The sequence below is a fragment of the Jaculus jaculus genome, chromosome 14 (assembly GCF_020740685.1).
Source record: "Jaculus jaculus isolate mJacJac1 chromosome 14, mJacJac1.mat.Y.cur, whole genome shotgun sequence".
Classification (NCBI taxonomy): Eukaryota; Metazoa; Chordata; class Mammalia; order Rodentia; family Dipodidae; genus Jaculus; species Jaculus jaculus.
Genome location: NC_059115.1, coordinates 12973623 through 13034570, shown reverse-complemented (window position 1 = coordinate 13034570; position 60948 = coordinate 12973623). Strand labels below are relative to the sequence as shown.

Below are 60948 nucleotides of genomic sequence, written 5' to 3'. Positions count from 1 at the left end.
TCCGTGGTGTTTAAATCCTGTCAAGGTGACAATGGAGATTAACCATCACACCTCCCAAAGTGGGAAATGTGGAACTGAAGATTTCAGATCAAGACTGGGTTCAGCTCATGAGCTCAGACAATCTGAGACAATTTTTTTTCTTTAGTTTTCATTTTATTTTTTAACTTAGTGCATACAGTAGTAGGTTTCTTGAATATAAATTATTTCAACCATCCGAGACAATTTTTTGTTACAGTTTATTTGTGTGTGTGTGTGTGTGTGTGTGTGTGTGTGTGTGAGAGAGAGAGAGAGAGAGAGAGAGAGAGAGAGAGAGAGAGAGAGAGTCACATGTAGCCCAGGCTAGCTTTTTGTAATGTGATAAACTTGGATATCTGTATTTAAAATTTTTATTTATAGAATCATGGTTATAAACATAGATCACCAAATTTACCCCCGAATTACTTTTCTCATTGCTGCAACAAAAGCAATGTAAGAAAGGAAGGTTTTATGCAACAGGCTCAAGTTTGAGGGAAGTCAGTGTGCGGGGAATCTGAGATGATCACATTGTACCTGTGGTCAGGAAGTAGAGAAAGATGAGGGTTAGTGGTCAGCCAGATTTCTCGCTTTTCTCTTTTTATTCAGCCTAGGACCTCAGCCCACAGACAGTACCATCCACACTCATGGTGGGTCTTTCCTCTCCAGTTTAATCTTTCTGAAAACCGCTTTATAGACACACTCTGAGTTTCCCTCCATTAATGCCCCAGCTGTTTCTTAACTTTTAAAAAAATATATATATTTTATTTATTTATTCGAAAGGGGAGAGAGAGAGAGAAAGAGAGAACAAGGGCCTCTAGCCACTGCAAACAAACTCCAGATGCATGTGCCACCTCGTGCATCTTTATATAGGTTACAGGGGAATCAAACCAGGGTCCTTAAGCTTTTGCAGGCAAATGCCTTAACCATTGAGCTATCTCTCCAGCCTGTTTCTTAACTTGTTTTTTTGTTTGTTTGTTTGTTTGTTTTTTTAAGGTACAGTTTCACTCTAGTCCAGACTGACCTGGAATTCACTATGTAGTCTCAGGGTGGCCTCGAACTCATGGCAATCTTCCTACCTCTGTCTCCCAAGTGCTGGGATTAAAGGTGTGTGCCACCATGCCCAGTTGTTTCTTAACTTTTTTTTTTTTTTTTTTTGGTTTTTTTTTTTGAGGTAAGGTCTCCCTCTAGCTCAGACTGACCTGGAATTCACTATGTAGTCTCAGGCTGGGCTTGAACTCACAGCAATTCTCCTAACTCAGCCTCCTGAGTACTGGGATTAATGGCATGTGCCACTATACCAGACCATTGTTTAACCTTTAAAAGACTATTTCTGGCTGAAGAGATGGCTTGCGGTTAAGGTGCTTACTTGTGAAGCCTAAGGACCCAGGTTTGATTCCCCAGAACACACGTAAGCCAGATGCACATAGTGACACATGAGTCTGGTGTTTGTTTGCAGTGGCTACAGGCCCTGGCATGTGTATTCTCTCTCTCTCATAAATAAGTGAATACAAATAATATAGATAGATAAATATAGACATAGATATATATATGTAGGACTTTTGAGGTAGGGTCTCACTGTAGTTCAGGCTGCTGGAATTCACTATGTAGTCTCAGGGTGGATTCAAACTCACAGCGATCCTCCTACCTCTGCCTCCCAAATGCTGGGATTAAAAGCGTGTGCCACCACACGCAAAAAATAAAATGTGTTTAAAGAAGGATATTTATTTATTTGAGAGAGGGAGGAGAAAGAAAGAGACATTGAAGGGGGGACACAAAGACCCCTCCTGCCACTGCAAATGAACTTTAGATATGCACTTTGTGCATCTGGCTTTGCATGGGTATGGGGAAATTGAATCCAGACCATCAGGCTTTGCAAGCAAGTGTCTTTAACCACTGAGCTATCTCTCCAGCCCTGTTTTCTTTAACTTTTTGTTTTGTTTTGTTTTTCTTTTTTTTAGAGGTAGGGTCTCACTCTAGCCCAGGCTGACATGGAATTCACTATGTAATCTCAAGGTGGCCTGGAACTCATGACAATCCACCTACCTCTACCTCCCAAGTGCTGGGATTAAAGGCATGCGCCACCATGCCCAGCTTGTTTTGTTTTTTTCAAGGTAGGTTCTCACTGTAGCCAAGGCTAACCTGGAATTCACTATGGAGTCTCAGGGTGGCCCTGACCTCATCCACCCACCTCTGCCTCCCTCATGCTGGGATTAAAGGTGTGCCACCACACCTGGCTTTTTAAAGCTTTTTATTGACAACTTCCAAACATATTGACAAGATACTATGATAACAATCCCCTCCCACCAGCTTCCTTTGCTCAGCCATGCCCTCCCACTGAGTCCCTTTCTTCCCCCCAACTAGTTGAAGGCTGGCTGTGAATGTGCTGTGTAGCCCAGGATGACCTTGAACTCCAGAGTTTCCTGCCACCGCCTCATAAGTCCTGTTTAGTGCAGGTATGTACCACAACCAGCTCCAAAGACATTTAAAAGTTTTTTAAAATATTTGAGGTTGGGAAATGGCTTAGCACTTAATGTGTTTGCCTGTGAAGCTTAAGGACCCCGGTTCGATTCCCCAGGACCCACTTAAGCTAGATGCACAAGGGGGTGCATGCATCTGGAGGTGGTTTGCAGTAGCCAGAGGCCCTGGGGTGCCCAGTCTCTCTTTCTTTCTCTCTAATAACTTATTTATGAAAATACTTTGTATGGACACATGATGCATTTGTACCATCATTTCCCTCCTTCCTACCTCCATTATACTGAGGGCCCTCCTCAGTGGGGTTGCTGGTATCCCCCATGGGATTGTGGGCTATGAGTTGTAAGAGCAGCAGTCAGTTACTGGGGGAAGGCAATGCCTCTGAGAAGGCTGTCCCAACCTGTGGCTCTTACAATCTTTCCTCCCACTCTTCTGCAGAATTCCCTGAGCTGTGGTGGTGAGTTTTAAGTCAACTTCAGTGATGAGCTCTTAGGAGCCCATGGATTCCTGCTGTGGTGTGTGTTGAGTGTCCTCAGCCTCTGTCTCCTTCATCCTGGCGCTGATTGTCAGGTTCACCATGGAGGCTTCACTCTTGCTCGTCTCCCCGGTTGCTCTGTGATTTCACCCGGGCCTTGGCTGAGCTGCGAGGGGTGGTTTATCTCTTCAGGTCTCGCTAGCTTCTGAAAAACAGATTCTCCAATGGCAAATGAAGTCAGCACTGGTTAAATGGGATAAGCATTGTTAATTTGAGGAGATTTTGATGGATGTAGCCCCGCTTTTCTCCAAAGTCTAGTGGGAGCTTGTCATTGGAGAGCATAATCTTTGTCTCCATAGGATTCTCACCTGGTTCCCACTTCCAGGTATGGATCTTTTCCACTGAGCGGATCGCTTGGGCAATCAGAATGTCACTGGTCACCCACCAAGGCTGTGCGCCACTATTGCAGAAGTGTGAAGGTCTTGTCAGGCTTGCTGCTTCTGAGAACCTTTGACCCTTGCTTGTTCACACCATTGTTGGGTACTTTCCCCTGGTAGTTCATGTAACACTTTCCAGCACTAAACAGGCTAACTATTTGGGGACTGGCTCCCTTCTGGATTCCAGCTGTGTCTTTCTGTGTCCTGTGTCAGCAGCATATGGTGTCTTCAGCAATAGGGTCTTACCTTTACCTCAGGTGGGTCATCAAGTGCTTTGACAGAAGCCTGTCTTGTTTGAGGGAACCTTGTAGGTCTCTCTGACCAACAGCTCATGGGAGTAGAAACTGATTTCTGGTAATGGGAGTTACAGGCCAGAGCCAATGTTTTTAAAGTCTTTTCGTTTTCTTTTGTTTTTTGAGGTAGGGTCTCACTCTAGCCCAGGCTGACCTGGAATTCACTATGGAGTCTCAGGGTGGCCTAGAACTCATGGCAATCCTCCTACCTCTGCCTCCAGAGTGCTGGGATTAAAGCTGTGCTCCACCATGCCCAGCATTTTTAAAGTTTTTAGAAAAGATTTTATTTTTACTTATTTATTACCGTCAGAGAGAGAGAGAGAGAGAGAGAGAGCGAGCGAGAATGAGAATGGGCACACCTTCTCCTCCCCGGAAGCCCTTCCATCCCCATTGCCAGGCATGCTAGCAACTCCAGCTCTCCTGGTCAGGACCCCGGATGAGGGAGAACGTCGTTCTGCAACTGGGGGTTTCGCTGAGTGTGACCTGTTCCAAGTCCACCCATTTTCCTGTGAATTTCATTGTCTAATTTTTTCTTACTCTGGAGCAGAATTCCATTGTGTAAATGTACCATGTCTTCCTTATCCATTCATCCAATGATGGGCATGTGGGTTGATTCCAGTTATTTTTTAAATATTTTTTGGTTCATTTTTATTTATTTATTATTTGAGAGTGACACAGAGAGAGAGGCAGATAGCTAGAAAGAGAGAATGGGCATATCAGGGCATGTGGGTTGATTCCAGTTCTTTTTAAAAATATTTTTTGGTTCATATTTATTTATTTATTATTTGAGAGTGAGAGAGAGAGAGAGAGGCAGATAGCTAGAGAGAGAGAATGGGTGTGCCAGGGCTTCAGCCAATGCAAATGAACTCCGGACGCGTGCGCCCCCTTGTGCCTCTGGCTAACATGGGTCCTGGGGAATCAAGCCTCGAACCTGAGTCCTTAGCCTTCACAGGCAAGCGCTTAACAGCTAAGCCATCTCTCCAGCCCTGATTCTAGTTTTTAGCTATTATGAATTGAGCAGCTATAAATATCATTGAGCAAATATTTCTGCAGTGAAGTGTGGAGCCATTAGGGTAAATGCCAAGTAGGGGAATAACTGGGTCTGTTGTTGGTAGGTCTATTTTCATCTTTTTTAGGAGTCTCCATATTGATTTGCCTAGTGGTTCATTATTTTTATTTTTTCAGTGTTTCACATTCATTTTTTTCAAAAATACTTCATTTATTTGCAAGGAGAGAGAGAGAGAGAGAATGAGCACACCAAGGCCTCTAGCCATTGCAAATGAACTCCAGGCACATGCGCCACTTTGTGCATCTAGCTGTGTGTGCGTACTGGGGAATCAAACCTGAGTCAATAGGCTTTGTAGGCAAGCGCTTTAACCACAGCCCCTCATGTGCATTTTAAACTAGCCATTCTCACGTTATTTAAAAAAAAAAAAATCCCTAAATTCTTGGCAGCCATGAGTATGCTCAGGCTTCAGAAGAGACTTGTCTCTAGTGTCCTTCGCTGTGGCAAAAAGAAGGTCTGGTTGGACCCCAACGAGACCAATGAAATCGCCAATGCCAACTCCCGTCAGCAGATCCGGAAGCTGATCAAAGATGGGCTGATCATCCGCAAGCCTGTAACTGTCCATTCCCGAGCTCCTTGGCACGCCGGAAGGGCAGGCACATGGGCATAGGTAAGCGGAAGGGTACTGCCAATGCTCGAATGCCCGAGAAGGTGACCTGGATGAGGAGGATGCGGATCCTGCGCAGGCTGCTCAGGAGATACCGTGAATCTAAGAAGATTGACTGTCACTTGTACCACAGCCTGTACCTGAAGGTGAAGGGCAATGTGTTCAAAAACAAGCGCATTCTCATGGAGCACATTCACAAGCTGAAGGCAGATAAGGCCCGCAAGAAGCTCCTGGCTGACCAAGCTGAGGCCCGCAGGTCTAAGACCAAGGAAGCCCCCAAGCTCCGTGAGGAGCGCCTCCAGGCCAAGAAGGAAGAGATCATCAAGACTTTGTCCAAGGAGGAAGAGACCAAGAAGTGAAGCTTCCCTCTGCCTGTACATAGTGGCCTCGGTGGTCAGTTGCACAGATCATTGAAATAAAATAAGCCTTTATCTGTTAAAAAAAAAAAAAAAATCCCCAAATTCTGGAAAACATAAACAATAAATGTAGTTGCCACATTCTGTTAAAGATGATTCTCCTTAAAAAATTCCCATGGGGGCTGGAGAGATGGCTTAGTGGTCTCCAGTCTCTCTAACTGCCTCTTTCTGTCTCTCTCCAGATCCCACATTAGCGAGATGCAAAAGTGAGGCACATGCAAGGTGATGCAAGCATCTGGAGTTTGATAGTTTGATTGTGGTAGCTGAGGTCCTGGCGTGCCAATTCTCTCTCTCTCTCTCCCTCTGTCTCTCTACCTCTCTCTCTAACATATATATATATATATATATTTGGTTTTTGGATTTTCAAGGTAGGGTTGCACCGAGCCATCTTTCCAGATCCCTCACATGTATTTTTTTTTCAAGGTGAGGTCTCGCTCTAGTCCAGGCTGAGCCGGCACTCACTCTGTAGCCTTATGGTGGCCTTGAATTCACAGCAAAGCCTCCTACCTCGGCCTCCTCAGAGCTAGGATTAAAGGCGTGTGACACCATGCTTGGCTCCCCACATGCATTTACATATATTTGAGTTTGAGATGTAGGGTCTCACTCTAGCTCAGGCTGACCTAGAATTCACTATGTAGTCTCAGGGTGGCCTTGAATTCATGGTGATCCTCCTACCTCAGCCTCCTAAGTGCTGGGATTAAAGGCATGCACCACCATGCCCTGCTCCCACGTACATTTTGGGGGAGGGGGCTTCTGAGGTAGGGTCTCACGCTAGCTCGGGCCGACCTAGAATTCACTATGTAGTCTCAGGGTGACCTTGAACTCTCGGCAATCTTCCTACCATTGCCCCCAAGTGCTGGGATTGAAGGAGTGTGCCACCACGCCCTGCACACATACATTTTTAAATGAACAATTGTGGGACCACTAAAAAGGTTTATATATGAGAGTGACTGATCCTAATTTTCTTTAAAAATCAGTGTAGGTAGGCTGGAGAGGTAGTTCTCCAGTTAAGGGTATTTACTTCCATTGCCTGCCAACTTAAGTTCAATCCTCCCCAGCACCCATATAAATCCAGATCCAAAGTGCACATGCATCTGTGACCCTCACACACCTGTGACAAGGGGCGGTGGAGACATGGGACTCTGAAGCTTGGGGTCAGCTAGTGAGGTGTTTGTTTACATCATCCAGAGACCCTATCTCAGAGGAGGTTGACACCTCAAAGTTGTCCTCTCCCCTCCATGTGTGTGTACCCATAAACACACACAAGTAAATAAAGTGAAAATTAAAACATCAGTGTAGTGCTGGAGAGATGGCTTAGGGTTTGAGGCACTTGCCTGTGAAGCCTAATGGCCCATGTTCGACTCTCCAGATCCCATGTAAGCCAGACACACAAAGGTGAGGCAAGCGCAAGGTCGCACATGCCCACTAGGTGGTGCAAGCATCTGGAGTTCAACTTCAGTGGCTGAGGCCCTGGTGAGCCAATTCTCTCTCTCTCTCTAAAATAATAATAATTTTAAAAAGACAGTGTAGAGGGCTGGAGAGATGGCTTAGCGGTTAAGCACTTGCCTGTGAAGCCTAAGGACCCTGGTTCGAGGCTCGGTTCCCCAGGCCCCACGTTAGCCAGATGTACAAGGGGGCGCACGCGTCTGGAGTTCGTTTGCAGAGGCTGGAAGCCCTGGCGTGCCCATTCTCTCTCTCTCCTTCTATCTGTTTTTCTCCCTGTGTCTGTCACTCTCAAATAAATAAATTAAAAAAATTAAAAAAAAAAAAAAAGACAGTGTAGAGCTGGGGATGCAGCAGTTTGTACAGTGCGTGCCCACAATGCACCACCACACCTGGGTTGGGCCCAGTGTCGAGTGTGGTTAGAGCTGTGTGGCCAGCCAGGTGCGGCACGGACAGATCCCAAGCTAGAATACAGATCATGTAAGCAGGGACAAGAGATGGGAGTGACGCCGGCTAGTCGGAATTCCTGGAGCTGGTGACAGATGAGGGCCAGGAGAACAGGAGCGGTGGAGGTGAGCCCTCGCCCAGGAGGCAATGGGGTGCGGGTTAAGGAACGCTGGCTCCTGGGACGTGGGCGGGAGCGCCACGCCAGCATGGCGCGGGTCACTGACAACGGACCCTTGATGCCCCTGTTCTCAGCGGACTGGAGTGCTGGCCCCCTTCCATCTCTGTCTCTTGCTTTCCGTAACGGCCCCGTCTCAGACATAGCCTCAGGCAGCCTCTTCAAGCCCTTGGCAAGTTTCCAGAGTTTTCTCCCCAATCTGCTCTTGGTGCTTTCCCCGGGGAAGGTCAGGGTGAGGTTTGAAGGCAGTCAGACCTATTTTTCCTGTAAGGCTTTGAGCGTCTCCGGGGTCGAGGTCTTATGTTAGCATTAGAAACATTGAGACAAGTCCCTGTTTTTGAAGACCTCACTGGTTGGTTAGGATGACAGACCTTCCCTCTCTGCCTTTCCCACTCTCTCTCTTCCCTCCCTCCCTGCTGGAACACTGTCCTTCAGACATGACATTGCTATTTCCCTCTTGGGAATTGTAAGCAGGGCCTAAAGACCAGCACAAGATGGGGCCCGTTAACTTTCCATCTTGTTTTTTTTTTTTTTTTTTTCGAGGTAGGGTCTCACTCTGGTCCTGTAGGAAAAAACCCCCGCAGGGGGTCCCCCACGCTCTGCCCAGATAAGGCGACACCCCCAAATCACTCACGAGAAGCGGTCTTGATGCAAACTGCAAGAGGATTTTATTCCAAGCGCGCTGGGGCCCACAGTCACACACCTCACAAGGATAGAGGACTGCAGAGCCCCGAATGCAGGAACAGGGCAGTTTTTATAGGGTTTCTAACAAAGCCTGTGTATTAGACCAATCATTATTTAATATCAGGAGCCCCTGCAGGGTGTTAGCCAGTCAGTTTGTGCCACCCCACAGTTTCTAAGCCAATTAGTTTACTTTGCTCAAGCCCCTCATGGACCAATCACTCTCTTATGACCTTGGTGGTCAGCGTTTGCGCAGGTCCTTAGGTGGGAGTAGCAGAGTGTGGTACCAGTCTCCTGTGACCTTGGGGGTCAGCACTTGTGCAATTCCTTAGGTGGGGGTAACAGAGTATGGTATCAGCCTCCTATGGCCTTGGTGGTCTGAGGCAGGCTGCTACAGCTTATGGTGCAAGTTACTAAGGCTTACAGTGTGGGCTATTAAGGCTACTAAGGCTTACAGTGTGGGCTATTAAGGCTTATGGTGCAGGTTATTTACAGAAACTAAATAAGTGGTTTACTTTATTACTTATTTCCCATCCTTGAGGGCTATCTCATGCCCTTTTTACCTAGTTTTATATTAGGAGTGGGCTCTGATATAATGAGAAGAGGGATTCTTTACTTGCTTCTAACAGAGAGTAAAGCCTGGAGTTTGAGATATGCAGGGGGGCCCGCTTAAGCTCCCTTTGGAGCGTGATAGTATTTCTAAGCTTCTGAGTTCTTGGGCCTTTCAGTCCAAGCTGACCTGGAATTAACTCTGTCATCTCAGGGTGGCCTTGAACTCATGGCAATCCTCCTACCTCTGCTTCCCAAGTGCTGGGACTAAAGGCATGAACTTTCCATCTTGGAAGAGGAGGAGGATTTAAAAGGCCAAGGCCTTCATGGAGGATTCATAGACAGTTAATGGTTGCTAGAGGAGAGTGGCTTATGAGGCCATGCCTCTCCCCAGATTTTCACAATTAATAGTTACTAAGGGGCTATACACACACACACACACACACACACACACACACACACACACACATCTTGCCAAAGGTATATAGACAGTTAATGATTGTTAAAGGGAGACACTTTCTTTCTTTTAACTTTTTTATTGACCACTTCCATAATTGTAGACAATAAACCATGATAATTCTATCCCTTCCCCCATTTTCCCCTTCACAAATCCATTCTCCATCACATCCCCTCCCTCTGTCAATCAGTCTCTCTTTAATTTTGATGTCATGATCTTTGCCTCCTATTATGAGTGTCTTGTGTAGGGTAGTGTCAGGCACTGTGAGGTCATGGATATTGAGGCCAATTTTTGTCTGAACCACTGCATTGTAAGCAGGCTTACCCTACATTTGGCTCTTATATTCTCTCTGCTACCTCTTCCACGATGGACCCTGAGCCTTGGAAGTTGTGATAGAGATGTCTCAGTGCTGAACACTCCTCTAAGGAGACATTTTATTCATTTTTTGTTTGTTTGTTTTACAAGGTAGGGTCTTTCTCTAGCCCAGGCTGATCTGGAATTCATTTGGTAGTCTCATGGTGGCCTCAAAATCACAGCAATCCACCTACCTCTGCCTCCTGAGTGCTGGGATTAAAGGCGTGAGCCACCAGCGCCTGCCTTCTTTAAAATTTTTTATTGACAACCTCCATACACGTAGATAATATTCCATGGTTGTAACCTCCTCCCTCACCATTCATTTCCCTATCCCCCATCTACGCAATCCCTTCATGAGGTCACGCCCCTCCTCCAAATTTATAAGCAGTTAATGGTTACTAAGGGGATGGCTCCACCCCCACCACCACCAAGGATATACAGACAGTTAAGGATACTTTGAGAGAGACATGTGGCTGAGTTGGCAGAGTGTTTGCCTAGCAAGCATAAAGCCCTGGGTTCGATACTCAGGACCACACAAACCCAGTGTGCTGACCCATGCCTATAATCTCAGCACTCTGGGAGACAGAGGAGGAAGGATCGTACATTTGAGGTTATGCTCAGCTACATAGTGAGTTTGAGGCTAGCCTGAGATACAAGACACTGCTTTTTTTTTTTTTAATTTTTGTTATTTTTATTTACTTATGAGAGAGAGAGGAATCGAACCTGGGTCCTTTGGCTTTGCAGACAAGTGCCTTAACCACTGAGCCATCTCTCCAACCCAAGAGACTGTCTTTTTTTCCACATTGTTTCCCATGTTTATTTTCTGAATAGGATAATAACAGGCAACAGTTTTTTCATTAGTTATGTATATAGTATGAATACAGCCATGATGGTACCATCATTAGCCTTCTCCCTGTCCCCCCCCTCCCCCTGCAGATTGTGAGTGTTGCATTGTGGGGGTGGCCTTCAGTTATGGGGGAGAGGCAATGGAGAGACTGTCTTTTTTGTGGGAAAAAGAGGTTTATTTTGGCTTACAGGATCAAGGGGAAGCTCCACAATGGCAGGGGAAATGATGGCATGAGCAGAGGGTACACATCACCCCTTGGCCCACATAAGGTGAGCAATAGGAACAGGAAAGCAGATACTGTCTTTAAAAAAAAAAAAAGCATCATGGGCTGGAGAGATGGGGTCTGTGGTTAAGTGACACTTGCTTGCAAAGTGCATGTTAGATTCCCCAGTAACCCACATTAAAGCCAGACACACAAAGTGGCACAAGCATCTGGAGTTCCTTTGCAGTTGCAGGAGGCTCAGGCATGCCCATTCTCTCCATATTTATCAAATAAATAAAAATATTAGCTGAGCATGGTGGTGCATGCCTTTAATCCCAGCACTTGGGAGGCAGAGGTAGGAGGATTGCCATGGGTTTGAGGACACGCTGAGATTACATAGTGAATTTCAGGTCAGCCTGAGCTAGAGGGAGACCCTACCTTGAAAAATGAAAACTAAAGAGAGACTGATTGAGATGGGGAGGGTATATGATGGAGAATGGAATTTCAAAGGGGAAAGTGGGGGGAGGGAGGGTATTACCATGGGATATTTTTTATAATCATGGAAAATGTTAATAAAAATTGAGAAAAAAAGAAAAAAATATATATGTATATATATATATGTGTGTGTATATATACATATATACATATATATATATATAGATATATATATAGATAGATATATAGATATATAGATATATAGATATATAGTTTAAAATATGCTATGCGTCATGGTACATGCCCATAATCCCAGTATTTGGGAAGCCAAGGCAGGAGAATCACTGCAAGGCCAAGACCAGCCTGGGCCACAGAGAGATTCTGTCTCCAAAAATCCCCATAGGGGCACTAGCTTGCACAGTCTGTGGGCAGACATCCGGTTCCCCAGCCATCCACATCAGGCTGGATGGGCGTTTGTTTGCAGAAAAAGGTCTTGGTGCACCCATACATTGTACACCCCACATCCACACATGCAAAAAAATAAAATGTAAATAATTAGTACAAAATTTTGAAAAATACAAAAAGTCTCTGTTAGCTATGGGCCCTCCGAGCAAGATGGGCAAGATGCCATTTCCGGGTCACAGGACCGCAAGCAGCAGGCAAGGTATATCTCTACCCAGGAATGCGGTTTGAAGATGAATCACGGGTGCAGGGACAAAGCAGCAATTCCTGAGCCAGCCGCTGGTGGCGTGGGCACGAATGGGGCTGGATAGCTGGAGGACATGTGTGGGCAGCGAGTTTTGCCCTGGAAGCCTGAGAGGACAGTGGGTGACCAGAGTCCTGTTGAACCTGGAAGGAGGGTCAGAAGACCGATCCGGGCCCCACAATGTGCCGATTGGAGCCTTTTCTGCAGCGGTCCTTGGTGGTCCTCTTTCTGCTGGGCTCGGCAGGAGCCTGCGTTCCTCGTAAAGGTGAGATGCCCACTTAGCTCGGGAGCTCCTGCCCCTGGGCTTGCGTAAGGAGCCCCAAGGCCTAGCTCGAGGCTTTCTTGCTTCAGGCATAGAAAGTGTCACTTCCCTTTCCCGCTGTGGAGATGTGAGCTGCTGAGTACTGCTTGGTGGCCTTTCCCTAGGGTCAGACACAGCGGCGGGCTCTGTGAGTGTGTCTGGTTGGTTGGCCTTGCCCGACAGATGGACATACTAGCGGACGGCATGACTCCCCTCCTGGTGGCCTTGCCCTGGGCTGTGTGACTGTCGAGTTCATGGCCCTGTCCTTGGGGATCCTGGTGGCCGTGTGAGCCCTGGGTGGGTGGCACTTCCATTGGAGATGGACATAGTGACATCTAGGTCCTAGCTCTCACCAGCGCTTGCCACTCAGGGGAGAGACTGCTTGCATCAGTGAGACTCGGCAAACCTTATCTGTCCATGGCAGTCATAGACTCCCCTGGACTACGAGGTGTCATCAAAGAGACTGTATTTGTGTAGTGCCAGGAGGTAAAGAACCCTGCAGCCTCAGTGCCAGGGCGACCCCAGTTTAAATAAGCCAAAGGTGACACTGGAAAGGACTTGAGCCTTGTCACAGTGCTGATCTCCCATTTTATTTGTCTATTTTTAAAAAATATTTTATTTAGGGCTGGAGAGATGGCTTAGCTGTTAAGCGCTTGCCTGTGAAGCCTAAGGACCCCAGTTCGAGGCTCGGTTCCCCAGGACCCACGTTAGCCAGATGCACAAGGGGGCGCACGCATCTGGAGTTCGTTGGCAGAGGCTGGAAGCCCTGGCGCACCCATTCTCTCTCTCCCTCTATCTGTCTTTCTCTCTGTGTCTGTCGCTCTCAAATAAAGAAAAAAAAAATTTAAAAAAAAATTTTATTTATTTATTTGAGAGAGAGAAAGGAGCAGATAGAGAGAGTGAATGGGCATACCTGGGCTTCTAACCACTGCAAATGAACTCCATATGCACGCACCACTTTATGCAGCTGGCTTACACGGCTAAATGGACCTGGGTCCTTATGCTTCACATGCAAGCACCTTAACCTCTAAGCTATCTCCTCAGCCTCCATTTTATTTATTGTATTTTTCAAGATAGGGTCTCACTCTAGTCCAGGCTGACCTGGAATTTACTATGTAGTCTCAGGATGGCCTTGAATTCACAGTGATCCTCCTACCTCTGCCTCCCAAGTGCTGGGATTAAAGACGTGCACCACCATGCCTGGCCATTTTACTTTTTTTTTTTTTTTTTTTTACTTAATTTACAATTCTTTTCAGCTTGAGTTTGTACCCAATGCTGGTGATACAGTCATGAGAAAGGAGACATAGTCCTATCTTGATGTACTTCTCATACTAAAAAAGTAAGCACATCTTAATTGGGGAATTAATATAAGGCCTCTTTGGAAACGTGGCATTTGATATAAGGCCGCAACAGAGCCTGCTAAAGAATTAGGAGAGGGCTGGAGAGATGGCCTAGCGGTTAAGGCACTTGTCTGCAAAGCCTAAGGACCTAGGTTCGACTCTCCAGGTCCCGTGTAAGCCAGGCACACAAAGGTGATGCAAGCGTGCAAGGCTGCACTTGTACACAGGCAGTACATGCATCTGCCATTCAATTGCAGTGTCTGGAGACCCAGGTGTGCCAATCCTCTCCGCCCCCCTCATTAAAAAAAAAGAGAGAGAGAAGCTGGGCGTGATGGCACACGCCTTTAATCCCAGCACTCGGGAGGCAGAGGTAGGAGGATTGCCGTGAGTTCAAGGCCACCCTGAGACTCCCCAGTGAATTCCAGGTCAGCCTGGGCTGGAGCGAGACCCTACCTCAAACCAAAAAGAAAAAAGAGAGAGAGAGAGAGAATTAGGAGAGACTGCTCCAGACAGATAGAATTGGATATGAAGCACTTTGGGGGCATGTGATACAGAGTCCCTTCAAAGTCCCCAGCGCAGTGTGCAGAAGGGCGCTGGCTACAAGGAGAGCACGGTGAGAGGGAACGTTACAAATAAGAACAGAGGGAAGGCAGTTTCTTGTGGGTTATGTGTGAAGGTTTTTGGATGAAATTCCTTCTCCTCCTTTTCCTGTTCTGGAGTTCAAACCCAGGGCCTTATGCATGCTGGGAAAACTCTATTACTAAGCTGTTCCCCAACCCTCTCGGATGTTATCTTATGAGCAGAGGAAGCTGTTAAGGGTTTTCAGCAGGGAAGCATCTTGCGTGCATCTGTGTGCCTGTGTGTCTACACAACCAGCCTTACACTTCAGTGAAGAATGAGTTGACTGGCTGGAGAGGTGGCTTAGTGGTTAAGGTGCTTGCTTGCAAAGCCTAAGGACCCATGTTTGACTCTCCAGATCCCATGTAAGCCAGACGCACAAAGGTGAGGCAAGCACAAGGTCACACATGCCCACTAGGTGGCACAAGCATCTGGAGTTTGGTTACAGTGGCTGAGGCCCTGGCGTGCCAATTATCTCTCTCTCTCTCTCTCTCTCTCTCACTCTAGAAGAACAGAGTGAGTTGGCTTGGGTAGGAACCAGAACAGAAGGAAAGATTTGCCATTAGGAAAATGTTTCCATTCTCAAGTGGAGAGCTGGGTGTGGTGGCGAATGCCTTTAATCCCAGCACTCAGGAGGCAAAGGTAGGTGGATTGCCATGAGGTCCAGGCCACCCTGAGACTACATAGTGAATTGCAGGTTAGCCTGGGCCATAGTGAGACTCTACCTCAAAAAATCGAAACCTAGCCTGGTATGGTGGCACATGCCTTTAATCCCAGCACTCAGGAGGCAGAGGTAGGAGGATCACCGTGAGTTTGAGGCCACCCTGAGACTACATAGAGAATTCCAGGTCAGGCTGAGCTAGAGTGAGACCCTACCTTGAAAAACCAAACCAAACCAAAACAAAACAAACAATAAAAAGACTCTCAAGTGGGGGTTAGTATAATTGGAAGGCATTGAGACACTGAGACACATAGAGCCCAGATGTTGGATCAGATTCTGAGTTTGGGGGAAAGAGAGTAGCAAAGAAAGACTCTCAGCCTTTGCTTCCTAAAAAGTTACTTATTTACTTATTTTGAGAGCAAGGGAGTAAGTGAGAAAGAGTCAGATAGAGAGAATGGGCACTCCAGGGCCTCTAGATGCATGTGCCACCTTGTGCACCAGTCTTAATGTGAGTACTGGGGAATCAAACTCAGGCTGTTAGGTTTTACAGGCAAGCACCTTAACTGCTAAGCCATTTCTCCAGTCCAGTCTTTTCTTCTTTTCTTTTTCTTTTTTTTTTTTTTTTCAAGGTAGGTTCCCCCTCTAGCCCAGGCTGACCTGGAATTCACTCTGTAGTCTCAGGGTGTCCTCGAACTCAAGACAACTCAAGGCGATCCTCCCACCTCTGCCTCCCCAGTGCTGGGATTAAAGGCGTACGCCACCACGCCCAGCTAGCCATTTCTTTTTGAAACTGTAACATCGAGGCTGCGCTTACCAGAATGAAAATGTGTGATATAGTAGCAGATTGATCTTTTATTGTTTTTGCTTCTGTGCACATGTGGATGTGTGCAATATGGTGTGTGTAATATGTGTGAGGTATACACGTATATGTACCCTTGTGGCACCCCATAGGCTCACCCGCGGCAGCCAGAGGGGGGGCCCGACTCCATTGTTCTTCCATTTGGTCTTGTCTTTACCTAGCCAGAGTCTCCTTTTCCTGATCCCAGAGCTGTGGGGCTCTGTGGTGGTTTGGCTTTCTGCTCTTTTGCAGGACTGGGGTTACAGACAAGCATGGCCATACCCAGTTCTTTATGAGGGATCTGAACTCTGGTGACCTAGGAACCCCTTAGGACCTTGTGCCTGTTTAGGAAGCACACTTAGCCACTGAGCCATCTCTCCAGCATAATATTTTTAAAATATATACTTTTTATTTATTTGAGAGAGGAAGGGGATGGGGGGAATGGGCGCGCCAAGGCATCCAGCCACTGCAAATGAACTCCAGACACATGCGCCTCCTTGTGCATCTGGCTTATGTGGGTCCTGGAGAATTGAACCAGGATCCTTTGGCTTTGCAGGCAAATGCCTTAGCAGCTAAGCTGTCTCTTCAGCTCCAGCCTAGTATTTTTTGAGGCAAGTCCAACAGACTGACTTTTTTTATGCGAGTGAATGAAAGTGAGAGCATTGATGCGCCAGGGCCTCCAGCCACTGTAATAGAGCCCTATATACATGCACCACCTTGTGTGCATGTGTGACCTTATGTGTGTACATCACCTTGTGCATCTGGCTTACGTGGGACAGGGAAAGTTGAACATGGGTCCTTAGGCTTCCCAGTCAAGCACCTTAACCGCTAAGCCATCTCTCTAGACCTATTTTAAACTTTATCTTGATGTCACTTTAGCTTACAGAAGAGTCACATAGAGTTCTGGATACGCTCCACCTGTTTTTTTTTTTTATTTTTGTTTATTTTTATTTATTTATTTGAGAGTGACAGAGAGAGAAAGAGGCAGAGAGAGAGAGAGAATGGGCATACCAGGGCCTCCAGTCATTGCAAACGAACTCCAGATGCGAGCGCCCCCTTGTGCACCTGACTAATGTGGGTCCTGGGGAATCGAGCCTCGAACTGGAGTCCTTAGACTTCACAGGCAAGTGCTTAACCGCTAAGCCATCTCTCCAGCCCCCCACCTGTTTTTTCCTAACATCAGTGTCTTATCTAACCACAGCACAATGAGTAAAACCGAGACCTTAACACAATTTCATGTAGCTTCAGCAGTGAACAATAAGAAACCCTGCCTCAAGCAAGAGGGAAGGCAGCACCAGCTTGGGGTAGCCCCACGCCCCCTGGCTCAGCGTGCCCCATGCACACGAGAACCCCCCATGCATGCACAACAACAATAATAACCTTGGGGTTGAAGTTCATCAGTTTTCCCCATCTTCCACAACCTTCAAACATTTGAAGAAATCTGGTCTGTTATTCCCAAAATGCCTCTCAGTTGGTTTCTGCGCAAAGTTTCCCCATAATTAGACTAAAGTTAGGCATTTGGGACAAGAATCTCACAATAACGGTGCTGTGCTCGGCTTGGTGAATTACAGCGAGGATCACATGATGTCTGTGTGTTTATTACCTGTGATGTTGGCTTTGATCTCTTGGCTAGCAGGTATCCATCTGGCTTCTCCATTTTGAAGTTACTTTTCCTTTACTTTATTTTTTATTTATTTATTTGAGAACGACAGACAGAGAGAAGGAGAGAGAAAGAGGGAATGGGCGCGCCAGGGCTTCCAGCCACTGCAAACAAACTCCAGACACATGCACCCCTTTGTGCATCTGGCTAATGTGGGTCCTGGGGAATACAGCCTCAAACCAGGGTCCTTAGGCTTCACAGGCAAGCATTCCAGCCCTTCCTTTATTTTTGAAATGAATAAATATTCTGGGCATGATATGGACACTATTCAAATAGCACTGTTTTCCCTCCCATGTCTATCCACTAAATTTAGGAGTCACCCGTGGATCTTGCCTGCAGAAATGATTATGTAGTGTTTCCCCAAAAGTGATTTTTCTATTCTCCATGTCCCTTCTCTTCTCTATGAATTCACTGAAATTCCTCTGCAAGGAAAAACTGAACAATCTCATATATTTATTCAAGTGTTGCTATCAGTGTGAATTCATAGATATTTATCAGTAGATTTTTTTTTTGAGGCAGACCCAACAGACTGGCCTTTTGTTTGTTTGTTTGTTTTTCCAAAGTAGGGTCTCACTCTACCCCAGGCTGACCTGGAATTCACTCTGTAGTCTTAGGGTGGCCTTGAACTGACAGTGATCCTCCTACCTCTGCCTCCCGAGTGCTGGTATTAAAGGTGTGTGCCACCATGCCCAGCTCAAGACTAGCCTTTTTTTTTTTAATGTGTTGGGGGTGGGGGGAGGAAAAAAATTGGTGTACTTGAACTCCAGACATGTGCGCCCCCTTGTGTACATGTGCGACCTTGTGCATTTGCATCATTTTGTGCGTCTGGCTTAAGCAGGACCTGGAGAGTTGAACATGAGTCCTTAGGCTTCACAGGCAAGCGCCTTAACCGCTAAGCCATCTCTCCAGACCAGTGTATAAATTTTTGATAGGTTGAAGGGTGATGACCACAAGTTATTTTCTGGATTTGTCAAGTCTGAAGTGCCTGTAGATGACTGAGACACCCATAGGTTGAAAGTTTGATAAATTCTGGGCGTGGTGGCACATGCCTTTGATCCCAGAACTTAGGAGGCAGAGGTAGGAGGATTGCCATGAGTTCTGAGTTACTCTGAGAGTACATAGTGAATTCCAGTTCAGCCTGGGCTAGAATGAGATCCTACCTCAAAACAAAAAAAAGTTTGGGCTGGAGAGACGGCTTAGCAGTTAAGACACTTGCCTGCAAAGCCTAAGGACCCAGGTTCAACTCCCCAGAACCCACATAAACTAGATGCACAAGGTGATGTATGCACACAGGGTGGCACATGTGTCTGGAGTTTGTTTGCAGTGGTTAAGGCCCTAACATGCCAATTCTCTCCCTCTCATAAATATATTTCTTTAAAGTTTTATGAGACCAGAGCTTGGGCTACTTTGTTTATTCTTATACCAGTAGCTCTTTTCCTGTCATCCTTATACATATCCACAGAATAAGACCGAGAACAAGTTATTTGTGTCTCCAGCACTAAGTATAGGTTGGTGGCTGGAATATGAGCCAGGTGAATGTTGGCTGGAAGGTTAGGTGAGTGCATGGAGGGACGAGTGGGTAGATGTTGGGCAGGCGTATGATTGATTGATGGGTGGGTGGGTGATGGATATGTGTACGGGGAATGAGCGGATGGGTGAATGGATGAGTGGATAGGTGGGTGAGTGTAGAGAGGAATGAGTGGTGAATAGATTAATAGCTCTATTGAGGGTAGACAGATGAATGGGTGATGAGTAATTGGATAGGTGAGTGGGTGGATGTGAGACCGGAAGATGATAGGTGGGTGTGTAGACAGATGGATGGATGAGAGACAGGTAGATGAAATGTGGATGGATGGATATGTGTGTATGTGAATGGTAAGACGGACATGAGTAACTTTAATGAGGCCAAGTGTTGATGCGCTGGCATCCAGAGACATGTCAAGTGTTGATGAGCTGGCATCCAGAGACATGTCAAGCTGCGATCTTCTTGGACGTTGCAGTGATTTGGGTTTAATGCTTAACTCTCTCCCTGCTTTCTGTTTCCTGCTTCCTGGTCCTGCTGGAATCCCAATGAATGACACTATTGCCTCCAGTTGCAATTGAAGAAAAAAGTAGGAAACTACATTGCATTCTAATTGTTAGCTCCTCTCAGATTCTAGGTTGGCCTCGAAAAAATTTCTTCCTCCCAAACATGAAACAACAACAAAAATAATCCCACTTGCTGTTTGTGATTGAATCTATGAATCCTGAAACTACACATTATTTGGGTCACCTGTATATAGGTAGGATTATATCTCTATGTAGATATGTATCTATCTATATCTAAGCATATTTACGTATGTATCTATCTAAGTGTCTAAATAAATGTGTATCTGTCAGGCTAACTTCTGAAACTATAAAGTTGAAGAGGGGTCTCAACACCTGTGGAAATAGTGTTATCGCTGGATTCACTGTTGTCAAATTATATGTGACAAACTTCAGCATGTAAGCAACCCATGAAAGAATAAGGACCTGTCTCCGCTTCCCTCTGCTCTGCACCGCCTGCCTTTCTTCATGCAGGCCACAGGGATACACAAAGGCACATGGCGAACGCCATGTGTGCGCTTTCTTTTTATTTTATTTTATTTTATTTTTATTTATTTATTTGAGAGAAAGATATAGAACTAAGCAGAGAGAGAGAGAGAGAATGGGTGCACCAGGGCCTCCAGCCACTGCAAACGAACTCCAGACACATGCGCCCCCTTGTGCATCTGGCTTATGTGGGTCCTGGGGAATCAAACCTGGGTCATTTGGATTTGCAGGCAAGCGCCTTGACAGCTGAGCCATCTCTCCAGCCCTCTTTTGTTTTTCAATTAAAAAAAAAAATTATTTGAGAGAGAGAGATAGAGAGGAAGAGGCAGAGAGAAACAGAATGCGCGCTCCAGGGCATTCAGCCAATGAATTCCAGACACATGTGCCATGTTGTGCATATGGCTTACGTGGAACCTGGAGAATTGAACCTGGATCCTTGGGCTTCGCAGACAAGTGCCTTACCTGCTAAGTCATCTCTCCAGCCCCGACGTGTGCTCTTTCTATGTCTTCCTACATACACAGCTAAGTTCTATCCTCCACATGCTCACGGCCCTCCCTCAGTCTTTCCTTGAAAGCCTCAGTTTACTCCTGTCCACATGCTTGTGGCTGTATTCCAAGTTTTTCCCCCCAAAACCCCTCAACTTCTTTTAAACGAAGTTTATAAACTATGCAGTGTTTCCACATGAGAGTGTTTCCTAAATGCCACAATTTGTAATTTCTCCCTAATAATTAATAACTCATAATTTAAAACGAATAAGGAACTGTGTGTGAGGACTGAGGCGGATGGTACTAATAACCCTTGCTCTCTTTCTTGCCTGTTTTCCACGCTGACTCACAGGCTCCTGGTTCTGGTGTCTTCTTCCAGTCAACTGTAAGTCACACTCCCTCTCTACATAAACAGGGTTGGGGGGGGGGTCAATTCTAGAAGCGAAAGGGATGGGCCAAACAGCTGGCCATCACATTCTGCTGGAGCAGCTCCAGAGAAACTCTGAAAGTGAACATTGCCCCTCAACCCAGATCTGCAGTCACTGGATGTGGGAGGTAGGGGAGAACAGGCCAGCAGGATTATTTTGTTTTTAAAGAAGAAGGTTCTCTCTCTCTCTCTCCCTCTCTCTCTTGGTTTTTTGAGTAAGGTCTCACTCTAGCCCAAGCAGGCCTGGAATTCACTATGTCGTCTCAAGCTGGCCTTGAACTCATGGTGATCCTCCTAACACTGCCTCCCAACTGCTGGGATTAAAGGGCTGCACCACCATGCACGGCTTTCTCTCTCTTTCTTACCTTCTTGCTCCCTTCACTTGAGAGAGAGAGAGAGAGAGGTGGAGAGGGAGAGAGAAAGAATGAGTGCACCAGGGCCTCCAGCCACCACAAACTCTAGATGCGTGCGCCAGTTTGTGCACCTGGCTTTACATGGGTATTAGAGAATCAGACCTGGGTCCTTGGGCTTCACCCACAAGTCCCTTAACTGCTAAGCCACCTCTCCAGCCCCCTTTGTGGGTTTTTGTTAATATGCTTCTGATCTGAATGCCAGTGGGATCAATAACCCAGCACAGTTAGGTAACCTCACTCAGTTTGTACAGCTGGGCTGGACCATGTGTCTTCACTGTTGAGTTTTAGATGGGAGGAACCTGGTTTAGGTTGGACAGGCCTTCTCCTAAGAATTAACCATTCTGGTCTCCAGCTGACAACCGAAGGTGACAGTTGGTTGCTATGGAAACTTCCCTTTTGTTAATCTCCTGGAATCCTGATGGGGCTGGGTGAGTTTAGGTTCCCCAGGCAATTGGTACCCTGGGATTTGTAACTTCTAGGATAAATGTGTCTCCAAAGAGACCCTTAGTATGGGTTAAATCTCTCCATTCTGGCTCCTTATCCTGTCTTGGGACCTGAAGGGGCGCAAGGAGAGGCGTGGTACAAAACTTGACTTAATTCACTTCATCTTCTCTCTCAACATCGGTTGGTTGGCACAGTGATCGCGCCGCCCCCTGGTGTGTCCTCTCCTTCCTGCTGTTTGCACACGCAGTGCTGAAAGGTAAGACTCTCAGTCTGTTCCCTTCCCCTTCGCTCTGGCTGCCTTTGCACAACGGAAATCATTTCTGCTGGACCTGGGGCTGTAGCTCAGTTGATAGACTGCTTGCCCAGCATGCCTGAAGCTGTGGGGTTCAATCCCCTGGCATCACATAAAGGAGGCGTGGTGGTGGACAAAACTCATAATCCCAGCACTGAGGAGGTAGAGGCAGGATGATGAGAAGTTCAAAGTCAGCCTCACCTACGTAGTGAGCTTAAGGTCAGTCTGGACTACACAAGACTCTGTTTCAAACATAAATAAATAAATAAAGCAAAGAAAACAATGAAGGGAGAAGGGAAGGAGAAAAAGAAGGAAAGAAAAGCAGGAAAAAAAATAATTTCTTCAACTACATGTTCTCCTCCTAGCTATCCACAGTCCAGTTGTTATTATATTATATTTTAATTTAATTTATTTGTTTTTCAAGGTAGCGTTTCACACTAGCTCAGGCTAACGTGGAATTCACTATGTAGTCTCAGGGTGGCCTTGAACTCACAGTGATCCTCCTACTTCTGCCTCCTGAGTGCTGGAATTAAAGGCATGCACCACCACGCCCAGCTATTTATTTTTATTTTTGTTTATTTTTATTTATTTATTTGAGAGTGACATTAAGAGAAAGAGGCAAAGAGAAAAAGAGAGAGAGAGAGAGAGCACACCAGGCCCTGCAGCCACTGCAAATGAACTCTAGATACATGTACCACCTTGTGCATCTGGCTAACGTGGGTCCTGGGGAACCGAGGCTCGAACCAGGGTCCTTAGGCTTCACAGGCAAGTGCTTAACCACTAACCCATCTTTCCAGCCCTTATTTTATTTTATTTTTTAATGAGAGAGAAAGAGAGAGAGAGAGAGAGAGAATTCCCACTGCAATTGAACTCCACACGTGTGTGCCACCTTGTGCACATGCATGACCTTGTGCGTCTGGCTTACTTGGGTTCTAGAGAGTTGAACCTGGGTCCTTAGGCTTCGAAGGCAAGTACCTTAACCACTAGGTCATCTCTTCAGCCCAGTGCTGCTCTTTTTTCTTCTCCCAAAGTTAGTGTTTTATGGTGGTTCATGTAATCAGTCAATTGCAATGGGTTCGCATCCTGGAGAACTAAAACCAAAAACAAGCACAGTGAAGAAATAAAAGAGTGAAGCTGGGCATGGTGGCACACACTTTTAATCCCAGCACTTGGGAGGCAGAGGTAGGAGGATCGCTGTGAGTTTGAGGCCACCCTGAGACTACATCGTGAATTCCAGGTCAGCCTGGGCTAGAGTGAGACCCTACCTTGAAAAAAAAAAAAAAAGACCACAAAGAAATAAAAGAGTGGAGAGAGAATTATTACCCATAGCAGGAAAGGAGGGAAGCAATGATCTTTTCAAACAAAGTGTGCGGATTTTATCTGGGAAGCTGATACAGATTCAAATAAGAAAGTACCTTAGGGGCAGACAGACACATTCATGTGCTTGCTTACTTAAAGTTCAAGAAGAAAAGATGGCAGACACATTCTGGGCTCAAGGTCATATAACACACTTTAGGAAGGTCAAAATGGCACCTAGACATGCTTTTGGGCATGCTCAGATTGTGTCACAAAGATGGTGGACATAAGAGCTTTTGGGCATGCTCAGTTTGTGTCCTAAAGATGGCAGACAACCTGAGTTTAATCCCCAGCACTGCAAGGCAAACAAAAAATAGATGGTTGGGGGAACACTTCTGTGTATACTGTGCATCCTAAAGATGGTGAACTGGAATACCTCTGGACATGCTCATTATTCTGACGGATACCTTGAAGGAGTTTACCCCTCAAGATGCCTGCCTTGCTTGGTGGCTTCACAGGCATTAGGATGGGCCACATGAGACCTAAACAAGTCAGTTAACCAGAGAGCTAAATTTAGGTCTACCCGAGATCTAATATTTGACCAGATACATTGATTTCCCTCTCTGCTCTCTGAGGTGAGGTAGAAAAAGCCACCACCATCATTCTTGTCACTGGCAATCAGGAACAATCCCAGGGAGATGACATGGTTGGGAGGAAGGAGGTGAAGTCATGTCATGAGGTGAGACCCTCCGAGGGCACAGGAGCCTCTGCATTCAGAGCCCAATCGCCATGCAGCAGACTGCCTTAGAGAAGTGCCTTCACCTGGGCATGGTGGTGCACACCTTTTTTTTTTTTTTTAATTTTAATTTAATTTTATTTTTTATTTGAGAGCGACAGACACAGAGAGAAAGACAGATAGAGGGAGAGAGAGAGAATGGGTGCGCCAGGGCTTCCAGCCTCTGCAAACGAACTCCAGACGCGTGCGCCCCCTTGTGCATCTGGCTAACGTGGGACCTGGGGAACCAAGCCTCGAACCAGGGTGCTTAGGCTTCACAGGCAAGCGCTTAACCGCTAAGCCATCTCTCCAGCCCGGTGGTGCACACCTTTAATTCCAGCAGTTTTGAGGTGGAGGTAGGAGGATCGCTGGGAGTTTGAGGCCAGCTTGGGACTACATAGTAAGCCCAGGCTAGAGTGAGAGGCTACCTAGGAAAAAACAAGAGAGAGAGAAAAAGAGAGGGAGAGGGAAAGAGAGAGAGATGACTAATGTGTCTGCATCACATGATCAAATGTTGCTACAGTTATGACACATTTTCAGCTCACCGCCCCAAATCCAAGGCTGAACAGCTCTTCCTGCTACTATATTCTTCCTCCCGTGGCATATACAACCATGTAAGAATCTTCTTGGGGCTGGAGAGATGGCTCAGCAGTTAAGGCGCTTGCTTGTGAAGCCTAAGGACCTAGGTTCAACTTCCCAGTACCCACGTAAGCCAGATACACAAGGTGACGCTTGCACAAAGGTCACACATGTACACAAGTTCTGGAGTTCGATTGCACTAGTTAGAGGCCAGAGCCTCCAGCCCCTATAAGCAAACTCCAGATATATTCACCACCTTGTGCATCTGGCTTACGTGGGTCATGGGGAATTGAACCTGGGTTCTTTGGCTTTGCTGACAAACCCTCTATTTCAAATTTGCTGAATGCTACCTTGGGCCTGGAGCTAGGCTAAGCATTCCATATGTGTGGTAGTAGTTCTAAGTGGGAGATAATAGCTCCGTTTTACAGAGTCATGAAGAATTCAGAGATAAGGAAGTTAGGGAGATGGCTCAGTGGTTAAAGCACTTGCTGTGCAAACGACCTGAGTTCAGATCCCCCAGCAACTCCACAAATGTTGCTCAGGTGTAGCAGCCTATCTGGAATCCCAAGATTTGGGAAGTTGAGATGGAGGGATCTCTGGTGGCAAACTGACTAGTTGGTTCAACTGGCCAAACTCTGGGTTCAAATTAGAGAACCTCTCACAACTAATTTTTTTTTTTTTTTTTTTTTTTTAAGGAGAAGGCTGGGAGTGGTGGCACATGCTTTTAATTCCAGCTCTAGGGAGGCAGAGGTAGGAGGATCGCTGTGAGTTTGAGGCCAGCCTGAAACTCCATAGTGAATTCCAGGTCAGCCTAAGCTAGAGTGAGACACGACCTCAAAAAAAAAAAAAAAAAAAGAGGGGGTGATTGCTGGAGAGATGGCTTAGCAGTTAAGGTGCTTGCCTGGGAAGACTGAGGACCTATGTTTGACTCTCCAGGTTCCATTTAAGCCAGAAGCACAAGGTGATGCAAGCATGCAAGGCCATACATGTGCACAAGGTGGCACATGTGTCTGGAGTGTGGTTACAGTGGCTTGGAGGCCCTGGCATGCCAATTCACTCCCTCTCGTTCTCACTTCCTCTCATAAAAAGGAGGGGCCAGTCCATTGGGCTACCCTCAAAAAAAATGAAGAGCCACTCAGGCATATATACATGTGCTCACACCCATGTGAACACTCATACACACATGTATGCATACCACACACACATACACACACATTCACATGACAAAAAGTTCAGAGATCATGGGCTGGAGAGATGGCTAGTGGTTAAGCACTTGCCTGTGAAGCCTAAGGACCCTGGTTCGAGGCTCAATTCCCCAGGACCCACGTTAGCCAGATGCACAAGGGGGCGCATGCATCTGGAGTTCGTTTGCAGTGGCTGGAGGCCCTGGCACGCCCATTCTATCTGCCTGTTTCTGTCTGTCACTCTCAAATAAATAAATGAAAATAAACAAAAAAATATTTAAAAAAGAAGTTTAGAGATCAGACCATTATGACCACCCAGTTGTTTAAATATATAGCTTGGGGCTTGAGAAATGGCTTAGCAATAAAGGTGCTTGCCTGTGTAGCCTAAGGACTCATGTTAGACTCTCCAGGCCCCACATAATCCAGATGCAGTGACACGTGCACAATGTCGCACATGCGCACAAGGGGGTGCATAGGTCTGGTGCTCGATTGCGGTGGCTGGAGGCTCTGATGTGCCAGTTCTCTCCCCCAACCTCATAAAAAAAGGCCAGTTTGTTGGGCTTGCCTCAGAAATTATATATATGCCAGGCGTGGTGGCGCACGCCTTTAATCCCAGCACTTGGGAGGCAGAGGTAGGAGGATTGCCTTGAGTTCAAGGCCACCCTGAGATGACAGAGTTAATTCCAGGTCAGCCTGGACCAGAGTGAGACCCTACCTCGAAATACCAAAAAAAAATAATAATAAAATTATATATATATAATATATAATATATAAATATTTATATGTGTAAATATATATTTATATATTATATATGAGAATATATAATATATAAATATATATATATTGCTTGGACGTGAACCATTTCATCCTCACACCAATATTCTGACATTCCCAGCAACATCAGGGATGGACCACGAGTGGCTTCCAGTGCTACAGAGGATGGTTGCTACATCAATGCAGGCGTTCCACTCACAGACTTAGTAAGACTCCTCCAGATGCAAGAATCCTGACCTCAGTTAATACTGGTGTGGTGTACACCTTTACTCCCAGCACCAGGGAGACAGAGGTGGGAGCATTGCTGTGAGTTCTTGGCCACCCTGAGAGTGCATAGTAAATTCCAGGTCAGTTTGTATCTCAAAAACTTACAAAAGAGGAAACCAACACTTATAAAGCAAGTCAGAGAGATCTGACTTTAAATTTTTTTCTTTCACTTACGAGCTGCATAACTTTCTATAAATCCTCTATTTCTTGGACTGTCATCTCCCCATCAACATGCGGGGGCAACACTCTGGTCGCAGAGTATTGAGATGAAGTACATACAGAGAGATGAAAAGTCTGGCACTCAGAAGAGATGGTGCTCAGTGGCATAGCATTTGCCTAGCATGCATAAAGCCTTCGGTTCAATTCCCAGAACCATGAAAAATAGCATCAACCAAACATAATCAACGGAGCTGGGCATGATGGCACACTCCTTTAATCCCAGCATTCTGGAGGCAGAGGTAGGAGGATTGCCATAAATTCAAGGCCAGCCTGAGACTACAGAGTGGCAGGTCAGTTTGGGACAGAATGAGACCCTACCTTGAACACAACAAACCCAACAACAAACAAACAGTGGAGGCTGGGGAAATGCTCAGTGGAAGCTCCTGAGTTGGGATCCCCCAAACCCAGCTGGGTGTGGTGGTGTGGGTCTGTAATCCCAGGGCTCCTTATGCACGGCGGGAGGCAGAGATGGGAGTATCTCTGGGAGATCACAGTCAAGCTGGCCCATCATACACAGTGATGAACAAGAGACTCTGCTTCAAACAAGGTCAAAGGCAAGGAAAAACACCAGGATTGTCTTCTGATGGTCACTCATGCCCTATGGCACATGTGCACCCCCCCACACACACACACCATCCTAAAATCAAATAAAATGCAGTCAGGAAAAGAGTTTAGGGCTGGAGAGATGGCTTAGTGATTAAAGCACTTGCCTGCAAAGCCTAAGGACCCAGGTTCGACTTTCCAGATCCCACAGATGCCAGATGCACAAAGGTGACACAGCGCAAAGTCACACACGCCCAGTAGGTGGTGGGGCGTTGAGTTTAATATCAGTAGCTGAGGCCCTGGCAAGCCAATTCTCTCTCTTTCTCTCTCTGTCTCTCTCTCAAGTTTTTTTTTCTTTTCTGAAGTAGGGTCTCACTCTAGTCCAGGCTGACCTGGAATTCACTATGTAGTCTGAGGGTGGCCTCAAACTCTCGGCAATCCTCCTACCTCTGCCTCCTGAGTGCTGGGATTAAAAGTGTTAACCATCGTGTCCAGCTTAAAAAAAAGAAAAAGGGCTTACTTCCCTATTCTAGAATCACAGATTTTTCCTCCTCTTAGCACGACTATAGGCAAACTGTGACTGCTTTTCGGCTCCCTTTCCCAGATTACTAAATTCTCCCATGCCTGAGCTGCTAGGGTGAGGGCTTTGCAGGGCCTCCAGCTTAGTTACTGACCTCATATCACACCCATTGTAGATTCCACTTTCCAACAAGCTCCCAGCCCCTAGTGTCTGATTTTGTCCTTTTTTATTAATTAATTTATTAATTTTTATTGATTGATTGCTTTTTTTTTTTTGAGGTAGGGTCTCACTCTACCCCAGGCTGACCTGAAATTCACTATGTAGTCTCAGGGTGGCCTCAAACTCACAGCGATCCTCCCATATCTGCCTCCTGAGTGCTGGGATTAAAGGTGTGTGCCACCATGCCCAGCTTTAATTTATCTATTTTTGTTGGCAGCTTCCATAATTATAGACAATAGCCCATGGTAATTACCTCCCTTCCCCCAATTTCCCCTTTGCAACTCCATTCTCCATCATATCCCCTCCCCCTCTCAATCAGTCTCTCTTTTATTTTGATGTCATCATCTTTTCCTCCTATTATGATGGTCTTGTGTAGGTAGTGTCAGGTACTGTGAGGTCATGGATATCCAGGCCATTTTGTGTCTGCAGGAGCACACTGTAAGGAGTCCTACCCTTCCTTTGGCTCTTACATTCTTTCTGCCACCTCTTCCGCAATGGACCCCGAGCCTCGGAAGGTGTGATAGAGATATTGCAGTGCTGAGCACTCCTCTGTCACTGCTTCCCAACACTATGGTTCCTCCTGATGACCTTGTCTTTCTATTTATGGCTTCCCCTCCATGACCCATTGGGCTCAACCTTCTGCACGTCATCTACAACCTTGGCCATCACGCTACCTAACCTCTCCTGGTCCGGCTGACATCAGGGATCCTGGGTAAGTACCATGGTCATATTGATAATGTCTTGGACTGGGAACCTCAGTGGAAAACTTTGAATATGAGCTTGTGAGCATTGGGCTGAGGAGACTGGCTCTGTGGGTGAAGCGCTTGCCGTGCAAGTGTGAGCACCTGAGTTCTGAGTTCGGATCCTCAGAGCCAACACAAATCCAGATGCTGTAGCACTTGCATCAGTAATCTGAGTGTGCCTAGGTCTAGAAGAATCCAGACACTTGTGGGCCACTTAGCCTGTCAAACACAGCAGTGAACAGTGAGAGACTCTTGTCTCAAAACAAGGTAGATGACAGGGACCTCCACGTGTGCACTGTGGCATGCTCACACTGCACTCACATATATGAACATGCACATACACACACATTACACACACCAAAAAGAAAAAAAAAATTATGCCGGGTGTGGTGGCACACGCCTTTAATCCCAGCACTCAGGAGGCAGAGGTAGGAAGATCACCGTGAGTTCAAGGCTACCCTGAGACTACAGAGTGAATTCCAGGTCAGCCTAAGGTAGAGTGAGACCCTACCTCGGAAAAAAAAAAAAAAAAAAGAGAAAGAGAAAGAATTTGTAAGCATTTAGTATGTGTCTGCACTCATGTTTGGATGATGGAAGCCCAAAGAAAGAGTGGTATGAACTCAGAATCTGGTGGAATATGTACCACTTAACAGCCATTTACTTCACTGTAACCAGAATCCCAGAGTTTGTGAGCTTCCGGCCACTTCTGGCACCAATAAGCAGGAGCAGGAATTGAATCTTAAAATGGCACTTAATTGAGAACCTATAATCTGAGAAGACAGTGGGTTAACATCCTAAAAAGCTATCTTCTCAAAGTTAAAAACTCAGTTGAATCCAGGAGTGGTGGTGCACACCTTTGATCCCCGTAGTAGAGAAGGCAGAGGTAGGAGGATCGCTGTGAGTTCAAGGCCAGCCTGAGATCACACACAGAGTGAATTCCAGGCAGGCCTGGGCTAGAGTGAGACCCTGCCTGAAAAAAACAAAAACAAAAACAAAAACAAATTCAGTTGAGAGACACAGTTTAGCCGAAGTTTATTTAGCAAAGATTGGACAGGGATGCCCCAAAAGTATGTGAGGACAGACCTATGTTTTTTAAAATTTAACTTATTTGTTAGAGAGAGAGAGAATGGGTGTGCCAGGGTCTCCAGCAAACGAACTCCAGACACATCCACCACCTAGTACCTCTGGCTTACATAGGTATTAGGGTTTCTAACCTGGGTCCTTAGGCTTCACAGGCAAATGCCTTAATTGCTAAGCCATCTCTCCAGCCCTTAAATATGTTTTTTATGAGTATTTATTCATCAGGTAGCCTACTCATGGAGTAAGGTGACCTTTTCTTAAATCATAGTGGACTACATCTTCATTTTACATTGTTTTCTCCCATGATCCGCCGGGGGTTGTCAAAACTATAATGCTAATGATATTATAGTGACGTCGTGGTTTTTGGAGGATGCAGACCTGCTGTCAGTGCGTATATGGGGGAAATGCCCTGGTGCTTTAATTTCACATATAGTAAAAACAACCCATTGCATTTACCTTCGTGTTGCTGGTGCAGAGCACCTGACCAAAAGTAGTATATGGAAGAAGTTATTTATTTTGGCTTTCAGACTCCATGATGACAGGAGAAAGGGCGGACCCATAAGTCTGCCCCGAATAACACACCTCCTCCAGCAAGGCTCCGCCTCCCAAATTGCCATCAGCTTGGAACCAAGCATTCAGAACACATGAGTTCACAGAGGACACTTCATTCAAACTATCACACAACCTAACTGCGTCTTCAAGGCCGTCTGACTACAAAGTGACATTGTAATCACCAGGAGACACAGCTACAGCTGTATTTGGTTACCTCTGACTTCTTGCTTACCTTTTGTCAGTACCACACACATTTCAGTGATGCATTCCTGATACGCCCATAGCTCCCGAATATCTTGCGATGATGCCCCAGCCATCTTCATTTGAGGAGGTGTATTCTATGTTCATCTACTGACCTGGTTTTCAGACCATAGTGCTTGAGTAACATTTGGCTACAAATAGAAATTAAATAACATTAGAGGCAAATGATTCCTTATGTAATTGAGTGGAACAAGGGACAAGGGGTTGGTGAAATTATCAAGGAAACTCTAAATCGTTTAAATTTCAATTTACTTTTTTTGAGAGAGAAAATAGGCATGCTAGGGCCTCCAGCCACTGCAAATGAACTCAAGGCTCTTGGGCCAACTTTTGCATCTGGCTTACATAGGTACCCAGGAATTGAACCTGGGTCATTAGGCTTCATAGGCAAGTGTCTCAACCATGAAGCCATCTCTCCAGCCCTAAATCTTTTTGTTTTTGTTTTTGTTTTTTTCTATGTAGGGACTCACTCTAGCTCAGGATGACCTGGAATTCACTATGTAGTCTCAGGGTGGCTTCCAACTCATGGCAACCCTCCTACCTCTGCCTCCCAAGTGCTAGGATTAAAGGTGTACACCACCATGCCTGGCCTAAATCTTCAAAAAAAATTTTTTGTTCATTTTTTATTTATTTGAAAGTGACAGAGAGAGAGGGAGAGAAAGAGACAGATAGAGAGAGAATGGGCACGCCAGGGCTTCCAGCCACTGCAAACGAACTCCAGACGCATGCGCCCCCTTGTGCATCTGGCTAATGTGGGTCCTGGGGAAATGAGCCTCGAACCGGGGTTCTTAGGCTTCACAGGCAAGCACTTAACCGCTAAGCCATCTCTCCAGCCCCTAAATCTTTTTTAATTAACTAATTTATTCGCAAACAGAAAGACAGAGAGAGAGGCAGGGAAAGAGAGAGAGAGAACGGGCATGCCAGGAACTTTTGCCACTGCAAACTTGCATGTGCCACTTTGTGCATCTGGTTATACGTGGGTGTTGGAGAGTCAAACCTGGGCCGTCAGGCTTTGCAAGCAGGTGCATTTAACCACTGGTCCACCTCTCCAGCTCAGAAACTTCAAATCTTATCAGAAATGCTGTAACCACACTTCCCTAAGAAGAAAGTTGGCTAAATCTGTGGAGCTAGGAAAGTCCACGAGTTGGGATTTTATTTGTGTCTCATTTGTTGTGCATGTTGATAGCATCTGTTCTGTTTTCTTCCTCAGGGCTAATGAGCAGACTGAGCCCAGATGGTAAGTGTTGGCTTACGTCTCTGGTACTGGTCTTTCCCTGCTCTTACCGACAGACAGATGACCCGCGCCTCGTGATTCTACAGAACGCTTTGGATACTCCCCAGTCCCGTGTTTTCTTTACTTGATCTTTTTTTCTTTTTCCTATATGTATTGTGCATTGTGCATGTGTATGTATGCATGCTTATATGTGTGTGGGCACACGTGAGTGTGTGTGTGTGCACACGTGTGTGGAGACCAGAGGTTGATCCTGGGCATCTTCCTCAATTGCTCTCCACCTTGTTTATTTACTGTTTAAATTTTTTTTTTTAACTTATTTGCAAGGAGAGAAAGAGAGAGAATGGGTGCTGAAGCTTCTAACTGCTGCAAACAATCTCCAAATGCATGTGCCACTTTGTGCATCTGGCTTTACATGGATACTGGGGAATTGAGCCCAGGTTATTAGGCTTTGCAGGCAAGTGTCTTAATCCCTGAGCCATCTTTCCCAGCCTTTGTTTTTAAAACGTTATTTTATCTGTGTGTGTGTGTGTGAGAGAGAGAGAGAGAGAGAGGGAAGAGAAAGGCAGATAGAAAGAGAGAATGAGCATGTCAGGGCCTTCAGACACTGCAAATGAACTCCAGACACATGTATCACCTTACGCATCTGGCTTACATGGGTCCTGAGGGATAGAACCTGGGTCCTTTGGCTTTGTAGGCAAGCACCTTAACAGCTAAGCCATCTCTCCAGCACTGTGTTTTTGTTTTTTAATTCAAGAGTGAGAGAGCAAGAGAGAATAAGAGAGAGAATTGGCATGCCAGAGCCTCAAGCCACTGCAATTGAACTCCAGACATGTGTACCCCCTTGTACACATGTGCAATGGGGTACACTCCCATCACTGTGTGTCTGGCTTATGAGGGACCTGGAGAGTCAGCTTTGCAGGCAAGTGCCATAAGTGCTAAGCCATCGCTCCAGCCCTAGAAGCAATACTTTAAAAAAAAATTATTTATTTGAGAGAGAAAAAGAGATAGACACACACACACACACAGAGAATAGGCATGCCAGGGCCTCCTGCCACTGCAAACAGACTCTAGACACACAGTCCATTTTGTGCTTTTGGCTTTATGTGGGTACTTGGGAATCAAACCAGGGCCATCATGCATTGCAAGCAAGTGCCTTTAACCACTGAGCCATTTCTCCAGCCCCAGAAACAACACTTGAAATATTTTCATGTGTTCTCACTAGAAACACTCCTGTCTACATATCCATGTCCTTAATGTTTTGAGTTAAAAAAAAAATTATACATTGCAGGAGGTTGGAAATGTAGGTTAATTGGTAGAGAGCCTGCCTGATGTGCACCAGGCCCTGGGTTTGATATCCAGCACCACAAAAAATGGTGCATGCTCGTAATCCAATTACTTAGGGGATGGAGGCAGCAAGATCAGGAGTCCAAGGCTATCCTTGGCTACATACCAAATTTGAGCTCATCCCGGAGTTTATGAGACCCTGTCTCAAAAGAAGAAAAAATCAGGCTAGGGATGTAACTCGATTGATAGAGTGCTTGACTCCCATGCATGAGGCCCTGTGTTTGATCCTTAGTACATACCCACAATCCCAGTACTCGGGAGGCTGAGGCAGGAGGATCTTGAGTTTGAGGACAGCCGATTCTCCAGTACCCATGTAAAGCCCAGACGCACAAAGTGGCATATGTGCCTGGAGTTCATTTGCGAGGCCCTAATGAGCCCATTCTTCAGCCCTTCCCCCCACTTTGCTGGGTGTGGTGGCGCACACCTTTAATCCCAGCATTTGAGAGGCAGAGGTAGGAGGATCACCATGAGTTCAAGGCCAGCCTGAGACTACATAGTGAATTCCAGGTCAGCCTGGGCTAGAGTGAGATTACCTCAGAAGTCAAAAAGACCCCCCCAAATTAATTAAGCACCTTAAATGAGCTCATGATACCCCTAAGAGGGGGAGATGCCATGACAATCAGGCTGACCAGTCCATCTTTGTTTGCCCAGAAGTCTCCAGCTTTAGCAGATATCTTGCATCCTGAGAGCCTTTGTAGTACCTGGAAAACTACAGTGTTTGGTCTCCCGGCCATGATTCCACAGTTAGGATTTTTGTTTAGAGAGAGAGACACTGACAGAAACAGAGAGGGAAAAAGAGAGATAATTGACAAGCTGGGTCCTCAGCCACTGAAATCAAACTCCAGATGCTTGTGCCACCTAGTGGGCATGTACAACCTTTCACTTGCCTCACCTTTGTGCATCTGGCTTATGTGGGATCTGGAAAGTAGAACATGGGTCCTTAGGCTTCCCAGCCAAGCTCCTTAACTGCTGACCCATCTCTCCACAGTTTTACAAGGTCACATTAGCCCAAGCTAGTCTTGGACAAGTGCTGGGATTCCAGGTGTTCACCACCACACCTGCCTATGATTCTGTTTTTATGATGAGACCGAGGCTGGATGTGACAGAAGGACGGTTTGAACACAAGTCCTGTCTGTTCACAGCACTTCTTTGTTCTCAGCATGAAGTCTGTTGTCTTTAGGATTCCCCACATGGGCGGCGAGGGAAATGGCTCAGTGGGTGAAGTGCTTGCCACACAAGCATGAGGACCTGAGTTCAGTTCCCCAGTTCACCTCTGTAAAAGCCAGGTGTGGCAGCACATGCTTGCAATCCCATTGCTGGTGAGGCAGAGTTTCAGGTTTCATCTAGCTGGTTCAGTGAGCTCCAGGTTCAGTGAGAGATCCTGTCTGAAAACATAAGGTGGAGGACTGGGGAGATGGCTCAGAAGTTAAAGGCACTTGCCTGCAAAGCCTGCAGGCCCAGGTTTGATTCCCCAGTACCCATATAAAACCAGAAGCACTAAGAGGTGCACATTTCTGGAGTTCATTTGCAGCATCAGGTGGCCCCCGGTAGCCCTCTCTGTCCATTCTCTCTCCCCTCCGTCTCTGCTTGAAAATAAATAAAAATATTTCAAAATATTTTTGAAATAGGTGAAATATTTTGAAAAGGTGGAGGACTGGAGAGATGGCTTAGCAATTAAGACACTTGCCCGTAAAGCCTAAGAACCTAGGTTTGATTCTCTAGTACCCATATAAGTCAAATACACAAGGTGGCAAATGCATCTGGAGTTCGTTTGCAGTGACTGGAGGCCCTGGTGTGCCCATTCTCTCTCTCTCTCTCTCTGCCTTCTTTCTTTCCTTATTCCCTCTCTCCTTTCCTCCCTCCCTTTTTTCCTTCCTTCCTTCCTCCCCCCTCTCAAATAAGTTAAAATAAAATAAGAGGGCTGGAGAGATAGATCATCAGTTAAGGCACCTACTTGCTTGAGACGTCAAAGGACACAGTTTTGATTCCCCAGGACCCACGTAAGCCACATGCACAAGGTGGCACATGCATCTGGAGTTCATTTGCAGCAGCTGGAGGCCCCTGGTGTGCCGATTCTCTCTATCTGCATCTTTCTCCCTCAAATAAATAAATAAATAAATTAAAAAAAAAAAAAAGATAAGGTGAGCTTGGCATGGTGGCGCACGCCTTTAATCCCAGCGCTCAGGAGGCAGAGGTAGGAGGAGTGCCATGAGTTCGAGGCCACCCTGAGACTACATAGTGAATTCCAGGTCAGCCTGAGCTACAGTGAGCCCCGACCTGGAAAAACCAAAAAAAAGTGGAGAAAGACTGAGGAAGACACAAGATGTTGACCTCCGACCTACACATGCCCACACATACGTGTGCATGCACACACACACACACACACACACACGCACACACACGCACGCAGGCACGCACTGGTATATGTGCCCCCTACACACAATCACTTGCAAAACAAAGACTACCCATGTGTCTTTTTTTTTTTTTTTTTCACTATCCAGCCCTGAAACCATCCAACCATACCGTGCAGCACAGTGATCTTGGCGCCCTTCCTGCCCCGCCCTGCCTCCCACTCTCCCGTTAGACCCGCGCCCACATTCCCCGCCTTGCCCGGGGGCTTCCCTCTTGCCCCTCCCGTGGTTTTCGTGTTTTTGCCACCCAGGTAACCCCTGCTCATCTTTCAGGTTTCAGACAAAACATCATTTCCTCTTCCAAGACGCCTTCCCAGACACCCCCTCAAGCTTAGCAATTGCCGCCCCTTGACAGGTGCAGGCCGCCCCGCTTCATGATGACTTTGTTCCTGCTTCTCTGACGGGACTCCACGTGCTGAGCCCATGGGCATGACCTCCTGTGCTCTCCGGTGGGGGCCATTTCCCCCACACCGTGCTTTTGCCCAGCACACAGCAGGTGCTGTGTAAGTGTTTATTAGGAGAAAGAGTGGCCACAGGCCGGAGTCGCTGTCTTCACCTGTAAAATGTATGTATGTATGTATGTATGTATGTATGTATGTATGTATGTATGTGTGTGTATGTATGTATATTTCTCTCTGCAACGGTCCTCTCCTCTGGGCTCTATGGGCCAGGGATGTTTATTTGGCCATGTCTAGGGCTGAGTAGATCTTAACACCTTTTTCTCTCTTTGCCCTGCATCTCCACTGGATCCTGGATGTCGACATTCCTGCTTCCAGATAGGACAGAGGAAGAGAGTAAGTACTGTGACAGCTTATGACCCTACAAGCAGATTCTCACGGCCCTTTCTGGGTGTGGCCGTTTCTTGGCTTCCCCCTCTTCCTCACCAGTGAGGCAAGACTGGGACCCAAGGGCTTGGCTGGCTCAGAGGTTCTGCAGATATGATCTCCACTTCAAGTTAGTTTCACAAAACACAATAACAATTTTTTAATTGATTTATTTTCTTGAAAGAGAGAGAGAAGGGGAGGGAAGGAGAGAAAGAAAGAGGCACATAGATAGAGAGAGAGAGAATGGGTACGTCAGGGCCTCCAGCCACTGTAAACAAACTCCAGATATATGTGCCGACTTGTGGATCTGTCTTATATGGATACTGAGGATTCGAACCTGAATCCTTCGGCTTTGCAGGCAAGTGCCTTAATCGCTAAGCCATCTCTCCAGCCCAATAACAAGTTTTAACTGCTCTTAAAATGTTTAATTAAGTATGAATGGAAAATATCAGGGGTAGAAAGTGCTCACATTCATTCTACTATCTTGCTTACTCTTTTCCATATTGACTCCTTCATGGCTGATTCTGTCACATTCTTCAGTTAAAAGTAAGTTATTTTTCCTTTCCTTTGGGGAGTTTTAGATGTTTCCAGATGCTGGGAAGGAGGAACAGGAAGAAGAATGGAGCCAGGCATAATGGTGTAATCCCAATTAGGAGGCAGTGGCGGGAGGATCAGGAGTTCAAGATCAGCCTTTGCTACATACTGATGTTGAGGCCAGTTAATTTATTGTATTTTATTTTTGAGTGAGGGAGAGAGGGAGGGAGGGAGAGAATGGGCACACCAGGGCCTTTCAGCCACTGTGAAGGAGCTCCAGATGCCTGCGCCCCCTTGTGGCACACGTGTGACATTGTGTGCTTGGGTCACTGTACATCTGGCTACCTGGGAACATGCATTCTTAGGCTTAACGGGCAAGTGCCTTAACCACTAAGCCATCTCTCCAGCCCGGAGGCCAGAAAATCCAGAAGTGACCCTGTCTTAAAAAAAAAAAAAAAAGTCAAAAAAAAAATACAAAAAAGAAGAAAGTGGCACATGCCTTTAATTCCAGCACTCTGAGGCTTAGGCAGGAAGATCACTGTGAGTTTGAGGCCACCCTGAGACTACATAGTGAATTCCAGATCAGCCTGGGCTACAGTGAGACCCTATGCTTGGGAGGAAGAAAAAAAATCAGGGCTGGGAGAGATGGCTTATAGGTTAAGGCACTTGCAAAGCCAAAGAACCTTGGTTCGACTCCCCAGTACCTGTGTAAGCCATGGCACATGCGTTTTGGAGTTCATTTGCAGTGCCCATTCTCTCTCTCTCTCTCTCTCCCTCTTTCCCTCTCTCAAATAAATAAATATTTTTTAAACCTTCATTAAAAAACAACAACAAATAAACCAAGCAGGAGCCAGGTGTTCCTTCCTGGAGCATACCCCTCCTGAATAAAAAGAGGGGTGCAGATTGAGGGATGCTTGTCTGATAACCTTGAAATATCTGGGTGATGAAACTGCAGGGAATTCTGCCCTGGGATGAATGTGTCTCTACAGGAGTCAGGGGTCCCCGACATCCAAGGTCTCTCGGTCCTTGGCTCTGGCTCTGCGGGTTGAGCGAGAGATCCTGCCGCCTGATTCTGGGGTGGGTCTCTGCTGGGGCCTGCCCGAGGTCATTAACACCCCCTCCTCTCTGGTTCTTGCTGCTGGTGGTTCCCATCAACTCCACCTGTCCGCGGTGCTCACGTCTCTACAGTAGTGAAGCGGAAGTTCTCAGTCTCTGCCTTCTGTTTGATTCCTCTCTTTTTTTTTCCCTAAAAGTTATTTATTTATTTATTTATTTCTCTATCTGCTGGGGGGGTGGGTATGGGCACACAAGGGCCTTTATCCACTGCAAATGAACTCCCGATGCATGCACTACTTTATGCATCTAGCTTTAGGTGGTAACTGGGGAATCAAACCTGAGCTGCCAAGCAAGTGCCTTTAACCTTTGAGCCACCTCTCCAGCCCTAGGCTCTCTTTTTTATTGATTTTGGTTTTTTCTTTTCTTTTCCTGAGGAAAGGATTCACTCTAGCCTAGACTGACCTGGAACTCACTCTAGTCCTAGGCTGACCTTGAACTCAGAGAAATTCTCCTACCTCTGCCCCCCAAGTACTGGAATTAAAAGTGTGTGCCACCACACCCAGCTAGGTTCTTCTTTTCTTAAAAAATTTTTCATTAAGCCGGGCGTGGTGGCACACACCTTTAATCCTAGCACTTGGGAGGCAGAGGTAGGAGGACTGCCATGAGTTCAAAGTCACCCTGAGACTCCACAGTGAATTCCAGGTCAGCCTGGATAAGGGCGAGACCCCACCTCAAAAAAATAAAAAAAAATTAATTTGATAATTTTCATATTCATAATGTATTTTTATTATTAAGAACATAGTATGTATGGCTACATCATGTGTTGGTACCATCCTTTCCTTCATTCCTGCCTCCATTCAGCATGGGACTCTCTTCAGTGGGGTCGCTGGTGTTCTCCATGGGCTTGTGGGTATATAATGTGCATTTTTAAAATTGATTATTTGTGTGTGTGAATGAGCAAGCAAGAGAGAGAGAGAAAATGTGCATGCCAGGGTCTCTAGCCACTGCTAACAAGCTTCAGATGCATGCACCACCATGTGCATCTGCCTTACATGGGTTCTGAGTAATCAAACCTGGGTCCTTGGGTTTAATAGCAAGCGCCTTAGCTGCTAAGCTATCTCTCTAGCCCCATAATGTATGCTGATCTTAATCCCCTCCTATTGCTTTTTATCATCCCACAATCTCCTACCACTGAATTCCTTATTTTTTCTAGCAAGTTCTTTTTAAACTTGTTTGTTTGTTTGTTTGTTTTGAGGAAGGGTCTCACTTTGGCCCAGGCTGACCTGGAATTCACTATGTTAGTCTCAGGATGGTGCTGAACGAATGGTGATCCTCCTACCTCTGCCTCCCAAGTGCTGGGATTAAAGGTGTGCACTACCATGCCAGGCTTAAACTTTTTTTTTTTTTTTTTTTTTTTTTTTGAGGTAGGGTCTCACTGTAGCTCAGGCTGACCTGGAGTTCACTATGTAGTCTCAGGGTGGCCTTGAACTCATGGCAATCCTCCTACCTCTGCCTCCTAAATTCTGGGATTAAAGGCATACTCCACCATGCTCAGCTTTATTTTTTATTTTTACTTACTTGAGAGAGAGAAAGAGAGAGAGAGACAGAGAGAAAGAGAGAGAATGGGCCTGCCAAGCCTCCAGCCATTGCAAACGAACTCCAGACGTGTGCACCACATTGTGCATCTTGCTTACATGGGTATGGGTCCTGGGGAATCAAACCTGGAAGCACCTTAAGCACTAAGCCATCCCTCCAGCCCTGGCTAAACTTTTTATCTACAATTTCTATCCATGTAGACAAAATACCAAGATCATAATCTCTTCCCATCACCTTCCCTGTCCTCCTCCCAAATCCCACCTCCACCGAATCCCTCTCCTTTACAAATACTTTCTTTCATCATTATTATTATATTGTTATTATTTTGGTTTTTCGAGGTAGGGTCTCACTCTAGCCCAGGCTGACCTGGAATTCACTATGTAGTCTCAATGTGGCCTCAAATTCATGGCAATCCAACTACCTCAGCCTGAGTGCCGGGATTAAAGACGTGCACCACCATGCGCAGCATCTTTCTTCTGTTTTGATGTCATCATTTTTTCCCTCCTTTACGCAGGTCTTATGTAGGTAGCATCAGCCACTGTGAGGCCATGAATGCTCTGGCCACTCTGCGTTTGGAAGACAGTGTTGCAAAGCACTCCTCCCCTTCTTCAGTCTCTTATGTCCTTTCTGCCACCTCTTTGGCTTAGTAAGGCGCTCCTCATCCCTGACAAGAGGCTTACTTTTAGCCCAGGGACTGGGGGTCCTGGGGGGGGGGGTGATGGGGAGGCTATATTGCTTTCAACTTCAAAACAAAAAAGCAAGGCTGGGGAGATGGCTCAGTAGTTGAGGGCACTTGAATGCAACACCTGCAGCTCAGGTTCAATGCCCCAGACCCCATGTAAAGCTAGATGCACAATGTGACAGATATATCTACAGTTTGTGTGCAGCAGCAAGAGGCCCTGACACACCTGTTCCCCACTCTCATTAATAAATAAATGTTAAGGACTTCCGGTTAAGATAGCAGTGTAGGTACCACGCCAAAGCAGCCTAGGGTGGAAAAAGACCAAAAAAACTCAGCAAAATACACACTTTTACTAAAAAGCGAGGTGTATAGGAAATTGAAATGGCGGTGGAAAAGTAGGAGAGATCCAGAGCATCCAGAGCCCGCACAGGCTGGCAAAAGCGGCCCCGGCAGGTCCCCCAACTGTGGTGGTGGCAGTACACCAGAAAGCCACCAGGCTCTGCCTGAGCCACAGGAAAAGCCAGGTGCGGGGAGCTTCCACTCACACTGGCACTCTCCGCAGCTCAAGAAATGTGAAGGGAGAGTGGCAGTGAGCAACGGAGGAGCAGATCACAAGGTAGAAAAACACGTGGAACAGCAAGAGAACTGGAGCAGCTGCGGCTTCCTCCCCTCCCCCACCACCTGTGCCCAGCTCCAGCAAACAGAGCAGCGGTCCGGGACCCGGCCACGCCAACTTGAGCCAACAGCATGACCCAAGCAGGAGCAGAGTCCGGCAGCAACATCAGTGGCTCCAGCACCAGCAACAGTGGCCCCAGTGGCAGCAGATCCAGCAGTGGCAGCTTCAGCGGCAGCAGCAGCAGCTTCAGTGGTAGCAGCAGCAGCTCCAGCAGCAGCAGCAGCTTCAGAGGCAGCAGTGATGGATCCAGCAGTGGCAGCTACAGCAGCAGCAGCCGTAATGAAGGATCCAGCAGCAGCAACTTCAGCAGCAGCAGTAGTGGTTCCAGCACTGGGGGTGCTGATCTGCAGGCCCACAGTTGCCAGGCTCGGTTTGCCCCACAGGAAAAGCCAATGCCCAGCTCCAGAAATCAGAATAGTAGCCCAACGACCCAGCCAGCAACTTGACTGAGACCAAAATCATCCAAAAAGTAACTGGGATAGCACCAGGGAAGGGTCTCACTTGGTCACAAGCTGACTTGGATCCCTCAAAAAACCAGAAATCTTAACTGCTTTGTTGATAGAGGATCTGGTTGTTATAATACCTACTGTTACATAAATACTCAGTACTGTTTTTGATTGAATGTGTATAGTGTTTAGTTAAATTTTAGAATCTACCTATATTTTATTCCACTCAGCCTACTTGAATACTCCCATAGCAGGGAAACTCAACCCCTAGGAACACCTTTGTAGATAGTCTGAGAGTCTTAAGAGCCACACCTAACAACTTAAGCACCTACCCTGAAAATATATAACATCAAATCAATTGATACAGCTAAGAATACCCAGCTAGCTAGAAAATCCAAGCATTAACTTAATCCAAGATGCAAAAATATACATTATAACACAACAAACACTAAAAGGCAAGACAATATAAATCCACCTAAAAGTATTAATGCATCAGAAATGTCCTCCAGTGAGAAAGAGTTAGAGGAAATGCCTGAGAAAGAGTTCAAAAGAATGATTGTAAATATGTTCAAAGAAGTCAAAGAACAAATCAAAGGAGTCAAAGAGGAAATCAAAGGAATCAAAGAAGACACGGGACACCAATTTCATGAAATAAAGAAAGCAATACAAGACATAAATAAGGAAATAGAAATGATAAAGAAAAACCAGTCAGAATTACTAGCAATGAAGAACACAGCTAATGAAATAAAAAAAAACTCTAGAAAATCTCACCAGTAGAACGGATGAAGGAGAGAACAGAATATCTACACTAGAAGACCAGGTGGCAGATTTAATACAGTCCAACAAAGAGAAGGACGAACTAATGGAAAAGTATGAGTGGGAATTTCAAGATATTCGGGACACTATGAAAAGATCCAATATAAGAATTCAGGGCATAGTAGAAGGAGAAGAATTCCACTCCAAAGGCATAGTAGGTGTCTTCAACAAAATCATAAAAGAAAATTTCCCCCAAATTGGGAAAGAGGTGCCAATGCAGATACAGGAAGCCTTTAAAACCCCAGCCAGACAAAACCTGGAAAGAACCTCTCCTCACCATATTATAAACAAACTACCAAACACACAAACCAACAAAAAGTATTGAAAGCAGTTAGAGAGAAAAATCAAGTTACCTACAAAGGCAAGCCCATCAGGATTACAGCAGATTGCTCAACACAAACTTCAAAAGCCAGAAGGGCTTGGAGTGATGTATTCCAAGTTCTGAAAGATAACAACTGTCAACCAAGGTTACTTTATCCTGCAAAGCTATCCATTCAAATAGATGGAGAAATAATAAGGACATTCCATGACAAAAGTAGGTTAAAGGAGTATTTGAAGACAAAACCAGCTCTACAGAAAATACTTGAAAGAATCCTCCATTCTGAAGAAAAAGAAAAGCACACATATAAGGAACCTAGAAAAAAGCAAGCAATACTCAAATACTAGTTAACACAAAAGAGCAAACCGGAACCACAAAAAAAAAAAAAGGCAAACATAAATACACACCTTTCAATAATATCTCTAAATATCAACGGCCTCAATGCCCCAACCAAAAGACATAGGTTTGCAGACTGGGTTAAAAAGCAGGATCCTACAATTTGTTGTCTCCAAGAAACTCACGTTTCTACAAAGGATAGACATTATCTTAGGGTGAAAGGTTGGAAAATGGTGTTTCAAGCAAATGGGCCTAGAAAACAAGCAGGGTTGCTATCCTAGTATGTGACAAGGTAGACTTCAATCCAACGTTAGTCAAAAAAAAATAAGGAAGGTCACTTTATATTGATTAAGGGCACACTCCAACAGGAGGACATTACAATCCTAAACATATATGCACCTAACAAGAGGGCTCCCAAATTCATCAAACAAACACTATTAGAACTAAGGTCACAGATAACACCAAACACAGTGGTGGTGGGGGACTTTAACACCCCACTCTCATCAATTGACAGGTCTTCCCAGGAAAAAACAAACAGAGAGACATCTGGAATAAATGAGGTCATAGAAGGAATGGACCTAACAGATATATACAGGACATTTCATCCAAATGCTTCAGAATATATATTCTTCTCAGCAGCACATGGAACATTCTCTAAAATAGACCATATATTAGGACACAAAGCAAATCTTAACTAATTCAGGAAAATTGAAATAATTCCTTGCATTCTATCTGACTACAATGGAATTAAACTACAAATCAATATCAAGAAAGGCTATGGAACATACACAAAATCATGGAAACTAAACAATACCCTACTACATGATGAAAGGGTCAATGAAGAAATCAATAAGGAAATCAAAAAATTTATAGAGTTAAATGATAATGAGAACACAACATACCAAATTCTCTGGGACAAAATGAAGGCAGTCCTAAGAAGTAAATTTATAGCTTTAAATGCCTATATTAAGAAATTAGAGGGGTTGGAGAGGTGGCTTAGTGGTTAAGTGCTTGCCTGTGAAGCCTAAGGACTCTAGTTCAAGGCTCAATTCCCCAGGACCCACATTAGCCAGATGCACAAGGGGGCGAATGCACCTGGAGTTCGTTTGCACTGGCTGGAAGCCCTGGCACGCCCACTCTCCTCTCTCTCTCTCTCTGCCTCTTTCTCTCTCTGTCTGTCGTTCTCAAATAAATTTTTAAAAAATTAAAAAAAAAAAAAGAAATTAGAAAGGTTGCAAGTAAATGACCTAATGCTTCACCTTAAAGCCTTGGAAAAAGAAGAACGAGGCAAACCAAAAATCAGTAGACAGGAAGAAATAATAAAGATTAGGGCAGAAATTAATGAAATAGAAACAAAAAAAAAATCCAAAAAATTAATGAAACAAAAAGTTGGTTGTTTGAAAGGATAAACAAGATTGATAAACCCTTAGCAATGCTGACCAAAAGAAAGAGAGAAAAGACACAAATAAATAAAATTAGAGATGAAAAAGGTAACATCACAACAGATGCCAGAGAAATTCAAAAAATCATAGGGACATACTATAAAAGCATATACTCCACACAGTATGAAAATCTGAAAGAAATGGATGATTTCCTTGATTTATATGACCTACCTAAATTAAATCAAGATGAGATTAATCACTTAAATAGACCTATAACAAGCATGGAGATCCAAACAGTTATCAATGATCTCCCAACTAAAAAAGCCCAGGCCCAGATGGATTCACTGCTGAATTTTACCAGACCTTCAAGGAAGAGCTAACACCATTGCTTCTCAAGCTTTTCCAGGAAATACAAAAAGAAGGAATCCTACCAAATTCCTTCTATGAGGTCAGCATCACCTTGATACAAAAACAGGCAAAGATAGAACAAAAAAAGAAAATTACAGACCAATCTCCCTCATGAACATTGATGCAAAAATTCTCAGCAAAATATTGGCAAACAAAACAAGAATATATCCAGAAAGATCATTCACCCTGACCAAGTAGGCTTTATCCCAGAGATGCAGGGATGGTTCAATATACGCAAATCTATAAATGTAATACATTATATAAATGGGTTGAAGGACAAAACTCACATGATCATCTCAGTAGACACAGAGAAAGCATTGGACAAAATACAACATCCCTTCATGATAAGTTTTACAGAGGGCTGGGGAGATGGCTTAGCGGTTAAGTGCTTGCCTGTGAAGCCTAAGGACCCCGGTTCGAGGCTCGGTTCCCCAGGTCCCACGTTAGCCAGATGCACAAGGGGGCGCACGCGTCTGGAGTTCGTTTGCAGAGGCTGGAAGCCCTGGCGTGCCCATTCTCTCTCTCTCTCTCCCTCTATCTGTCTTTCTCTCTGTGTCTGTCGCTCTCAAATAAGTTAAAAAAAAAAATTTTTTTTAAATATTAAAAAAAAAAAGGACAGTTTAGCTGGGCATAGTGGTGCATGCCTTTAATCCCAGCACCCAGGAGGCAGAGGTAGGAGGATCACCATGAGTTCGAGGCCACCCTGAGACTATATCGTGAATTCCAGGTCAGCCTGAGCTAGACTGAGACCCTACCTCGAAAAACCAAAAAATATAAAATAAAATAAAAAATAAGAAGACAGTTGTTGAGTCTATAACAGAGGGGTAGGTTTGCTAAGAGATTAGGGAATATGCAGGTCTGACTCAGTGATGCCTGGATGTGAGGAGAGAGGACCGAACAAGAAGACAATCTAAGCCAGGCATGGCGGCGCACGCCTTGATCCCAGCATTCAGGAAGCAGAGGTAGGAGGATCACCATGAGTTTGAGGCCACCCTGAGACTACATAGTGAATTCCAGGGCAGCCTGGACTAGAGTGAGACCCTACCTCAAAAAAGAAGAAAAAGACAGTCTGCCTGGGGGTTGGGTGGTGACCAAGTGGGGGAGCTGGCCACCACACCCAGTATAGACCGAAGTTCCAACTCAGGAAGCTCATGCGGGTGGGGCTGCGTAGTGCTGTAAGGGCCGAGTTTCTAGAACAGAGGGCCGGTCATCCTCACTGTGAGTCATTCCCAGGGTCCTCTCCAGTGAAGCCTCCCCCAGCCACTCTCACCCCCAAGAGACTCATGAGGAAGAACGGATGGAACTTTCTGAACTGTGCCTACATGGTGATGACATTCTTATTCGTGTCCTGCGACAAAGGAGACTGAGTGAGTATAAGGACCTACCTGAGTTCTCCCTAGCACCCATATCAATGCCAGGTGGGTGTGGCAGCACCCGGAAAGTAGACAGGAGACTCCCAGGGCAGGCTGGCTGGTTAGACCAGCTGAATCAATGATTTGGGGGTTCCACCTCTGGCTTACACACACATACACACATATACCACACACGTGAGTACACATGCACACACAAAACAAGAGAGAAGGGGATGGAGAGATGGCTTAGCAGTTAAGGTGCTTACCTGCAAAGCCAAACAACCCAGGTTCGATTCCCCAATAACTGAGTAAACCAGATGCACAAGGTGGTGCATGCATCTGGAGTTCGTGTGCAGTGGCTAGAGGCCTTGGCATGCCCATTTTATATATATATATATACACACATACACATATATATATATTATATATATATATTATATAATATATATATGTATGTGTGTATATATATATATATATATATATATATGATTTTGTTGTTGTTTTTTGAGGTAGGGCCTCACTCTAATCCAGGCTGACCTGGAATTCACTATTCAGGATGGCCTTGAACTCATGGCAATCCTTCTACCTCTGCCTCCCAAATGCTGGGATTAAAGGTGTGCGCCACCACGCCCAGCTTAAAAAAAATATTCATTTTTTTTATCTATTTGAGAGAGAGAGAGATAAAATGGGCACACCAGGGCCTTCAGCTGCTGCAAACAAAATCCAGACGCATGCGCCACCTTGTGCATCTGGTGTACGTGGGTCCTAGGGAATTGAACTTGGTTCCTTTGACTTTTCAGGCAAGCCCCTTAACCACTAAGCCATCTCTCCAGCCCTAAAATATTTTTAAAAATTTAAAAGAACAAAAGAAAGGAAAGCAGAAATCATTTATCGTTTCTTTGGTTCAGTGGTATTCAATTTGTGTGGTGAGGTTTTGTTTCTATTGGGCTTTTTTGTTTTGTTTTGTTTTTGTTTTTGAGATGTAGCTTTTTGTTTTGTTTTGGAGTTCTCACATTGCTTAGTCTGGCCTCCAACTTTCTAAGTAGCCAAGATGGCCTCAAATTTCTTCATTTCTCCACCTTCCAAATGCTGGAATAACAGGTGTGTGCCAACCCACGTGGTTTATTAGGCACTAGGGTTGAAATCCAGGGTTTCATGATTGCCAGGCAAGCACTCTACAGACTGAGATACATTCCCAGCCCCAGTTTGAGCTGATAGCTGTGAGCAGAACATGGAGGAAATTGGATCCCAGGCAAGGGGTGGAATGGAGAGAGAAAAGGGTTCACAGAAATTCAGGGCAGGATCCTAGAGCAGTAGTGGACACAAGGAGAACCCTATACCTGTAAGGGTTCTACCTGGAGGGCTGGAAAGATGGCTTAGTGGTTTAGGCGCTTGCCTGCTAAGCCAAAGGACTCCGGTTTGATTCCCCAGAACCCACATAAGCCAGATGTGCACAAGATGGCACATGTCTCTGGAGTTTGTTTGCAGTGGCTGATGGCCCTGGTATACCCATTCTCTCTCTCTCTCATAATAAAATAAAAATCAAATATTTTAAAAAGTTCTACCTAGAGATGCTGATGGACTCAAGGAGATGGAGTGATGATAGACTCAAGGGTTGAAGAATACAAACACTTACTCCCAGACATTGACTGGAATCCTGCTTCTCAAATGGGAGGGGAGATGACTTTGTACCCCAAAGGGCTCTCAAGAGTGTCTGGAGAATTTCTGGTGACCACCACTGGAAGTGGGTCGGTGCTTCTGACCCGTAATGGTTAGGGTTGTGGGGGTACCCTCTCGATATGCTCCATCACCTGGGACTAAGAATTATCTAGAAATGTCAGCAGTGTTGAGGTGGAGTCAAACCAGGTGAGAAGACGTCATGTATAGGGATGAGAACTGGCTGGAAGAACGGACCAGTTGTGAGAGCATAGGTGAGGTTAATTCGATCATCACGACCATGATGTGTCACACCACGAGCCAAGGAGGGAGGAGGGCAGGACAGGAGAGGGGACAATGAAGGGAAGAAGAATGACTGTCTCTTTTATTCCTGGGCCACTCCCTCATCATCATCTTCACCCTTCCAAGTGTTACTGCCACTACTGTAACCCAGAACTGGATATCAGGTATGTCGCAGGGCAAGGGGCTTTCTGTACTGCTGGCTGGGGGAGGAGAGGTTGGTTCCAACTGTCTGTGATCACAGAGTCACGGAATTGCAGGGGAAATGCAAAGTTCATTCCCCTTCAATTCAACCCAGTGGCATCTGTCACAACCCATGGTGCACACTGCGGGTGACAGGGGTGTGCAGAACTAGAGGGGTTCATTTCTAAATTCACTCAGAAAATTTCAGTTTGGGTTTTTAGGAATTGTGGCAAGATGCATGTAACATAAAAATGCCTAAACTGGTCGTGGTGACGCACACCTTTAATCCAGGAGGCAGAGGTAGGAGGATCGCTGTGAGTTCGAGGCCGCCCTGAGACTACTCCAGGTCAGCCTGAGCTAGACTGAGACCCTACCTCAAAAAACAAACAAAACAATAATAATAATAATAATAAAAGCTTGCAAACCAGCCCAGCGTGGTGTTGCATGCCTTTAATCCCAACATTTGGAGGGCAGAGGAAGGAGGATCACTGTGACTTTGAGACCAGCCTGGAACTACAGAGTGAGTTCCAGGTCAGCCTAGGCTACAGTGAGACCCTGTCTCAAGAAAAAAAAAAAAAAAGCAGCAGCCAGGTGGCGCACACCTTAACCCCAGCACTCAGGAGGCAGAGGGAGGAGGATTGCCATGAGTTCAAGGCCACCCTGAGACTCCATAGTGAATTCCAGGTCAGTATGGGCTGCAGTGAGACCCTACCTCAAAACAACAACAACAACAGAAAACTTGCAAGTGTGGGCAAAGCCCAGGTTCAATTCCCCAGCTACCTACATAAATCTGAATGGACACTCACTTGCGGCAGCAAGAGACCCTGATGCATTCCCCCCCCACGTGCACATACATAACTGCAAATAAATTAAATAAAAGCATGCAAACCCAATTATGTTGTGCCCATCTCAGCTTAAAATCCATCATGGGATCCATCAAACAGTGACAGCAGTCTTCAACCTTTAAAAAAAAAAATCCTAGGAGGCTGAAAGAGGTGGCTTAGCAGCCAAAGGTCCACGTTTGATTCCCCAGTACCCAAGTAAGGCCAGATGCACAAGGTGGCACATGTGTCTGGAGTTTGTTTGCAGTGGCTAGAAGCCCTGGTGTACCCATTCTCTCTCTCCTCTCTCTGTCATAAATAAAGAAAAATAAATGGCTCAGTTCCTAAAGGCACTTGCTTGCAAAGGCCTAGTTCAATCCCAGTACCCATGTAAAGCCAGATGCACAAAGTGATGCATGACTCTGGAGTTCATTTGCAGGAGCAGGAAGCCCTAGCGTGTACGTTCTCTCTGTGTGCAAATAACTAATAAAAAAATATGTTTAAAGAAAATAAAACTAAAAGCTGGGTGTGGTGACACCTTTAGTCCTAGCCCTTGAGAGGCCCAGGTAGGAGGACTGCTGGAGTTCAAGGCCAGCCTGGACTATAGAGTGAAACCATGCCAAAAAAAAAAAGTCCCCTCCAAAGCCGGGCGTGGTGGCGCAAGCCTTTAATCCCAGCACTCGGGAGGCAGAGGTAGGAGGATCGCGAGAGTTCAAGGCCACCCTGAGACTACATAGTGAATTCCAGGTCAGCTTGAGCCAGATCGAGACCCTACCTCGAAAAACAACAACAACAACAACAAAAAAAAAAGTCCCCTCCAAAACATTTTTTTCTTTTTCTTTTTCTTTTTTTTTTTTTAACTGAAATCGCCCGCACCTCCAGGATTGAACATAAATCTCCCACATGCTAGGCAAGTACTCTACTGCTGAGTCAAGCCCTAGTACCTCCCTAAAAGATGCTGGGACAACATTCTAGCACTGAGCTACATCCCCAGCCCTCATTTTAGTTTTTATTTATTTATTTATTTATTTATTTTTGGGTTTTCTAGATAGGGTCTCTCTCTATCCCAGGCTGACCTGGAACTCACACTGTAGTCCCTGGCTGGCCTTGAACTCACAACGATCTTTCTGCCTCTGCCTCCTGTGTGCTGTGATTAAAGGCGTGTGCCACCTCCCATCCCCAGGCCTCTTTAGTTTTTGAGACAGGTTACCCAGATGCTCAGACTGGCCTTGAATTTGTGCTCCTCCTTCAGCCTCCCAGTTGCTAGGATTAACAGACCTGGACCACCATGCCCAGCTCAGACTAGCTATTTGATTAGCATCAGTATTTTTCATGAGGGCTGGGGAGATGGCTCAGTGACCTGAGTTTCTTTTAAATATTTTATTTTGCTTTATTTATTTGAGAGAGAGAGAAATAGGCAGGGAAGGGGAGAGAGAGAGAGAGAGAGAGAGAGAGAGAGGGCTTCCAGTTGCTGCAAACGAACTCCAGATGTGTGCGCCCCCTTGAACATCTGGCTTATGTGGGTCCTGGGGAATTGAACTTGGGTCCTTTGGCTTTTCAGGCAAGTGCCTTAACCACTAAGACATCTCTCCAGCCCCCGTGACCTGAGTTTTGATTCCCAGAAACCAGTTTAGTAAAGCTGGGTGAGGTTGTGAGCTTCGGTAATCCCAGCCCTCCAGTGGCGAGGCGGGAGAACCCTTGGAGGCTCACAGGGCAGAGAGCTTGGTGCGCCCCCGGCAGACAAGAGAGCCTGCCTCAAACAAGGTGTGAGGTGAGGACCAGCACCTGAGGTAGGTTATCCTCTGCCCTCATGCACGTACCGTGGCGTGCACTTGTCCACAGTCACACACATGCACGCTCACACATGACACCCACATAAAGATAAAAAAATTTTTTTTCATGAGATTCTGCAACATTTACTGATCATGAGGCTTAGGACACACCTAGTCTCTTTCATCCTCGACTAGTGTTTGTGGGGTTTTGTTTTTGTGTTTTGTTTTGTTTTTTAATCGAGGTAGGGTCCCTGGCTCAAGCCGACCTGGAATTCACTATGTAGTCTCTGGGTGGCCTTGAACTCCGCCTCCCGAGTGCTGGGATAAGATAGGTACTGGCTGGAGTTGATCCCCCCCAGAACACAGCTCGAGGATCTCTTCATCACTTTGTGAGTTCAAGACCAAGGAGCTCTCCTCTTCTAGTCCTGGGACTCCAGCGCCCACAAACCAACCTTATAAAACACTCCTGCTGGCTGCTAAACCAACCCGGTGCCCATGCCCCAGGCTGCGTGCAGAGGCCTTCTGCTGGAGCCAAAGGAAACGGCTGGGGCAACTTCGCTTGTAGGAGAACCCCTTTCTGTAGAAGCCAGCTCCCATGAGACCTGTGGGGAGCATCTCCCAGCAGGGGGAATAGCCTGGTGGAGGAGGGACTGAAAGGATAAAAGTTGCCTTATTTCTGCTGCCCTGTTTTCTAGCTGCTCTGCTAACCTGCCTTTTTAAGCTTCTGTAATATGGCTTGCTTGCTGCTGCACTGAATCACAGAACTGCCATTTTGCAACTGCCTCCATTTTGTAAAAAGTATACCATGAGGACCTGACCTTTTGTACGCCCCACCCAATCAGAGGGACCCACACGAGCCCACCCCGTGGGCCCCACCCAATCAGAGGGACCCAAGGCTGGAAAACCCCTATGACTCTGCATACCTGTGGTTTTAGCCTATATAAGCTGACCAAACCCGTTGCTAGGGGCTCTTCACCCCTCCTGCGAGAGGAATCTGTGTTGAGCCCCGATGCATCGGATTCAATAAACCTCGTGCGGTTTGCATTGAGAGCGTCCTGCGTGAGTGTTCTTGGGGTCACGTAGACAGCCCTGAGCGGGGACCCCTCTGGGGAACCCCACAGGACAAAGTGGGTGGACCACAGATGCGAGGAGAGTGGTCCAGGATGAAGTGAGGGATGGGCTGGGCTGGGCTGGGGCGACCACACAGAGCCCTGTGGGCTGGTTGGGATGCAGCGAGGCGCGGAGCCTGAGGGTGGGTGAAAATGCAAGTGCACAAACATGTTGCTCTCTCTTTTCTTCCTTTCCTTAGAAATGACCCCTGCTGTTCATTCTAACGAGTCTCAATTCACCCTTCACAAGTCCGCCCACTCCTGGTTATGTCACCTCCCAAGAAAGTTCTCTGCACCCTGGACAGCCAGTGTGGAAGGTTTGGAGTGTCACCTGTCCAGACACATGACAGGAGGCACCTCTGAGGACAATGCCATGGGACGACGGCCCCCAGAGTGCCTGAGTGAACCTGGCAGGGGTTCCCCCACAACGGCTCCTTCAGACTGTCATCAACTCTTTTCAACTGTTTCTTTAATTCAATGTACACTTGTAGAAATGTCTAAGTGCCTGCTTCTTTTTGTTTTTTTTTTTGAGGTAAAGTCTCACTGTAGCCCAGGCTGACCTGGAATTCACTATGGAGTCTCAGGATGGCCTCAAACTCACAGTGAACCTCCAATCTCAACCTTCACATGCGGGGATTAAAGGTGTGCACCACATTCCTACTATGCTTGGTCCTTCAATGACTCACTAACCATGAGAATGGACACAGGACTGGGGAGATGGCTCAGTGGTTCAAGTGCTAGGGAACTGCACTCACATAAAGGCCGACACAGGGCTGGAGAGATGGCTTAGCGGTTAAGCGCTTGCCTGTGAAGCCTAAGGACCCCGGTTCAAGGCTCGGTTCCCCAGGTCCCACATTAGCCAGATGCACAAGGGGGCGCACACGTCTGGAGTTCGTTTGCAGAGGCTGGAAGCCCTGGAGCGCCCATTCTCTCTCTCTCCCTCTATCTGACTTTCTCTCTGTGTCTGTGGCTCTCAAATAAAGAAATTAAAAATTAAAAAAAATAAAAATATAAAGAAAAATGAAGTTATGAAATTTGCAGAAAAATGGATGGACCTGGAAAGTATTATACTAAGTGAGGTAACCCAGACCCAGAAAGCCAAGCGCCACATGTTCTCTCTCATATGTGGATCCTAGCTACAGATGACTGGGCTTCTGCGTGAGAATGAAAATACTTAGTAGCAGAGGCCAGTAAGTTAAAAAGGAGACATAAAGGGTAGAGAAAGGAAGAGGGGAGGATACTTAATAGGTTGATATTGTATATATGTAATTACAATGATTGTAATGGGGAGGTAATATGATGGAGAATGGAGTTCAAATGGGAAAGTGTGGGGGTGGGGAGGGAGGGAATTACCATGGGATATATTTTATAATCATGGAAAATGTTAATAAAAATTAAAAAAGTAAAAAGAAAAATAATAAATAAATAAATAAAGGCCGACACAAAGTGGCACAGCAGTCTGCGATCCCAATATACCGAAGGCACTGGGAGGCTGAGCAGCACTGGTACACATGCAGCAGGGAAAATGAAAGGTCCTCTGTCCCAAGCAACGTGGAAGGAGTGGACAAACACCCTGAAGTTGTCCTCAGACCCCACGTGTGTGCAGTGGCATATGTGTGCTTGTACACACACACACATCCACACACACACATTTAAGCAAAAAAATTAGGGCTGGAGAGATTGCTTATCGGTTAAGACACTTACCTACAAAGCCTAAGGACCGGTGTTGGACTCTCCTGATCCTACATAAGCCAGATGCACAAAGTTGAGGAAAGTGCAAGGTCACAAATGCCCACTAGGTGGCACAAGTGTCTGGAGTTCAATTTCAGTGGCTGAGGCCCAGGGGTACCAATTCTCTCTCTAGCTCTCTTTCTCTCAAATAAAAATTTTTTAAAATTAACACAGGGTAGAGGGGTGCAAGGAATCATCCATACTTTAGTTCTGGCAACAATCCTAGCAGAAGGCCACTCCACAGGTGAAAGAAACTGTAAGGCTGAGAGGATAGATGACTTGCCCTAAGTCTCAAGATTTACACAGCTGAGGTGTGACCCTATTCTTTTATATACAGAGTTGTGGGTTTCACTCTAGTTCAAGCTGATCTGGATTCACTATGTAGTCTCAGGGAGGGCTCGAACTCATGGCCATACTCTACCTCCCAAATGCTGGGGTTAAAGGCGTGCGCCATCACACCCGGGTGGCTTCTTTAAAATTTTTTTTTTAAAAAAACTTTTATTTATTTACTTGGGATAGAGAGAGACTGAGACAGGGAGGATGGGCACACCAGGGCCTCCAGCATCTGGCTTACATGGATTCTGGGGGAACCGAACCTGCAGGCAAGCACCTTATCCGCTAAGCCATCCCTGCAGCCCAGAACAGAGCTTCTGAACTACGGGCAACTGTATCCCACAGGGGACAGTTTTGCTTGCCAAACCTGGGAAATGGGAGGACAGGGACGAGATGCTTCTGACATTTGGCGAGGGTGGCTGCTGGGCATCCTACAATGCACAGGGTGGATCCAAAGATGTCCATCGCCCACACACCAATCACAGGGGCACTCGGGACTTCCTCCAGCTCCCCTTGCTCAAAACGTAAGGGCTCAGGCTATCTGCCTGGTTGGTTGGTAGCCTTGTCAACTGGCCCTGGATTGGCGCGCCAGGGCCTGGACCTAAAGCACAATGGAGGAACATAGGAATATGAATGCTTGCCAGAGCTAACAGCGGCCCAGTTTGCCGAAAGAGTCTGGTTTCCTGTCAAATTTTGATGAGTAAATAAATAGTTAAATTAATTAATTAATTAAATAAAAGCATCAATACCATTGAAAGGCGCATTTCCTTGGAAGCAAGCGGCCAGGCACAATGTGAAGGATTGCACGTACATTATTGGTTGTATAAATAAATCTCTCCACCACTCCCAGTAGTTCACAAGGTCACGAGAATCCTAAAGTCCCAAGCCCACAGAGAAGTTCAGTCAAGCAGTGGCCATGGCATAACCTGGCTAATTTGGCCAGCAAGGGGGACGGGTTGTGCTCACATTTACCGCTAGGTGGCGCGAGCTCTCACTTCCGGTTCCAGCTCGTCTCACAGCACGAAACTACAACTCCCACAAGCCTTCGCGCACACGGGTTTTTTTTTTTTGTTTTTTTTTTTCTTTCTCCTCTCTCACATCTCTAACAAATTACACTCCAAGAGCACATCTAGTAAGCATTTTCATACCATAAAATAATTCATGGAGGTATGTGTTCTCGTCATAAACTCCTCTGGTACTGTTAGTTACACCTCTTGTCTTTCTGCTCCTTTGGCACTACAATACCCAGAAGTCTGTGGGCCGGACCAAACCGTCACAAAGGGTTGCCTTGGAGACAGGGAGACGCTAAAAGAGGGGGCGGGTCCTATCAGAAAGAAGGATTCGGATTGGTGAAAAGGCTGGGGCGTGTAGCTGGGAAAAGCAACTATTCTCTTTTTTAATAAATAAATAAATGTTTTAAAATAAAATGTTTATTTTTAAATATTTTTTAAACTTTATTTTATTATTATTATTTTTTTGTTTATTTTAATTTATTTATTTGAGAGTGACAGACAGAAAGAGGCGGGGGGGGGGGAGGGAGGGAGAGAGGGAGAGAATGGGCGCGCCAGGGCCTCCATTCTCTGCAAACTAACCCCAGAAGCGTGCGCCCCCTGTGCATCTGGCTTACGTGGGTCCTGGGGAATTGAACCCACATCATTTGTCTTTGCAGGCAAAGGCCTTAACTGCTGAGCCATCTCTCCAGCCCTATTTTTAAGTATTTTTATTTTTTGGTTTTTCGAGGTAGGGTTTTGTTCTAGCTCAGGCTGACCTGGAATTCTGTATGTAGTCTCAGGGTGGCCTCAAACTCGTGCCCATTCACCTACCTCTGCCTCCGGAGTGTTAAAGGCGTGTGCCACCACACCCGGCATTTTTTATTTTTAAAAGAATTTATTTATTTATTTGAGAGAGGCAGAGAGGGAGAAGGAGAGAGAATGGGTAGGCTAGGGCCTCCAGCCACTGCAAACGAACTCCAGATACATGCGTTGCCTTGTGTATCTATCTGGCTTATTGTGGGTACTGGGGAATCAAACCTGAATCCTTAGGCTTCACAGGCAAGAGCCTTAACCACTAAGCCATCTCTCCCGTCCCCAATATTTTTACTATTATTTATTTAAGAGAGATATGTAGGGAGGCAGATAGAGAATGGGCAAGCCAGGGCCTCCAGCCACTGCAAATGAACTCCAGATGTGTGCTCCACCTTGTACATCTGGCTTACCTGGGTTCTGGAGAATCAAACCTGGGTCCTTTGGCTTTGCACGCAAGTGCTAGGGCTGTCTCTCCAGCCCCTATTTATTCACTTTTATTTATTTGAGAGTGAGAAAGAGAGAGGAAGACCAGTCCTCCTCCATTCGGGGAAGGTGGTCCTCTAACTGAATAGATGTGCATGGAGCAGCGAGGGGGGGATGGGGACACCCACCTAGCCAGCCAGATCCAGCCGAATGAACCCAAGCGATCAATGGGGTGACATGTCGCAGCCAGATTGCCTCACATCCCACACAACCTTCAAAGGACAGGACACTTGTGCTCCAGCTCTGCAGGCAATTCCTGTCAGTAAAGTCTGCAAGCCTGAGTGGGCTGGGCAGAGTCTGCAGGTCGCTCTCAAGGCGCACTGGGCTACATTCCTGAGGGGCACTCCCAGGAGATCTGGGGGGAGGCCTCGGGGGGAGTGAATGCAGAACCCAAATTGTCAGGAGCCATTCGGCAGCAAGACATTAGCAAAACTATAGCAGCCTACATGTAAGCAAGATTATGTATATTCCGTGTCGGAAGCCATTTGGCTGGCCTTAATAGTCTTTTGTACTGAGAAGTGATTGAAGTGCAAAAACTGGAAGGGTTTTTATTTTTTTGATAGAAATTTGTGTGAGACTCATGAAACTTTTGTCCATGGAAAAACTATTTGTAAAAAGATGTAAAAAGGAATGCTGTGAAATAAACCTTGCTTCAGTCCTTGCAGCAGTCCTTGCTTTCAGTCTTTCTTCTGTCTTTCCTTAATCCTCACTCTCCATCAGGCTCAAACCCATTCAGCCAGCAGGCTCTGGCACCAAGTCCTAAAGTGGTCTCCATGGTAACAGCCTCACCCCCTTTGCCTATGAAGTCAAAGGTCCCATTGGAAGTATGCAGTGAATCTGAAGTGGTTGTAAGAATCTGAGCTTCATCCCTTCCTTAGGGCTGCACAATATGTACTCCTATTCTGGGAGTGTGGGAATCTTTTACCCTCTCTGGCTTTGGTTTCCCCTTTTGTGAAACGGTATGGGGAGCCAGGTTTGGTGTGCATGCCTTTAATCCCAGCACACAGGAAACAGATAAAGAGGATCTCCCAAGGCAATCCTGAGACTACATAGTGAATTCCAGGTCATCCTGAGCTAGAGGGAGATTGTATCTCAAAAAAAAAAAAAGTTCGCAGAACCTAAGCTCTACCCCTGTTTCCAGGTCACATAAGGTGCATATGCTTGGAGCCTCAGTTTCCCCATCTGTGACATTGACTGTGGAACTGGAGAGGACAAAGGACACCTAGGAAGTGTTCTACACGAAGGACAACTCAAATGTCATAGCTCTGATGATCAGTCAATTTTAGTTGAGGATGTAAATAAGTCCCTCCCCTTTCCCTGACAACTTGTCTTGACTATTCTCTCATTGCTGGGAGCTTCTGCAAGGAGAAGGGTTTAATTTGGCTTTCTGCTCTTGAGGGTAGACTCCATCATGTCAGGCATGGCATAACAGGCCTGAGCAGGAAGCACAAGTCACATCGCCACATGGGCAGAGAAGAGTCTTACTTGAGACCCCGCCACTTCCCTGAAGGACTCCACACATATAGTCACACTTCCTCCAGCAAGGCTTCACTTCCTATCCGTTCCACAGTCTTCCAGCTAGACATCCAGTTTCTTAACATGAGCCTATGGAGAGTACTTTATATTTAAACCACCACAGGACTTGGGGTATTTATCTGCAAGTTGGATGTACTGGGTTCTGTGATGGCTAAACTTTCTCCAGAGCACACATCGATGGCTTTGTTCTTGCTGAGGGATTTGGTACCAAGCCTGTCCTGTGTCATTGCAATTGCGGTGTGACCCCGTCGTTCCTAATCCTTCACTGAGCCAGCAATTCGCTCAAGAGGTCCATGCTGGGGTTGCCCTTCTAAGCCTTGCTTCTGGTCTTCTAACTCCACCTTACAGGAAGTCATGGAGAGGAAGGAAGAGGTTTATGCCATGGACAGACGGGCAGCCATAATGGAAATGAAGTTGAATTTCTTCCCAATGGGTTTGGAAAACTCAGTGGAGATGACAGTCTCTAACAGACATTTCCACATTGTCTCACCTGTTCTGCTCAGTGTTGGGGAGTCACAGAAAGTCACTCCTCTGGTGCTATCTGTGAATGTGCCTGGGCACTACTTGCTGTTGCTTTCTGCTCAACAGAGTACTGCCCAAGGCCTTGGGTGAAGCCACACCGTGAGAGGTGCATGACAGGCTCAGGGAATGTCCCAGAGGAGGGGACCGAAGACTATAGGAGCTGGATGGTGTGGGGAGTGCGATGGAACGCTGTCTCCTGGACATGACATTGTCATTGCACACACAGACCCACAGCGGCTGCAGTTTCCTACACAAGACTGAGCCTGTCCACTTTCTGTCATGGGTGAGGAAGGGGCCTATGAGCCCTACCCTACCCAAAGGGGCTCTTGGAAGTTAATGGTTGCTGGAGGGGAGGAAAAGTTGTGTTTCTGCATGTTTTGACCACTAGTAAGGTGCCCATGGTGCAGTTAGTATCTCCCAATCCATGTTCATACATGTGGCTTTGGTTGAACTAAGTGAGTCACAAAAAAAGAAAGGAAGGAAGGGAGGGAGAGAAGGAAGAAGGAAGAGAGGGAGGGAGGGAGAGGAAAGGAAGGAGAAATGAAAGGAAAAGACACATGGGAATACTTGGGAAGAGGAAGGGGTTGAGTGGGAGTGGAAGGAAAATAATGGAGAGAAGTGGTGGATAACTATCAAAATATATTGTATATTTATGTATGAATGTGTCAAAAATACAATTAAAAAGTTGAATGTAAAAAATTGTTAAAAGTATGAGGAAACAAGACGGTAGCTTTGAGGGTTCTGGTGGGCCAGCCAGGCCTGCTATGCTCTCATCAGACACCCCATTAAAACATCCTATCTTCTCTAGATGTTGTGATCTGTAATCCCACCCACTCAGGAGGCCAAGGCAGAGGAATTGCATATTTAAGGCCTGTCTGAGCTACATAGTGAGTTCAAGGCCATCCTGGGCAACTTAGTGAGAACCTGAATCAAAATAAAGGACTAGAAAAGGGTTGGTGGGGGTTGGGTGGTGACTTGGTTAGAAGTGTTTGCTGTGCACACACGAAATCCAATGACAGCTGTCTATGTTTCCCCTCCCCCCGCTTTTTTTTTGAGGCAGGGTCTCACTCTATCCCAGGCCAACCTGGAATTCACTATGTAGTCTCAAGGTGGTTCTGAACTCATGGCAATCCTCCTACCTCTGCCTCCCGAGTGCTGGGATTAAAGGCATGTGCCACCATGCCTGGCTTGTTTTCACTTTTTAAATATATTTTATTTATCTTTTTGGAGAGAGAGAAAAAATGTGTGTGACAGGGCCTCTAGTCATTGTGAATGAACTAGAGATGTATGCACCACTTTGTGCATCTAACTTTAAGTGGGTACTGGGGATCTGAACTCATGTCCTTAGGTTTTTTAGGCAAGCACCTTAATGGCTGAACCATGTCTCCAGTCCTCCCCCACACCCCTCACCACACTTCTTTTTGGTTTTATCAAGGCAGGGTCTTATTCCAGTTCAGGCTGACCTGGAGTTCACTCTGTGGTCCCAGGCTAGCCTCCAACTCACAGTGATCCTCCCACCTCTGCCTCCCAAGTGCTGGGATTAAAAGAAAAGCTAATGTCCCTGTTTTTCTGATTTTTGCAAATTCTACTTCTTTTGACAAACATACCCGACATAATTAGTGGTGCCTCGTGATGTGGTGGCTGGCTTCATTTGTGTAAGCACACTCATGTTTGCACTTCATAACTGTCCAACAATGCAGTCTCACAAATGGCCCTGTTGTTAAGAGGCACATGAACTAGATTCAGCTGGTTTCCATAGTAACACTGTTGCTGATAGCCTGGCTTAGAATTAGATCTTTTCTTTTTTTCAATAGTTCTATTTTATTTACTTATATATAAATTGAGAAAGAGGGAAAAAGAGGGAGGGAGATAGAAAGAGAGAGAGAGGAAGAGAATGGGCATGCCAGAGCCTCTAGCTACTGAAAACAAACTCCAGACACACTTGGCCACCATGTACATCTGGTTTATGCAGGTCCTGAGGAACAGACATGGGTCCTTTGGCTTTGGAGGCAAGTGCCTTAAGCCCTAAGCCATCTCTCCACCCCTAGAATTAGATCTCTGAATGGATGAAAAACATTTAAGAAATATAGGGCTGGAGAGATGGCTTAGCAGTAAAGACATTTGCCTGCAAAGCCAAAAGACCC

The 60948-nt window shown here is 46.0% G+C and overlaps 1 protein-coding gene and 1 pseudogene across 1 annotated transcript; both read left to right on the top strand.

Annotated features, from left to right (window-relative positions):
* The first annotated feature begins 5144 nt into the window (after nucleotides 1–5144).
* On the top strand, nucleotides 5145–5796 carry LOC123454724 (annotated as a pseudogene).
* A 6461-nt stretch (nucleotides 5797–12257) lies between these two features.
* Nucleotides 12258–46568, top strand: Eddm13 (epididymal protein 13). The gene is made up of 6 exons (XM_045133321.1): nucleotides 12258–12342; nucleotides 19589–19606; nucleotides 32324–32374; nucleotides 36400–36433; nucleotides 38474–38671; nucleotides 46346–46568. Exons 1-6 carry the CDS (start codon nucleotides 12258–12260, stop codon nucleotides 46566–46568), a joined length of 609 nt encoding a protein of 202 aa, XP_044989256.1.
* Nucleotides 46569–60948: the final 14380 nt, after the last annotated feature.

Excerpts from the sequence above, each read along its gene's own strand:
- Eddm13 (XM_045133321.1), top strand. The coding sequence starts at position 12,258 with ATGTGCCGATTGGAGCCTTTTCTGCAGCGGTCCTTGGTGGTCCTCTTT. Across the intron at positions 32,375-36,399 it reads GAGCAGACTGAGCCCAGATG|GTTTCAGACAAAACATCATT; the intron begins GTAAGTGTTGGC and ends CTCATCTTTCAG. Across the intron at positions 38,672-46,345 it reads GCGGTGCTCACGTCTCTACA|GAAGCTCATGCGGGTGGGGC; the intron begins GTAGTGAAGCGG and ends GTTCCAACTCAG.